This window comes from Lonchura striata, chromosome 17 (assembly GCF_050655825.1).
Source record: "Lonchura striata isolate lonStrDom1 chromosome 17, ASM5065582v1, whole genome shotgun sequence".
NCBI classification, from domain to species: domain Eukaryota; kingdom Metazoa; phylum Chordata; class Aves; order Passeriformes; family Estrildidae; genus Lonchura; species Lonchura striata.
Genome location: NC_140719.1, coordinates 13313724 through 13385190, shown reverse-complemented (window position 1 = coordinate 13385190; position 71467 = coordinate 13313724). Strand labels below are relative to the sequence as shown.

At 45.4% G+C, this 71467-nt stretch overlaps 2 protein-coding genes across 10 annotated transcripts in view; one reads left to right on the top strand and one right to left on the bottom strand.

Annotated features, from left to right (window-relative positions):
* Positions 1-18701: 18701 nt before the first annotated feature.
* On the bottom strand, positions 18702-52576 carry LHX2 (LIM homeobox 2). Of its 3 annotated transcripts, none has more exons than XM_021543693.4 (5): positions 51828-52576; positions 37622-37827; positions 36609-36991; positions 27999-28204; positions 18702-21878 (listed from the first exon to the last, which is right to left on the bottom strand). In XM_021543693.4, exons 2-5 carry the CDS (start codon positions 37819-37821, stop codon positions 21591-21593), a joined length of 1077 nt encoding a protein of 358 aa, XP_021399368.1. In that variant the 5' UTR covers positions 37822-37827; positions 51828-52576; the 3' UTR covers positions 18702-21590. The 3 variants fall into 3 exon arrangements, with proteins under 3 accessions (XP_021399368.1, XP_085412493.1, XP_021399367.2); XM_085556367.1 differs by lacking the exon at positions 51828-52576 and adding an exon at positions 40566-41565; XM_021543692.4 differs by lacking the exon at positions 51828-52576 and adding an exon at positions 40566-41565 and having other exon boundaries at positions 37622-37824.
* Positions 52577-68536: 15960 nt separating this feature from the next.
* DENND1A (DENN domain containing 1A) overlaps positions 68537-71467 on the top strand; it is a 152947-nt gene continuing 150016 nt past the window's right edge. For all 7 annotated transcript variants that reach the window (XM_085556349.1, XM_021543691.3, XM_021543690.3 and 4 more), the window contains exon 1: positions 68537-68659. Coding sequence is in view for 6 of the 7 variants with exons in the window: in XM_021543691.3 (XP_021399366.3) it covers positions 68643-68659 (17 nt within the window). In the remaining variant the exon portion in view is untranslated. The remainder of the gene's footprint in view (positions 68660-71467) is intronic.

Sequence of the window (71467 nt, the reverse complement as noted above, 5' to 3'; positions counted from 1 at the left end):
ACCTCGGGCAGCACCCACACACCTCGGGCAGCACCCACACACCTCGGGCAGCACCCACACACCTCACACAGCACCCGCACACCTCACACAGCACCCGCACACCTCACACAGCACCCACACACCTCACACAGCACCCACACACCTCGGGCAGCACCCGCACACCTCACACAGCACCCACACACCTCACACAGCACCCACACACCTCACATAGCACCCACACACCTCACACAGCACCCACACACCTCACACAGCACCCACACACCTCACACAGCACCCACACACCTCGGGCAGCCGAACCCGGCCCCTGCCAGCACTGCCGGCCCCTCACACCTTGAGGCGGGAGGGAAACGAGGAGCGCCAGCACCTCCGCATGAAACACAGCCAAAGTGCAGAGCCGGTACAGGACTTACACAAACGCTTGTTTTAAATCAGCCCTGAAGTACAGCTGAACTCTGCTCCACAGCAAACCCCTCCATGCCCACAGCTCTGCTCCCACTGTCCTCTCCCGACCTGGCAGCCGCCAGTCCCCACGGGGCTCAGGTGTGCCACACACCGAACCCCACATCCCTCGTAATAAAGGTCCGTGAGCCTGCCAGCCCAAGGTCCAGGCGCCTGGGCATCCCCAGCCAGGCCTCCATGGCCTCCGCCTGCCCCGCGCAGGGCCGAGCCCGCCTTGGGGAGCCACTGCGCATCCACCCACATACACCTCCAGCCGCTTTTCCCTCCAGCCTTACCTGGGGTCGGCTTCTGGGCGCTGTTTCCCCACACGGTGCCCAGCGTAGGCCGCCTGCTGCTCCTGGGTGCCCGCGGCGGCACGGCCGCGCGCCCAGGGCGCGGCGCCTCACGGAGCTGCCGCCGCCGCGCCGGCGGTCCCTGCGCTCAGGCGCGATCTGGGATTTCCCCCACGTGAGGATAAATTACTCCCTTCGCAGAGGCCACAGCCTCACCCTAAGGCCCTTGCACCCGAGGAACGCCGCGGATCCTCTCGGCAGCCCCTCAGCCCCCGAACTCTGTGGGCCGCCTCTTGCCGGAGCTCACCAGCCCGGCGTCCCCTCAGGAACGGCACCCACGGGCCCTCTGCAGCCGCCGTGGGCACCCTGCGCTGGGCAGGGCAGCCGGCCACCCTCACACCCTCACACCGTCACACCGTCACACCGTCACACCGTCACACCGTCACACCCTCACACCGTCACACCGTCACACCCTCACACCCTCACACCGTCACACCGTCACACCCGCACAGCCTCACACCCTCAGCTCCTCACACTCCTCAGCTCCTCACGCTCCTCACACCCTCACACCCTCACACTCCTCACACCCTCACACTCCTCACACTCCTCACACCCTCACACCCTCACACTCCTCACACTCCTCACACTCCTCAGCTCCTCACACTCCTCAGCTCCTCACACTCCTCAGCTCCTCACGCTCCTCACACCCTCACACCCTCACAGCCTCACACCCTCACACCCTCACGCTCCTCACATCCCGCGGTGCCGCAGCCCTCCGGCACCTTCCGCGGGGCAGCGCTGGAGCCCTGCGGGGCGGCGGGACGCTGCCCTCCCGGGCCCGGCAGTCCGGCAGTCCGGCAGTCCGGCAGTCAGGCAGTCCGGCAGTCCGGCAGTCCGGCAGTCCGGTAGCCTGGCAGTCAGGCAGTCGGGCAGTTGGGCAGTCCGGCAGTCCGGCAGCCCGGCAGCCCGGCAGCCCGGCAGTGCGGCAGTCCGGCAGTCGGGCAGTCGGGTAGCCCGGCAGTCCGGCAGTCGGGTAGCCCGGCAGCCCGGCAGTCCGGCAGTGCGGCAGTCGGGCAGTCGGGCAGTCGGGCAGTTGGGCAGTCGGGCAGTTGGGCAGTCGGGCAGTCGGGCAGTCGGGCAGTTGGGCAGTCGGGCAGTCGGGCAGCCCGGCAGTCCGGCAGTCGGGCAGCCCGGCAGTCCGGCAGTCGGGCAGCCCGGCAGCCCGGCAGTCGGGCAGTCGGGCAGTTGGGCAGTTGGGCAGTCCGGCAGCCCGGCAGTCGGGCAGCCCGGCAGCCCGGCAGCCGGGCAGTCCGGTAGCCTGGCAGTCAGGCAGTCGGGCAGCCCGGCAGCCCGGCAGCCCGGCAGCCCGGCAGCCCGGCGGTCCGGCAGTCGGGCAGTTGGGCAGTCCGGCAGTCGGGCAGTCAGGCAGTCGGGCAGTCGGGCAGTCGGGCAGTCGGGCAGTCCGGCAGTCCGGCAGTCGGGCAGTCAGGCAGTCCGGCAGTCGGGCAGTGGGGCAGTCCGGCAGCCGCCGGGGCTGTGGGAGCGGAGCGGAGCGGGCCCGCCGCCCCGGCCCGCACCGGCTCTGCCCCCGCCGCCCGGCGCCGAGCCCTGAGGGACGGGCAGGGCTCCCTCCATCCGCGAGCAACACAGGCCTGCGAACCTCCACAAAGGAAAGCTCCAGAAAGGAGTTAATTAAAGAGTTCCAGTTCCCTTCGACGCAGCCCCGGGTCCTTTGTGAGCACAAAACGAAGCCCGGGCATTCCCACTGCTAATTATGAATAAGTTGAAGAGTTCTTTGATATTACTGCTGTGGTTCAGGCTGGTGCCATATAGTGCAAATAACACCCACATAAAACCTCCGGTGTGTTGGCTGCAGCCTCTTCCCCATTCTGGTCATTTATATTGTGTTTTGTTTATTTATATAGTGTTATGTTCATTGACTTCGTTTTCTGTTCAGTTACACATGTTCTGTTCATATCAGTTGCTTGCGAGTTTCAGCATCAGTCTGTGTATTTCTGGAACTAAAGCTGTAACTAAAGCTGTTTTCTCCAGAAAATTCTTAAAATTGCTCCAGGTGAAGTTAGCCCTGTACTGGCAACAGGGGAATTACGAAGATTTCTTCTTGTAAAAGGTTCCTGTATTTTTCCCTTAACCAAGTGATTCTGCAGGTGGCATGCGTGCAAACCCATGTAAGGCCATGGCAGCAGCACGTGTTCTGTCTCTGGCCAAGGCTCACCAGAGGCTCTCACAGCTCTGGCTGTTCCAGCACGGAGCCAAGTGCTGTGAGCGGCTTCCCGGGGATGTGTGACCATGGGGAAAGTGGCTGCAGAGCTCAGGAACACGGACTGCTCTTCCAGAGCTGCCTCTGCTCCAGGGCTTACTGAGACACGCTCTGAGTGCTGAAATATGCGGCCACCTGCCAGAAAGGGTGGGCAGGTGTTGGCAGGTCACACTAACGCTGCCCCTCGCCACTCGGTGCCAGGGCATCCAGCACTGCTGGCTAATGTCCCGTGTGCGATGTGCAATTACACACAGTGCCAGTGGCCTGAGCTGGAGGGCAGCTCAGTACATGGCCAGTGTCACAAAAAAAAAAACCAGCATTCTGGGCTTTAGTTGCACTAAATGTTGCAAACACATGATAACTGTCAGCTCTCTGCAGGCTGTGTGGAACAGCGGGTGAGAAAACCATGTCACAAAGAGGAGAACCTGGAGCTGTTTTCTCAGTGCCATCACCCTCAGGACTCGTCCCTTGCAGCCAGACTTGTCAGTTTGCTACCGACCTACCCTCACCCCTTCTGGTGAGGCTGACCAAGGGCATGGCTCGTGCTGGACATTGATTTCCCCCAAAATTCCCCATGAGAACACCAGGAGCAGCTGTAAGATGTTCCTCAGGTCTGCTCCAGAGAGGTGACACTGTCCAGCTGTCCACAGGCCACTCTGGGCCTGACCTTCCCAGCTCTGCTAATCAGGGCCAGCTGCCACCAGCCCCCAGCATGAGGATCCCACTGGAGCAGTAAGGGAAGCACAGAGCGCTATCTGTGCAGGGGAACGACTGCTTCAAACGGGGACAGAATCAGAAAGCAGAAAATTAGAGCTTCAACCATAAAGTTCAAAGAACACAGGGAAAAAAGCATGAAAAATAATTTTGACACTTTGAAGTAGAACTCAATTGTTCCATTAAACTGTATTTTTAATAAAAAATAACAATAACAGCATTCCAAATATCTATTTTATAAGCTTTACTAATGTATATTTTTTTAATACGTGTCAGAAATTCTTACTTGAGGCAAATGCAATATTTATAGAAAGCAAGAGACTTCAAAACAGCTCCAGAGACTTTAAGCTCTCGATTTATTCACAGATTTAGAATAACTCAGGAATACAAAATGACAAAATGTACATTTTTTATATTGTTTACTAATGTATTGTCTCTTGTCCCTGATCCGTCATTTTCCTGACTGGAGGAAATACATTCAGCTTCTTCACTCCCTTTAATGCTACACATTTCTGGAGGGAAATATTCCCATTTGGTGAAAATCTATCACAATTCTGTCTTGCAGAATATCACTCCCAGAGAATTATGTGAAGATCATTAATAAATACATTCTTGCAATGACAATCATTTCTTCTTTGGTCATGATTTGTATCTATTATTCTCTTCAGCCTCTCCAGTTCCCAGGGAAAGTGCTGGTGAGATGAGGAATGGCAGAGGCAGCAGAGCCTCTGTATCCTTGTATCTGTACACCTCCTCCTGTATCCTTGAGACATTCTCCATCCTGGAGGCACCTCTGAAGTGCAGAATTTCTGCTGGTTCCTTCTACCCTTGCAGTCAGAGGTGACAGGGGACAGTTTCACTCTGCTGCCAGTGCTGTACCCAGGAGTGGCACTGTCCCTTCTCATCTGTTTTTTCATGATGTGACACTGCACCTACATTTTTCCAGCCAAACCTAAACACTGCTGGAATGGAGCAGAGAGAAATTTCGGAGCAGCCAGTCTCACACCCCACCTGTGCACAGCACCATCTCACTCCAAGGAGGATGAAGGGAAAAGCCTCCAGGAGCCTTGCAGCACAAGCTGAACTCTGCTGTCCTGAGCTCCAGTGGAACAAAGTTGTGATGTTCAGTAGCAAATACCTCATCAGTGAAATTTCCTAGCCAACACTATCTTTTGCTCAAAACACATAAATTCTTTCTACTCACTTATTTTTATTTCCACACCATGTAAGTTTCAGAATGAAAATTGTCTGATGTTCTTCAAAAAAGTAACCTGGCTTCTGATTTTGGGGTGTAAATTTATTCTGCATTCTTCACTGTGTGCCTACAGAGAACACTGGGAAGCAAAGGAATTTGACCCACATACAAAAATAACTATATATGCAGCACAATACAGATCTGGGCAGACACAAGGTTATTTTTCTTTTCCAGGAAAATCCTGGATCAGAATTAGTCACAAAGACACGCCACCCTGGCAAAAGATGAGTCCAGAGCTCTCCCAAGTGTGTTGCTGCTGAATCAACAGTGAGAGCACTCGGGCAGCTCTGGGCTGTGCTGGACACACCGCAATAAACGCTGCATGTTTGCTCCACACGCCACGGCAGCACGATGTGCTGTGAAAGGTGCAACTGCTGCAAGATGAGCAGCACACGCTGCAGAGGGTTTCTAGTCCCATTAGGCTTTCCCTAATGTTTCTAACTTCTACCTCTATGTAAGATTTTTTTACTGTTAGAAATAAGTGTTTTTAAAACTGATGCATTTGCATTCACATGCCCACAAAAGACTAACTCAAAGCACTAAATAGCAACAACAACTATTGCTGGGATTTTTTTTCTCTGCTGTCTCAACTGTGATTCCTCCAACAGTGCCTTGAGTCCAGCAGCTGGGCTTTAAGGAAAACCAGAAATTGTCCAACGGCATGTGACAAAATCATGCGAGTTTTTAGAAGCAGAGCCAGAAGGGTGGAAGAGACTGGTGAGTCAGCTTGTCAGAGAAACATGTCTAGAGTTTAACTGGCTGTAAAACCCAACAAGGGCTGTGTGTTCTGGGGCACCAGGAAAACATGCCCAAGAGCCTCCTGCTCTGGATGACAGAAGCTCTATCACACAAATAAACTGGGGCAGTTTCACTACTAGCACCTTTCACTCTTTGACCTGAGTTATTTGATTTTATTTGTGCCAATGTATACAAACCCTCTGTTTTTCAGGAGACCCAAGGACAAAGCCTTGCTGACACCAAAAACGCCCCCCATGTTCCAGCTGCTGCAGGAGCAGTGCTGTCGTCAGGTCTCAGTGCAGGAACTGGATGGGGGAGTGGGGGAAGGCTGCTTGTGTTTGGATGTGCTGGATGAGCAGGACCCACCAGCTCCTGGGCCACAGGAGCTCCTTTCCCCCCTGCAAGTTTGTCTGAGCAGGATCTCCCATTCTCGCATCTTGCTCCAGCGCTCATTCACAAGGCTGACACGTATGGCTGTACCCTGTGTGGCCCCTGCTAATTCATGACAACACTAGTGACTGACAAGAGCTGGCACCTTCCCCATCAACACACGCTCTGGGCCAGCATGAGCAGCAAATCTGGTGGAGGAGTCTCTTAAAGAAAACACTGGAGTGAGTGCTTGTGGCTGCATCGTGCAAGCACTGTTCAAGAGCCTTGGCTCCTGGGGTTGGAGTATGTGGTCTGATGTTAATACTAAAGTACAAATATTAATGCTGCAGCTAACACAGCCAGCTGCTGCACGAGGCCAAGGGGAGAGTTTAGAGCAGAGAAGTCCCGGCAGCCTGTTAGTTCTGTGGGAGGCAGCAGCCTGGTCCTTGCAGATGTGTGTCCTGGCTCAGCTCCACACATGTGAGCACCAGGGGCTGGCAGCTCCTCACACGCCAGATGTGCTGGGAACATCTGTGCTGCCCACCCTGCCCTGCCCCGTGCTGGCGTGGCAGATCAGCCAGGTGCCACAGAGGCACAGCCAGCAATGCCCTGGAACTGCTCGTGGGGAAAAGAGGTCAAGCAAGTGATATTTTTACATTTTTGTGTGTACAGATAATCAATAATTAGACCTCTTGGTGTGTTACATTTTATCCTCTCTGGTGTCACTGTCTGCCCCTAAAAGACCAATGTTTCCTGCTCTTCCTCTCTTTCCACAGAAGGCTGTGACATCTACGCAGGTGGGGAACAAATTTTGTTCCACCAACTTCTGACACATCAAACCTGACAAATATACAAGAGATGCAAGAGTAGCTAATGCTGTGTGCTCATTGCCTTTGTGCTACATCACCACTAAGGAGCGTATAGAGGGGGCCAGTCCAGAGCAAAACTATTGTTTGCAATTGCCTTTTCCTTTTGACATTTTCATTGTATGTTCTTTCAGGATTGTAAATCTCCTGCGATGTCTTTACAACACAGCTGTGAGGAGGCAATATCTAAAAAGCTGAGGAAGAAAATGTCCTGCCACCTGGGAGCAGCACTCTTCATCTCCCCAGTAACATTCAGGAGTCTTGGGCCGCTCTGGCTCTCTTCTCTTCCACTCTGATATTTTTCAGTCAATGCATGGCTGATTCTTTTTTTGTTCTTTCCTGAATTGCAGGTAGCTTTGAAAAAACACGCATGAACCAGCCCTGCCAGGTGAAAAATAAAGGCTCCTGATTGCTATCATTATTATTATACCACTAGACATTTTATTAACACTAAAGTGTGACATTTCCCTCCAAAGAAAGGCTTTCTCCTGCCCTTCTGCATGGCTACTTTATTGAATCCAAACTCCGTTTCCGAGGATCCTCACCTGTTTAAACGCTGCTGTATTTCTAAAAGCAATTTAACCTTTCATCTTTTATGGATGGATCCTTTTTTAACAAAAATCCTATAGGGCCATTTTTCTCCTCATCTCCTTGTGATCTCAGCGATATTACGTGATGTAGCTTTTGAAGAAGAAATGCCGAAACAGCAGCTTCACCACCTGCAGCTAATGCAGCAGGAAGACCGAAAAGGCAACCTGGAAAAATCCCTTTTCAACATTTCTCTCACAAGCTCCTGGTAAGAATCCCCCAAACCGAGAATGTCTCTTGCATAGAAATGAAGGGCAAGAGCTCAGGAAGGCGAGAACAGCCTGGAGATTTGCCACTTTGTAAAACCCATCGGTTTGTTTTCCAGCCTTGCATCCTCTCAATACATGGATGACTCAGACACCACCCAGATTTAATTATTTATTTTTGGCAATGGTTGTGTGTTGTCCAAGGTAACAGGAACTCCTGGGATGAAGAACACAACCAGTGCCCAAGAGGTGCAGTGTTCAGAGACAGAACAGTTTTCAAGGCATTGTTGGATGATTTTACTGCTTGCTTACTGCATGGCTCACATGGGACCCGTGGTTCAATAAAACACCAGACAAACTACAGACACCAGTACGTATCCTCCTCTGCTAAATCCTCTAATCCCGGTTCAGTCCAGAGCACTCGGAGAGATTCAGTCTCTCTCCAAGCCAGTACATGTTTCTCCTTCTCCCTGCTCAGGTCTGTGCTCCCTGCCAGCCCAGCCGTCCCTGAGCCCATCCCCGGGCAGGAATACACCCCGGGGCCATGGAGCCACGGGCAGGTCCCTTTGTCCTGCCCTCACCCGCCTCAGCACCGGCACTGAGCGTGGCCAGAGCCCACGGGGCTTTGGAAAGATCCCCAGCAGATGCCAAGCCCTCCCTGGGCTGCTGCCTCGCCGCCCTCCTGGGGCTGCCAGCACAGCTTGGGGTTGTCCTGCCCCTTCCCTGTCCCTCTGCACAGCAGGTGCCAGTTTGTAGTTTTGGAGCTTTTGCTTCAGTGAAGCTTCTCTCAGTCACACCTGGGAACATCCTCTCGCTATGGAAGGCGTTACTGTGCCTTTCACCCCCAAATGAAAGCCTGTGCAGCCTCACAGATGTGCCACCTCTAAGCCGCAGTTAAAATCTACCTTTATCTGTAATTTACTTTATAAAACACATTAATAAAAGTAATTAAAGCCACATAGCCAGAGCATCCACCAGCCAAAGAGACATCATTAAGATTCCCCACACCTGAATAACAAGCAAGGAAAAACAACACGGGGATTTAGAGTTCAACTTGCAAAAGATAACACCATGCATTAGAAGCGAATGAGCCTCCCAATGGGAGCAGCACTAGAGAATGGAAAGAAAATAAAGTAGGGCAGTGTGCCAAATTCAGGAGGTTTTAAAAAAATAAGCAGCACAGCCATGACAAAAGAATCCCCATTTCAGCCCAGCATGGGAGGAAGTATGAACTGAAACCCAACGAGGATTTCCATGTTACTGTCTTAATTTGTAAAGGCTTTGAAAAATAACACAATGCTGAGCTGGTCTTTCTTTTTTGGGAAGAGGGGAGAGGGTCAAAGGGAACTGTATTGGTTATCAAATAATGACAGAAAAAGCTATTCTCTCTGGCTCTCCTGAACTCCCAAGTGACTCGAAGGGACACAAAACACATCCAAAGAAACCCTGGCGTGGGAAGGCAAAGCAAAGGCTGCCCCTTTCCCCAGCGCCGGCACACAGCGGCTGCCCCGGAGCGGAGCCGCCCGCCCGTCCTGCGCGCAGCGCGGCTCCGGCCGCTGCGGACAGCGGGCCACGGGCCGCACGAGCGGCCTTGTGCCTCCAGAGCCGCTTCTGGCCGCTCCCCGCCACCGAGGGCTCCCACTGAGCATTGCTGCTGCGAGCCGGAGGCAGCTTTTGCTCCTCGCACCCACAGGGACTGCGCATGGAATCCTTTTGTCCATATTGTTGGGGGATGCCACATTCATCTCTAACTTTTTCTTTGCCTCCTGTTTTCAAACCCGTTCAGGATCTTTGCTTTTCCCCATTCTTACTCTGACAATTTTAATTGTACAAACCTAGCTTTTCACCTTTTGTTGCTCCGCAGATATAGGAGAAGGCGAAATGCAGGTAGAGCACCACAAAAGCAAAAGGCAGGTGAGCTTTGAAGGAAAAGGGATCTAGGAAAGGGACAAAAAGGAGCATAGAAATGGAGGGTTGATCTCTGTTGTACTCACAGCATGGAGTAAGCCAAGCAACAGCTACTGTACCTTAACTAGGCAACCGGTATAAAATCAAACCTTCCCTGTGATCAATAGGATAATGGTGAGAGTTTGATTAGCCTTGGAAAAATTACAATAAGGATAGAATTTTTTCTCTCCATGGGTTGGGTGATTTCCCTGTGAAAGTTTTTACAAGAATGAGGCTGCATATAATGCGTCTTGTTAACCCAAATTACATGCACTCGAATTCCCTCTCTTTCCCCAAAGAAATCAGAGAAGAAATCAGGCGTGAAATGGCATGTGGGTGGGGCTGCGCCGAGCCAGCACCACTCTCATAATTAAATGAGACTCGCTGAGCCCCCACTTCTCAGAGCCTTTCAGTTCTTCTGCTGGGCGCTGCCCAGTGCCCACAAACACGGGGCTGTACTACTCGTGCACAGGTTTTACACACTCCATGCAGGCTCAAGCAGGCTGTGAGAAAGGGGGAGCCTCTGGCCTTGCTCCAGGTCAGGGAACCCTCAGAGCAGCCCTTCGGGGGGTTGAAGTCTGCAGGAGTTTTGCAGAGCCCTGGCCAGCCCTGGCCAAGCACACAGAGGTGTCACCCTGGGTGGGTGTGACACGGGAGCCTCCCGGAGCCTCCCTCTTGCAGTGCCACGCTCAGAACTTCCCTTCCTGATTTTCCTTGTGCAGTGAGGCTGCAAAAGCCGCTCTTTGGAGGGAGGCAACCCCAGCCTCACTTTCCAGAGGGACGGGGGCATTTTCACCCACAGGAGGTTCTTGCAGAGCAGACAGGGGCTGCATCCCGTAGTCAAAACTCCCTGGGGAGAAGGAATGGCGATCAGCAGTGAGGCTGTGCTATTCCTGTACCCCACAGCTCCCTGGGGGCCGTGCACTGAGCACTCATGTGGGCTCGGTGTCAGGTGTGGTTTTAGCTGCAGAGGCTCCATGCTGGCCCAGCACACCCGTGTGACCCCTGCTGCAGTTCACTGGTGAGGTGTCTGTGAGAACTTGGAGGTCCCTTCCAACCCAAACCGTTCTGTGATTCTGTGATTATAGTTTGAACTGCAGTTGGATGTGTTTGGGAACTGTAATTCCCAATCCCTGGTATAAAATCCTAGGAATGGAATCCCTGTTTCCCAGACAGCACAGAAAACAGTGCATCAGGTTGCTACTATTACTAACAGCAGTAATGGAACCCCTTGTGATGTAAATATGACTGACCTGCACGGTGGTGGTGCCAGCAGGAACGGGTGTCTCACGGTGGGGGACACCCGGGCCAGGGGCCCGAGCACACACAGCACAGAAACCTTCACAGGCCAAGGACACTCAACCAAATGCAGGTGGAAGGAGCACTTCAGCCCCACTCCTGCAGCTGACAACCGAGCTGCCAGTAGAATTTAATGGCAAGATGGATGTTTGGTTATGAAATAAGGATGTTGTGACTCTTTGGCTTTGCCATATGTTTCCACGTGTAGGTGCAGAGAGCTGCCATGCCTTCAGGCCTGCGCCGCTGCGACTCCCTGGCCCTGCTGGTCCCTGGAGCCCGGTGAGTCCTGAGGGCTCGTGTGGCTGTTTGGCACTGCTGTGCTGGCACCCTGCCTGCTGGGGCTCCTGCCTCCCCCGCTGCCTCCGCTCCGGCTTTGTCTGTGCCGCGGTGCCCTGGTGATGCAAGGCGAGGCTGCGCTTGCAGTAAGGAGCGAGTAAGAAAAGCCCTGGGGGAGCAACGTGGGACAATGCAGCCCCGGTGTGCCTTCCTCGGGAGCAGGGAGCAGGGACCGAACAAAGGAGCCGAAGGCAGAGAGGCAAGCAGGTGGCACTGGGGAGGAGGCAGGTGGAAGCGACACAGCGGCACACAAAAGATGAAAAGAGGAAAGTAAGGAGAATATGAAGCTCGAAGAGATGCTCCATCTGGGCCAAGGGAACGCTGGAGAAGGAGCCACGTTTTAGGCCTTTGCAACAATAGGTTGTGAGGAGGTCTGCTTGAGAGAGGATCAGCTCGCCTCCTTGACTGGCAGCTGCTAAATGTGTCAGTAGCTCAAAAGGAGATGTTTTCAGCACGTGCACCTCAGGCTGCCCCTGCTGATCCGCTGCCTCAGGTCAGGTATATTTTATACACTATAAAACAGCAGAATTTCCAACAGTTCCTGAGAATCTCCCCTCCTCAGCACTCATCAAAATGCACTCCTCATTCACAGTCTTCTTCTGACACTGGGAATATCTCAACCCTTAGCAACAGGTGATGACAGGGCATGACATGTTGTATCAGTGTTTCACGCTCTAGAAGATTAAGATTGGATTTTTCCCACTTTTGCATTAATGTCCTGTGAGATGCACAAAGCTCAGCTTGCAAGCAAAGTATCGTGTTCCCTACACATGGATCCGTGGCTGAGCTCTGCAACAACACAAACTGATCTGCTGGTGTTCCTTTTATGCCATAATTCAGACCTTTACTTGGGGTCGACAACGCAATGCTTTGACAATCCAGATGCCGTGCCACGAACACATAAACTCATTTCACATTCATGCCCCCTTAAAACAGCAGAAATGGTCTGGAGGAAAGCACAGGCACGGCTGCTTTTTTAAAGAGATGTTTAGTACAATGCAGTAGTCACGAGGTGACACAGGGGTTCCCCAGCCAGCTCCACCTGCCTGGCTGGGGGTCCCACCGAGCCTGGGGCTGGGGCTGCTGGGGCAGCCAGCACCTGGCAACGTGGCCCGATAAACCCCCACAATTATGTGCTGTAGACTGCTGCTTTTAGTCTTGAGCTGTGTCCAAAAGCAGTAAGGGGAATAAAGGAGTTGTTATTTTGATATTTACTTCTTGTTCTTCATTCATCCTAAATGTTCCCAGAAACTGTCAGGAAGCCTGAACACCAGCTTGGTTCCTGGTGCTGTGCCTCTGTGTAGAGAACTGTAAACCCAAAGCAGGAGCTCTGGGAAGGACTATGTTCAGTAGCAGGAGAATCTGGAGATTTAGTGTTAATCCAAAGAAATTGCTGCAGCTGGGCCCCATCAGCCCACTTTTGGAAATTAATGGAGCGGTGGGGACGGACAGGTTTGGCACACGGGACCCAGACAGGAGGGGTTTGTGTGTGTCCCAGCACAGGAACTTTCCCAGAGAGGTGACAGCTCTGCACACCCTCTGCACTCCCCAGCCCATCCTGCAGAGCCCACGCCTCGCAGCCTCCCTAAGGAATCCGTTAGCTGGATCATTAGCAGTGATTAGCCATGCAAATGGCAAAAGAGTAACCAGTTATTAACAGAGGGCTCTTTTATTGTTTCTAAAAATAGGCCTGTGAAGTGAGGTGTGTTCTTGTTCTCTGTGCACACATAAAGAGAAACTGAAGAGCAATAAACGTTAGTATTTAAAAACACCCAACTTAAGAAGGGCACTTTCACTATAACTTTCCTCTTTATGGAGGAATAACAAAGGATCCCTAAGCTGCTATGGTTCTACAGAGACTATAAAACGATTGTGAGTTTAACTGAATCTTTCCTGGGTTTGAAGGTATAAGATTAGTGTCTGTTAAGGGAATTGGCTTTGTTAATACTTGAGGTTCAGTCCAGCTGCATTTTCCCTGCATTTTATGACATCTGGTTTTGTCACTTTCAACAGTTTGGTAACGCACCAAGATAAGAAACATACCCAAAATTAAACTCTGTAAAAGGTGAAATTGGGTTTAGAGCTTCCTGTTCCAGGCTTTGTAGTGTTGGAAACTCAGCAGCCAGAATCGTGCAGCACCTGTGCAGTAAGTGACATTTTCCTAGTCAATTATTCATCTGTAACAACAGATCTGCTGCTAAGTAAATACATTTAATGAAGAGAGCCAGCGTACAGCAGCAAGGAGCAGTTTGGGATACAAAGGCAGCATGTGCAGTCACTTTGTGAAGGGTTGTCTCCTTCACATTTCTGACAGAGCCCTTGGCAGTGTGAAAGAGAGCACGAGGCTCTCTGACACTCCCACACCTCTTCCCTTCCCAGAGCCCAGGGAAGGGTGGGATGGTCAGGCATGGTCACACACACCAGAGCCAGCTTCCTCCCTGACCTGTGCAGCAGGAGTCCAAAATTGTTCTTCAGACCAAAAGCCTTCCTAGAGCCAAGGTGGCATCACCTCCAACACAGTGACTTCTCCTTATCCTGGGAATGCTGCACTCCTGACCTCCAGGTCTACTCTTCTCCCCAAATCTTGCTCTGTGGCTTTTTACAGAAATGAGTATTTGTTTTCTTTCAGTTGTAAAGCTCCTTGGACTCTACCTGTCTCTCAGGGAAGGGAGAGGACAGACTGCTCATTCTCTCTCATACCTGTGCTGGCTGTGTTCAGTTTCCCACAGCCCTGCATCACAGGTCCCTGCTTTCTCATCTAGTGCCTTCTTCCCAGAAAACAGAGATCCCCTTCGGTACCTTCCAATCCGATTCTTCTGAGTCTGTTGTGTGGGATTGATTTGTGCCTTCTCACACATTTTGCAGATCCCAAAAGGGAGGTGCAACAGTTTCTGGTTTCTGTTCTCCAAAGTAACCCAGGCCCCCCTGTCGTCAGCAGGGCCGGGGCAGCAGCAATCAGGACTCAGAGGTGAGACTGGAGGTGCACTCGTGTGGTCACACTCATCTGCTGCAGTGCCACTTTCTCATGGCCTCCCTTGGGAAGTGTAATGACTTCCACTTTGCCTTTCGCTCCAGTTTGGCACTCTTCACTCAAGGACTTCAAAGCACTTTCTCAAAGTACCAGTAAGTAACCTCTGGCCAGCCTCCCTGTGCTGGCCACAGAGCGTCTGCGGTGGAAGCAGGAGGCAGGAGTGCTGCCCTGGCCTCTGCTCCAGCCAACAGGCAGAAAAAGAAAGAACAGAAATACCTGGAGTCCTGCCAGAAACACATTCTTCCCTCTAATGCCTGGCATCAGCTCTAGCATAATTCTAGAATTAAAATGGATTATATTTTTATGCAGATCTTTGAAAAGCAGCCCAGCTTTTGGTCTGCTCCAAGGCAGCTGATAATGAAGGTACCTGCATGTAAGTGGCTGCAACACACCGTGTGCTCCCAACATAGATCCCCAGGAGCTGGAGCTGTTTTGTGAGGAGAAAGTAGTTCTACAAATAGCTGCCAATGTCTTTTCTGAGACTCCTCTTTTGTGCTGGAATAGCCAGAAGGGACTCTGGAGAATCCTGTCAGTGCCATTGAGTGTTGATGTGCACAATCTATAATCCCTGGGATAAAATGGGAGTGATAGAAAAAAGTATGGACACAAAACATGAGTAGGAACTGTCTGCACTCAGGGAGCTGAAGAGTAGAGAATAACAGAAAATAGCATTGTACAGCTTTTAGATTAATCTGACAAGGATTCCATACTCAGAATAGAGGCAGAACTGGAAAAGACATACAGAGAAAAGAAGCCACAAATGGCCCTTGTTACGTTAAAATCCTCTCGGAGTGTGGGTGGTTGGGCTTATTTCTGTAGCACGAGTGGCACTGGCTGTGTGTAACTCCTGCTGTCATTCAGCCTGTTGGGAGGAGTCAGCACCAACGGGCATGAAATGGAGAAAGTCTGGGTCTACATTAACTAGAGGTGACTGAACGAGGTGGTAGGAACAGCCATGACTGATTTTTTAAAGCACAACATGAGCTCCAAAATGCATCAGCAGCTGGCAATGCCCATGCCAAGGACTCTCCTATAAGCCTGGCCAGATAAAGGTGAGCACTGCAGCCAGTGCTGGGGGGAAGAGCCTCCTTTAAAGAGAAGCACAAGCTCCTGGCTATGAAACCTCTGCCCTCCCCAGTCCATGGCAGCTCACACTTGTCTGCCAGCCTCTCAGAAATGGTCAGATCATACAAGAACAAAAGTGGATTCAAAAGCTTTTGAGCTACTTCTAAGGGATCCATGCATGTGAACTAACAAAGGCAAGTCTGTGGTCAGCAAGGTTAAATCCACCAGACACAGGCTGTGCTCCAGCAGAAAGTGGGAATGAGCTGAAACTGCCTGTCTGGGATAATCATACAAGCAATGGTAAATAAAGTGTTCTTCTGTCTCAAAATGTTTCAAAGGACCATTAACAAATTCTCAGAAGGTCTGGGTTTAAGAGATATCTTGGAAGATTTGGTCCAAGCAGTGATGTCTCTTTACCCTCGTATGTGTCTGTGGATGACAGAATGGCCTCTCAGAAATTGCTCTTCCCCACATTCCCAGAATCTCTGCCCAGCCTTGGGCAAGACTTGGCATCAGCTTCTTGCTCAATCACAGCCTGCAAAGCCATATTACAGAGTATCTCTTTTGTTAGTCTGCATTTCCAGAGGAAGGACAGCAAAAATGACAGATGAAATACAAGGAAATTGTGTGGGAAGGCAAAAGAAGTAGTTGGTGAAAATGCTGTTTCTGTGGGCTGGAGGTTGAACTCAGAAAAGGATACTTGGAACCTGTGCACTCTGATAAGAACATGAATATGTCTCTTGGACCCATTCCTTCCTTCAGTCACTGAGGAGAGCTGGTATGATCTGTGCCTGGAGAGCCACTGGAGAATTTGGGGGTTAGCTCTGTCTAGAGAAGGATTCATCTCTGGCTCTCTGCCACAGGCTTCAGCCAACAGAAATAGTCCATGGATTAGAGCTCCTTATCACTGATACTCCGTGTCGGACCAATATGCCCACGGAAAATCAATCCCCTTTTCTAGGAACACTAAATTACCAAAGCCCAAGGACCTTCTCACTGGTTTTGAGTACAACTAAGGAATGTCCTGCTGACAGTGATTACTGTGCCATGGACAGGTAACAGCCTCGGCAGGTTTCCTGCAGGAAGGCCACGTGGTGTGTCAGGGTTTGCAGTGCTGCAGATCCAGGGTGGCTTTCCAGCCCCAAGCACCCAGGACGTGGGTGCACTAGAGAGGCACCACTCAGAGTTACCAATTAAAACAGGTCAGCACAGAGGGAAGTCACGCTTCCCAAATATTGGTGTCCCTCTTGTTTTGGTTGCTTTTTTCCCCACCATAGCTGCTGGGAGGGGAAAGAACAGATTTCTTTCTTTAACAAAAAGCTTAATTATTTCCTTTTTTCTAGATGTTGTCGCAAAAGTGTAAGTTCCTGTTAAGTGCTGAATTTTACAATGTAATAAATTGATATAGTGGCATGTAAACAAGCTGTGTAAATATATGTGCAGAGCCATGCCTTTTACAGGGCAAAGAAGAACTTGCACAGAAGTGGTTTTCTGCAGAAATAATAATTTGCACAGTGTTACCCATTAGTACAATAAATGATATTGCAAGGTCTGAATTTACTGACAGCAGGTTTTGTATTTTGAGTACTATGTTTTGCTCAAATTAAAATCCCAAAAATATTTACTGGCCTTAGTAGTTACAAAAATCCAGTTATTAGGCAGAAAGAGCTGCTAACATCATACTAATCTGAGAAGAAATCCCAGTGTATCTTTTTACCCAGTCCTTGAGAAAGGAAATTGTTGAATTGATAATTGCCACTCACAGCCCTGGTCCAGCTCAGCTCTGGTTTTTCCAGGTGGAATGGTGGTGTGGAGCACTTGTTTAAGGAGTCAGAAAGGTTGGGGGGAAAGTACAATTGCAGCAGAAATGGCACTAATATAAATTTCTATCTATTAGACCTGTCAGTATTTGCTGCTTCAGTGGAAGTAATTTTTGGGCTGGGCTCTGTCTCCCTGACATGGACAGGTCTGATGCTGACAGGAATTTGTTTGGGGTGTGCTCCCCACTGTGTGCAGCAGTGTTTCACCTGCAGCCTGTGCAAAAGCAGGTGAGAGGGAGCTCAGAGAGGCAGAGAGCCCCTCCATTTACAGACTGATTTCAGCTAGGCACGGATTAGTTGCTGTCAGGGATGCTGTAAATCCTCCTTACTCAGAAGGGGGAAATCCCTGTGGGAGCAGGAGAAACTCCACCTGGTGTTGAGGTGACTGAGGGGTGGCAGTGCTGGAGCTGTGGCAGTGCCACCCGTGTCAGGGTGGCAGCTGGGGCAGGAGCAGGGCACAGACCCATCAGGAACACCAGCTCAGCTACTGCCAGCAGCTCGCCATGCAGCCTGCAGAAGAACCAGGGTAAAAGACGTGGCAAGTAGAGAAAAGAGAAAGAAGTCTTCCTTCCAAACTCTGGGCTTACCTCTTCCCACTGATGTTATGACCCTTCCCAATGGTAATTTATGTCCAATTGCATTTTAAAACCAGTGACAGATTGATGTAATTAGCTCTGGCTTGCTGAGGTTAGAAACAAAAAAAAAAAAACAAAAAAAAAACATAAATCACCTACTTTCAATTAAAATCCCTCCTTGCAAGCATTATTAAGTCCCTGAAGACCATAAGCATACACACACACAAGTTCTTTCAGTCACCTGGGCGTCTTTGCCATCATCACACCTAAGTAGGAAGCCTGGTTCTTGGTTTGATTTGTGTCTTTTTCTCCTTTTCCTTCAGATGAAGATTGTCCTTACAGGTGCCTAAGCTTCCTTCCAACAGACAAAAAAGAGCAAACACTTATAGGAAAGCAGCCTAATTATGTGGAGATTTTAAACAGCCAGGAGGAAAAGGTAGCTTGAAAACTAAAATATCTTGGAGGCCCCTTCTGCATCCATAGTATATTTGATAAATTGACTTTTGCTTCCAGGGCACACATTCAACTTCTTCATTAGTATAATGATCCTTGGTCTTCTCTTCCCAAACTTAGATAATTTGAATAAAAAAATATGTTTTATGAAATGTAACCATTAATAGAGTCAATACATTTAAAGCTGTGATTACATATGACTTGCAGCCATACCATCCCTCTCTGCTGTAGATCAGAATATATTCAGCATTCTTAAAATACATTGTCCAATTTCTGTGCTGGTGAGTACCAAGGTGACCTGAAAGTTTTCCTAGTACATAATCCTCACTTATATTCTGTATTATGTATGAACTCAGAGACAGAATATCTGCATTATCTTAAATAAACTAGGTAAAATGTATTTCAAAAAGCTTCTTGAGTCAAAAAGTAGCAAATCATTGTATGTATTTCCATATTTGTATAGTTTCATTATATTCTTCTTCTAAGTTACTTTTAAGTCTCTTTCATATTTAAAAAATGAACTACACACCTATCATGCAAAATGTAAAGAAGTATGTTCAACTAGTTCAAATTAGATATACAGTAAAAATACACTTCCAAAGAAATATCATTTCCATTTTTGTTCATGTTTTTAACAGAATTTCAGACTAATACATCAAATGTGGAACTGTACAAGAATGTGAAGAAACATTAGGATTGCAGTAGTAAAAAAATGTACAGCATTCAAAACCAACAAGCTCTAAACAACCAAACAATACCACAGGATTGAAACAGTCATGGGAACAACATAGGTCATTGGAGCCAGAGTGAATCCTAATGCACCTACATAAAGACCCTACATAGAATATTGTCTCTTATTTATATGCAAAATCCCTGATTTGATTAAACCAGACAATTTCTCTAATTGTCTCGTATAGGTTTCAGATAAGATTAACATGAGAGTATTCCCCTTCATGAAGGTCAGGTGTTTGAAAAGGCAATATTGGGAATTGATTTGAAAGGTATTTCCATCCACATGGATTCAGGTAGTTAAGATACAAGATCACAAATAATAGCAGTACAATTTTAAAGAACCATTGGAATTGTTCTCTGCTACATTTGCTGTAACGCTTCAGATTTCAGGATTCAGAATCTTTAAACTGTTCACAGGTAAATACACAGGGTTTTAATTATGGGCTGTAACCATTTAACAGTGGACCAAAATTGCCTTTTAAATCAAGAAAAGATCCAGCTTACCATGTAAAAAAAAAAGAAATTTCCAAGGTGATTGACAATGAACAAAATGTTACAAACAGCAGATTCTCTGTGTCAGAACATCTTTGAAAGGCAGATATGTACCTGTTACAGTCCACCAACCAGCACAACATCCTTATCAAACATTTGGATTACGAGGAAAAATGTCCTGGATAAACCTGTAACATTTATAAATTCAACACAAATCATCTTTTTAATGTCTCATCACTGTGCATAAACTCAACAGACCCTGCCACCCATGGGTTTGGTGACCAGACCCCAATCCCTGTCACAGATCTCAGCTCGTTCCCATCTTTGAGGACTGTCTTGCTTTGCCCATAGCTCACCTCTGGGGATTTTTAAGCTGAAGTGGTAAAAAGGTTAATAAATGACCCAATTATGCCAGCTTTTCTATCCCACAGTCCTCATGCTCTGAAATCTCTCCCTGGTCTTGATAGGAATTTGGCTTGCACAAGCAAATTTGCAGCTCAGAAAGGTGAATAAATGTAGCACTTTTAAAACCTCAACACTGTTAGAAAAAAGTCCAGCCTACAAAATCATCTTCAATGCCTTGAGAAGGGCAAAGAACACAAATCTTGGCCTCTATCTTGCTGTTTATTTGGAATAATCTTTTAGTAATTCTGATCCAATGGGAATGAGGGATTTGTTTCAGAGAGCTGGCCAGTACAACCCAACATCTGACTGAAAGAACTGATTGGAACAGGTTTGAAAAGGAACAACCATCTGTATCTTGTGTACCACTTCAAACCTCTAAACCTACTGGGCAAACAGCATAGTGTAGACTCACTCTTATACATATTTAAACTTTGCTGAGGTATTTCTTTCATTACAGAAAAGCAATTTTAAGAACAATAGGAAAAAACCTCAAAATATGAGTTATATTCTGCAGAGATATTTGGGGAGAAGGAATTCCATTGTGTTGAAAGGTCCATAATCATTAAAGGAATAACCACTTTCAGTGTCAATAATATAGTCTTCCTTGGCTTTTTATTCCTTCAAAACATTACAAAAAACGTAAGGCTGTAACTTTATAAAACATAATTTTGCCTCAACTTCGCCCACCGGTGTTGTAAAATAACCTGAAATACTTCTGCCTTTTTCCTAGGGCAAACCTTTCCCAGTGTCTACCTCTGTGATGGACCAGCTGTGGCCACACAGCTGTGGGACCCCGCTGGCCTCCTCCAGGACATGGGACAAGCCACACCTTGCACAAAAGCAAGATCCATGCATGATCAGGTTTCCTTCACATGGCAAAATGAAACATAGTTCTTCTAGTTGAGTTTTAACAATATCTGATAACTTCTACCTGCAACTAACATTATTTCTCTACAATGAAGATACCTAAACTGTCGTACAAGCTGGATTTCTCACCCATAAATACTTTGGGATGGAACCAGGGGGATGTGTACATCAGAGGGACGTGTACATCATATTTAGGGTTTTTCCTAGGCAGACACTGTGTTTGAAGTGTGTTTTTCTAACCCTTTTAGATCCAGTCAGCCTACCTCAATTGTGACACTAACGTTAAATGTAACTGCAGCCATTACCAAGTAGTTTCCATAAGTGGTTTTATTACTGGTTAGATTTTACAAATTCTGGTATTCGAACAGACTTCGACCTTAAAACTCTAAAACAACAAAGCAACCAATGAAAGGCTTAGGACTATTCAAAGTAACAAACTCTTTAACATTTTTGCCCTGGTCATAAATATACAGAGAGAAAAAGAGAGAAGTGGACATGGAATCCAAAGAATGTAGATAAAACAGTATATAAGGCACATGGCAGTCTTTGAAAATACAGAAGCTTTAGCCAACTTAAATTAATTGCTGTTTCCCTTGCTCAGTCCACAAAACTGTACAGTTACACAAATGTTGTGTTGCAATAGATCTTCCAAGTTATTCTTCAGTCCATACTCCATAATACCAGAACACTACATTTCCTTCTGTTTTTTAGGAGAGATCCTAATTGTGGTTAGTCAGTTGCTCAAAGCCTCTATTAAAATACACTTGGAATTTCAGCTAAGAATAATTTCTTTTTTAAAGAAATTATTAAGAAAGAGTCATCAGAAAAGATTTGTAAGAGTTGTCTGTGAAGGACTTCGAGATTCATGAACCTCAAGACTTCCGGGCACTGATGTCAGGACGGACGTCACAGTTGGCATAGTGGGATTAGTCAAGTCTGTTAAAGTAGTGGGAGTGCTGGACGGACTCATGGAGGCATTGGATATTTCTGAGGCAGGACCTGATGGGGTCCCTGCTTGGAGTGTTGAGTCTGAAGTCTTATCCACCCCTGTGTTTTCTTGACGTAAGAGGTTCCGTCTGAATTTGGCTCGAGCATTTTGAAACCAAACCTGAAACAGTTTAATATAACAGGGTAGCGTTTAAAGACCTGCAGTGTTTAAAAACACAAAAGTATATTCACAAATTCATCAATGCTGGAATTGGAAAGACATTTTTACTGGTAACAGATCAGAAAAGTAGTTCTAGCCATGAGAAAGGGCCTCTGCCTGCAGAATATTCCTTCGATCCCTGCAAAGTCTGCCTGGGTCAGAGTGGGCTAAGGACAGAGGCTGGCAGGCTGAGTGCACAGGTGTGAGGAAGGATGCTCAGAAATCTGGCAGCGTGCAGAATCCTTGAGAGCCCTCGGTCCCAGCAGCATTGGTCTGGGTGAGGCAAACACCACGCACCTGATGAACACAAAATCAGGAGTTTCCCCCCTTGTGTCTCACGTCCATCTCCCAGCAAAGCGCTGCCGGCACAGCCCAGGGCACCCTGCCTTCCCACGGGCTCCTGCTGCCCCGGAGCTCCCTCAATCCCTGCAGCACTCCCCTCTTTGGAAAGGGCTGTCCTTTCTTGCTCTTCTCTTACTCTTTCTCAAATGCTCCAGCTTCCTTCGCCTATGCTTGTTTCCTCTATCAGATGTTTTCAGCACTGTTATAACGTTGGGAAAAGGGGCTGGAAAGGTATTAAAGACCTACATTACACCAAAAACTGTGATTTCAGTAGGAATGGCAGCCGCACAGAATTTTTTCCCCCAAGGTTTCTACTTCTTGCATTCTCTGCTTATCCGAGTGAAGGCCAGGGAAAGTGAGTGTGTGGGACTGCTGAGGACGCAGCAGAGATTCTGCTCCTGGCCCTGGGGCTGCCTGGCCCTGCGGCGGGCCAGGCTCCGAGCCGAGCGCCGGGAGGGAGGGAGCGAGCCCCGCGGGAAGGCGGGCGGCGCTGGCGGCGCTCCCGCGGCAGTCCCGCTGACGGACCCGCCCGGCCGCTTCACCTCCCTCCGCCTTTCTTCACGCCTAGAGATGCTCCAGCTCCCAGTTCCCCCTGTCGAGCGCTCTTCCTTCCTTGGAAAGCTTCCTCCCGCGGCCAAAGGTCTTTAATGTGCATACCCTGTCTCTCACACTCTCTCTAGGGAATGCCACAAGGAAATAATCCTCAGGCACAAATTCAATGGCCACGCATAAATCACATCCCTACAGGTCCTTCTTTCTGAAAGCTCAGTATTTTAGACCAGTTTATGTTGGAATTTGCTTTGTTAAAATACCTAAAGGCTGTTTATCAGTTTCATAAGCAAAAGTTCTCTTAAACCAGCACAAGTAAAAATATTCCCATTATTTTATTACGGTCCAGTATAGCAGTGACCCTGCGACAGACCAGCAATGTGGCTGAAAAGGGGCAAAGCCCAAAGTGATGGTTTTGCCTGACACATTCCCAAGCAGACCTCTCGTGGGACCACTCAGAGCCCTGGCATGCAGGGGCTGTGGGTGAAGCCAATCACTTTGTTCTGGTCACTTAAACCACAAAGGCTCAAGCACCAACTGCTCAGGAATGGCAAAAACAGCAATTGAAACTTTCATAGGACTTTCTACCTTTCAGGTAGAGATCATTTCTATTTGTTCCACAAAGTAATTGAGTGGTTGGTTTCTTTCTTCTGGCAGCTGCATAAAGGATAACAGCTGTGAAATGGAGTTTGGAGCTGGCCGCTGTCGCTATGTGTGTCCATGTAGCCATGGCATAATTAAAATAGAAGAGACAAACCAGTTGGCCAGCTGTAGATACACCTACTTCTGCATAATTTCACATTTATGTTCATTTAAATACCCATATTTTTATATTCGGTAGTCCTAAATATGAGAAATATGACACTCTTCTAAATGTCCAACTGCTCCTTAACCTTACCAGGGCAAGAGGCTCTATGGTACTCTTTGGAAACTTGTAGTATGTAAAGTGAGAAAGATTCCTGGTGTTTATGGATTTCCACGCATCTTCCACTAATATAAAAACCTGAGCTCAGCTGCCCTTACTAATGACCACCCACACTGCTTTCAGAAGCTGCACATATAACATGGTTCATTGTCTCTTTATTAGTGGCAATTCATGTTAGACATTGAAAATATCATATAATACTGTAAGTATTATCTGAAAATAGAGATTGTATGACTGCTTTTACTTCTTTCCCCACTGGAATATTATCAAGGTTAATCAGTTAATGGTTACAAGGCTCTTTAAAATTGCATAATAATAAATATTTGTATTAATACTGAAAATACATCTAATTATTTGAATTCTGAAAACACTTTGCCTTATGATAGAAGGGATAACATTATTTCCACCATAGTGACATCCTGGCATGTCCTTTAAATCTGACAGCTTCAGCAAAGCCTTCGTGTTAGAGAGTGGTGAAAGAGGAGCAGGGTTGTTCCTGGGACTGTTTCCTACCTGTGGGGCTGTTCCTGGGACTGTTTCCTGCCCGTGGGGCTGTTCCCTGCCCGTGGGGCTGTTCCCTGCCCGTGGGGCTGTTCCTGGGGCTGTTCCCTGCCCGTGGGGCTGTTTCCTACCCGTGGGGCTGTTCCCAGGACTGTTCCCTGCCCGTGGGGCTGTTCCCAGGACTGTCCCCTGCCCGTGGGGCTGTTCCCAGGACTGTTCCCTGCCCGTGGAGCTGTTCCCCTGCCCGTGGGGCTGTTCCCAGGACTGTTCCCTGCCCGTGGGGCTGTTCCCTGCCCGTGGGGCTGTTCCCAGGACTGTTCCCTGCCCGTGGGGCTGTTCCCAGGACTGTTCCCTGCCCGTGGGGCTGTTCCCTGCCCGTGGGGCTGTTCCCTGCCCGAGGCCCTGGCCCTTAGCCCCGCAGGGACAGCGGCGTGCAGGGCTGGAGCCGGGGCTGCCCTGCCACTCCCGTGGGCAGCTCAGGCCGTGCACCTGGAAGGGCATAGCAGAAATAACCACCCAGACACACAGAACTGGAAGAATCCTTCCAGAAGGATTTATCTCACATCAATTACACAATTCCTTCAGGACTGAGGAATAAACAAAATCACTGGGAAGTATTTAGTGGGTTTCTGTCCAACTGTATCAGTACAAGGCTGAGCTATTTCAAATCAAGGGGGAAAATACAGACCAAAACTGCCAGTGAAAAATGAAAAGCAGCTGCAAGACCCACCACTGCTGCTCCCACACTCCGGTGAGTGGGGCTGGGTGCGTGGAGCTGGGCACTCAGCAGTTAGGCAGAATAATATTTACTGAGATGAAAAGATTGCACTCCCTCTTCAGTGATCTGTGGAACAAATTCTTTGTCTCCACCAAGTCAAACAGAAATTAAATAACATCTCCATACAATAAGGGAGTGTTGAAAATAAACACACTACGTGAGGGATTTGGATACTGAAGTTAATGGGATCATCACCTTAGATAACTTTATTCTCTGGTTTTTAACACCTCCATTGATGCATCTGTTACATATTAGCTGTGTGAACATCTTCTGCTAAAAACAAATTTTCCACCACTTTTGCTCATTCACACAGCTACCTGGAGACATTTGGGTTCTCTGAATTTCACTAAGTAGTAAGTGGAGAAACAAAACATAGAGGATGCAACACCACAAAGCAGACTATGTTCACTCACTGCACCACATTGTGATGACTCTGCTGTAATTAATAACTGTTCAGTCACAGAGATGTTTAATGAATGGGGGCTCAGGAAGAGCCTGCAGCCTAAAGCAAACCTTCACTAAAGGGCAGCATAGGCACATGGGATGGAAATATTTTAGGCTTATTTACTAATGGAAACTGGACCAGCAGAGTCCAAATGCATGCAGTGATTTCTGTAGAGTTCTGGGGACTCTGTCTCTACAGCAAGGGAACCAGTGCTGTTCCCCAAATCACCAGGAGCTCAGCTCGGTGTGTTTAGGAAGTACACCTTTCTCCTGATGTGCTCCCTGCATTTCCTCTTAAAGTACAGTCCATGAAAAGTGTTCACAGAGCCAGGATCCCTCACCAGCTGAATGGAGATCTGAGCACCCAGAAAATCCCACAGCTCACAAACACCTATCAGGGAGTGTGGCAGAGTTCTGGCTCCTGGCAAGTGTGCCTGTACACCTGCAAACACCTCTGGGGTGTGGGACAGGCTGGTGCTAATGATGATTTCACTAATGATTTCCATCAATAGTGTCAGTGAATCACTTTGTGTTCAATAAGTGACACAGATGGAATGCCAGCCTTTCTGGCTCCAGAGAATTAACAAGTGACACTGTCTCAGTAACCAACATCATGATGAGTCTTCCCAGCAAAGAACAACCCTAAAACTCATATATGTGAACTTAATTGTCACTCACAGCTAGAGATAAACCAACTGGGCAGAAAGGTTCTATAACATACAAAATACGAGTTTGTGTTCTCATGGCCCAAATTAATTTTCAAACAAAACATCCATGACTAGAGAGTGTTCATAAGAGGCGAGAAAACTCAAGTGGTATCACAGAAAGTATCACTCCCTTTTCTAGAATTGCCTCCAACAGCATCATCCTCAGGGAACAATCTTCACCACCAACTATGTATCTTCTACCACTGCAGCTAAAGGAGTCTGAACATAAAGGAGTATTTAACTCTGACAGTAAAAGAAGTGAAACACCAAATACCAAAATGATAACAAAACTTTGATGGAATTGTAAATTTATGCAACAAACAAAAGAACACAAAGCACCTTAAAACTGCAAATTGTGACGTGTAAGATGAAATTAAGGAGCTGTGAAGCAAGGAAGAAACTGAAAGAGGAACAGAAGAGTAATGGGGTGAAGTCCAGTTTTGGAGACAAGGAAATATGTTCCGAGTAGTAAGAAACAGAGACAATAACTTGGAAAAAAAAGACGCAAGGAAAGACCCATTCAGTGAAAAGAGAAGAGAGAGATGGAAATCCAAGTTAGTGTGGAGTGACAAGAGAGAACAGAAAGATGACACAAAGACACTTCCTAGACACTAATGTGCCATTTCTCAGGTAATTCAGGTGTGAATGGGCACACCTGGTATTACCAACGTGTCTAAATTCTGAGGGTAAAATAGAGGAGGAGGGTCAGTCTATGGATAGACCAATGCAGTAAATTACTTCAGCCATGTGTGTGGTTTAAGGGCAGTTGCTGTGAGACACCACCTCAGGTGCTGGGATGTTCCCTCTGCCAGAGGAGTCTGTTCCTCCACAGCAAATCAGCCTCAGAAGAACAAACCCAATCCAGCTATGACGAGAAGTCATTACATAGAGTTTGTCATTTTACTGGGAAGCCTACAAAACCTTTGTTCCTTCTTCTGGTAGGTGTCAGCTCTGAAAGCTGCAGGGTCCCTCCAGTGAATTCAGTTTTCCTCAGCAGTTGTCTCCTGGCCTCCACTTGCCTGTGACTTGTGAGCTGTCCACGATGTTTCCCCGGATGGGGCTCGCAGCCCTACCTGTCTCTAGGAAGGTCACAAGTCCTTTTTCTACAATTAAGACCCATTTAAAACTTTCAGCAATAAATCCTGGAATGCCATGGCTCCTATATGCCCAAATTTATCTCTAGGTACAGGCGTTTGGGTAAGTGCTCATTAAAATTGACTTCTTGAGTCAGAACTATAAATTAAAATGCAGCTGAATCAACTAATACTGTTCCCTTTCCTTCCCACAATAGCACAAATGGAGTGTGCTCCCATGCACAAGTAAAAGTAATTTTAAAATGTAGTTTTGTTTCATTCTAAGTTACTAAACTATGACTAAAAGTTTTTGAAAAATTTAATTTATGTCCACTTCAGTTATGAACAAAAAGCCCTCCTCCTTGTCCTGATAAAATGAATTCAAACTGTTGATTAATTTCTTACAAAGCTAAGCATTGACATGTTTTCTGAATTTCTAAACTAAAAGCTCTCTATTTACAGTGCATACACTAACTAAGTCACTTTTTTGGTACAGCAGTCTGGAAGCTAAAACATGCACCAGAATTAAAGAACTCCAGGAAAACGAGCAGGGCCCCAAACCTTCACAATTCTCATAAAATTTAGAACCCAAGTGATCTGCTTGAGAGAAACTGAAAAGAAGTAACTCTTCTCATACTTTCTGAAATTAACTTAGAGAAGGTACAGATTATTAAGAATATCTTGAAAACCAGCAAAAGCCATGGCTTTTTAAATAGAAAATCAATATTTTGATTACTTTTCAAGGCAAAAGACAGCTCTTACCTGAAGAACTCTTTTGGTGAGGCCAGTTTTCTGAGCTAGCTGTTTCAAGTCCTTGGCATCAGGATTGTGGTTAATAGCAAAGTATGACTTCATTGTCCGCAGCTGGTGGTGTTTGAAGGACGTCCTCATGCGCTTCGTTTTCTGGTTGCTGGGGTATTGCTGGTCTCTGTCCAGGTGGTCACCATCGTTTTCATTGCAACTTAAAGCTTAAGGCAACAAGAGGAAAAGGCCTGTAAATCTCCTGCTCCACAACCAATATTGTTTGCAATTTCCCTGAGTGCAGCAATTAAAATGACACACCACAGCATGCGCTGGCACAAGCCCTACCTGCCTTTGCTCCGTTTCATGGATTTGTAGAGCAGTTTCGTTTGGAAAAGCCCTCTGAGGTCATTGTGTCCTACCATTAACATGGCGCTGCCCCAGCCACCACTAACCCGTGTCCCCGAGTGCCACAGTGCTTTGAAATCTCTCCAAGGAGAGGGGCTTCACCTCTGCTTTTGGGGAAGTTTCCTACTATCCAACATGACCCTCCCCTTGCACAACTGGAGGCCGTTTCCCCTTGTCCTGTTCCCTGGAGCAGAGCCTGACCCCCCCGGCTGTCCCCTCCTGTCAGGAGCTGTGCAGAGCCACAGGGTCCCCCCTGAGCCTCCTTTGCTCCAGGCTGAGCCCCTTCCCAGCTCCCTGAGAGGGGCTCCATTCCCTCCCCAGCTCCATTCCCTGCCCTGGACACTCTCCAGCCCCTCAGGGTCTCTCCTGCCATGAGTGGCCCAGAGCTGCCCCAGCGCTGGAGGTGCCCCAGCAGTGCCAGTGCTGGGGCGAGCACAGCCCGGGGCCATTGGCCTCCTGCCCACCTGGGCACAGCTGGATCATATTTCTGCACCTTCCAGGCAATCCCTCACAATAACCAGCCTGCAAGGACCCTGGCCTTCCCCTCTGTGGCTTTTAAAATGTCAGTTTTGTTTCCTTTCCCCTCTGCTCCACCTCCACAGAACTTTTCCTCAGCTTTCTGTGGGAGGACAGTAGCTGTCCTCAACTCTGTAAAGGGTTTTACTGTACTTGGTATCACCATAAATTGCACTGTAACACACAAAGAGAGCTGCACAATACACTCCAGTTAAATCTCAATGGAACAGACTAGTTAAAATAATAATTATTTCCTCCATCAAACTAAACCCTGTAGAGTACAAGGGAGACCATTAAATGAAACACTATAAAAGAAATAAAGTTTGTGGCTACCAGACAGCAAATTATAACTATAATCTGACTAGCTAAAGAAATAAAGCTGTTAATACAACATATTCACTAGCATGCCAAATGAGAAATCATTTTAATTATTTATGTTTATATTTCAATTTTTTAAAAAAAGGTGTTTGCAAATACTAGTTTGAATGATCACTTCTGCCATATCCTTTTGAAATCACGGAATGATACTATTTGAAACACTTGCAGAAATCAAGCACAAGAAAAAGGTCTTCAGGAAAAGAACACAGTACAAATTATCAAGTAGTATTAAATATTGAATGCCAAGCAAAATAATCTTGTAGACCAAAAGTAGTTTTTCATTTATTTGTGTATATAGTAAACCATAGAAACCCTCTTTAAATAACATTAAGGACCGAGCTTAAATCCAATAAAAAATTAGAAATACAGCTGAAAATTAGCCCTGACAAACTGTTGTTCATTAGCTTTTTGTGTCCAAACACCTACAAGTCCCTCTTAATTTCCTACAAGTTTTATGCTAAAAGTAATGAAAAATTGCTATCATCTCTGTTCTACATGGCATGCAAAAAATGACCAAAATATTTTTTTGAATGGGAATTGTTGTTAAGTTTCTTAAAAACATGAACAGGCTTGTTTTCAATTGTCCACTATTGCTGTTTAATTAAAACTGAGTACACCTCATGCACCTAGCTGTATAGTGTTACTTGAATTCATTGTCCATCAATGGGTCTCAGCCCTAGTGAAAACACACATTCTGACAGGCATGTGTTAAAATCAGATTTTAAAAATGCACAGATAGATTTCTAAATGAAGATGCATGCAGGTTCCCTAAGCAGGTTTGCAGCAGCTACAGTAGCTGCTTTACAAACCTCAGCCTTTCAAAACCTGCTAAAAAGCTGTGGCACAATACAGAGCAAGGCCTGCAGAAATTCAGCTCTAAGCCCAAAAGCTTGTTTGTTTAACAGATATGCCCAAAGTGTCCAAAGCCTCGAAGTTTTCTGTGTCTTTCTGCACTCCTATAATTTAAAAAGCAGCTAAAAAATGGTACTGTATATAGAAATGTGTCTGTGTGCATGTGTGCGTGTATGTGCATACATTTGTATAAATCCTTTCCAGACCTCTGGATCTTGTGCCAAATTTTGGCCATAAGAAGCATTTCTGCTTGTTTTCCTGCAGCATGGAAAACTGCAAGCACCTGAATTGAAAAGGTGTAAGATACTTAGAGGCAGAGGGTAACAATGGAGTAGTAATGGAGCTCTTTGGGAGGTAGCCAGATCTTTTTGGGTTTAAGATCTGAGACCTAGTTGCCCATCTGGAGTCATGGCATGTGCTCCAGTCTCCTTCATAGCCACAATTTCTGATATAAAGAGCACAGGGATAAATAACATAATAATGCTTATAGAAAATTATGTTATGGAAATGTAAAACCACATCATGCTTGTTTTTAAAATGTACCCAAAGAATTTTAGATATTAGTAATGGAAAAGAGCATTGTGCATCATCTTAGAGACTTTTGAACCCTCCAAGAAACAAGAAGACAGACATAGGAGGAAATGCATCAAAATATCTGTCTGCAGGACTGAGGTCTGGTTCCTGTTAATATGCAACAAAACAAAGCCTAGGGCTGCAAGGAGCTGGATTTTAATGTGTCCCATAGAGAAGGAAATACATTCAGAATCCAAGGATATAAAACTGATTCTAAACCCTCCCAGAATGGAATGAGGGTGTCAGCTTTTCATCAAGCCCTGATAGGAAAAGGAGCAACTTACTCCTGGAATTTCTCGTAATTTTGCCTCAATATCTACAAAGTAAAAATAATATTAAAATGACAGTAAACATGTACCATTTGAGAGTGGCAAAATGTCCTTGTCTACAATGGAAATTGCAGAACAGATTTTGGAAGTGCATGAGGGCGTGTGCTGTTCATTGGCTTGTGCAAGTGGTTTGGCTACTCCCAGGCATCACCCAATATGACATAAATAGTCCTGGCTGGTGCCAATTCCCCTCTTGTATTTGGTTGTGGTGCCTGGCACCATCCCCAACAGGCTATTTTATTCAGTCTAATATTATCTGCATCTCTCACAGAATCTGCAATGTCCATGGGTGTTGCAGGCACAGACACACAGAACGGGCCAAGGGTGTAAGTGGAGATTTTAAGAGCTGAGGAGCTTCTGCAAAAGGCATCAGGGTGTAAAACTAACACTGTACATGCTCCTCACGCAACCCTCTGTTTTTCAGGCACTGTCTTCCCTGTTCTTTTGTGGTGTCCTGTGTATCTCCCAAAGGAATTGCTGAACTATCCATATGTAACATTTCCATTCCATTGCAGTATCTCAGGCTCCTGCTGGGATTTCAGAAATACAATTGGTAGAATTCCAGTCAAATAGAGGAGCCTTAAATTAATGAGTGTTTCGCTTCTATTTTTTGATAAAACAAATTCTGAATCAGTGCCAAGTCTCTTTTTGACCCTAGAACATTTCTAAGGCCCTGTGCCTTTCCCCAGACCCACACCCAAGCCAGTGCCCTCCCGACTCTGCTGGTGCAACAGTGGCAGCACACACACCCTCAGCCCCACCCTGGCCACAGGATCGTGATGGCCACAGGCAGCATCACTGCATCCCTACAGATAAAGAGGGAAACAGCCTTGATATTGGTACCCAAAATACCCTTTGCAGATTAATGCAAAACATCTCCCTAAACCCAGCAACAGGAGCATAAAGTAGGCTGTGCTGGTGCTTTTGAAACAAAGTCTGCTAGAGGAGAACTTGGGAACATTGCTTCACCCTCAGATCACCAGAGCCCCCCATGGCTTGGGACTCGGGGCAAAGTGTGTGCTTAGCAGCTAGTAGGTTGCTAAGGATATGGCACATGAAGATGAGAAAGAGAAATTTCCTTTGAGGGAAATTTTGTTCGTAGTAGCTTGTGCTTGACATGTTAGATTATGCCAAAAGAAAGAAAACTAATCCTGATTCTGAAAGAGTGATGAAACAAGAGACATGTGATGTGTGCATTATCTCTCAATAGTGGCTCAGGAACGTACACCCCTCTCCTTCTGTAAGCAGAGTCAAGGGGGTGTTTTAACCTCCTGCTGCCTGGAGAGGGAACTTGTGATTAACTAGACCAGGCAGGGGTGCAGCCGCATTTGCTGTTTGGTCGGAGCGTGGAGAGGACTTTGCAGTACCCTTATCCTCAAAGGGGACAGAAGTGAGACAGAGCCCAGGAGTGGTACTTGGGACAGGAACAGACATAGTCTTCCTCTTTGGAGGAAGGAGAAGACATAGAGAAGGCAGAATCTTGAAATTCTCACCACAGGCATTAAAAGGGGTGAAGCTGTGGCACTGGGCTCAAGCAAGGCACCCCTGGCTGCTTCTGAGGTGCCTGGCAGCACTAAAAGGAGCATGTCTCTGCCAAGCCATGGAGCAGCAGACCCAACAGCGCTGCCTCAACCTTGACATTTCGAGAAGTGTTTCTGAGGAGATAAAGCCAGTGAGTCTTAAGGAGCCCAGGCCGAGCATCCCAAGGCCGGGACGGAGGAGAGCAGGATTAGGAGCCCTTTTCCTCCGGCCTTCCCCGGGCGCCTCGGACAAAGGGGCTGCGCGTCCCGCTGCCCCCGGGGCTGCCTAAGGCCCGGGGCCCCGCGGCCGCGGTGGCCCCCGGGGGGAGCGCGGCCGGGCCGGGGCTGCGGGGCGGGAGAACAAAGGGGCCGGGAGGGGCGGCCGGGCCCGGGCCCCGCGGGAGGAACCGCCGCCAGGGTTTTTCCCCTCAATTAAGCCAGTTGAATGGCGCTGAATGGCCGGTGCGAGTGCGCGGTCAGTCCCTGAGCGCCGCGATTAACCCGGGCAGCCCCGGCCGAGCCGGGCTCCTCGCTGCCCGCCCCGCCGGGGGAAGCGGCGGCAGCGGGCTCCGCTCCCCGGCCCTGCCCGAGGGACCCCGGCCCCGCTGCCGCTCCCGGGGCCCCGCTCGCCCTCCGGGGCGGGAGCGATGCCGGAGCCCTGCCCCGGCCCCGACCCCAGCCCCAGCCCCCCGGGGAGGGGCCAGATGCGCCCGGGGACCCGAAAGGTGACCACAGCCCGGGAGGAGGGAGAGAAGGGGGAGAAGCAAGAAGAGGGTGGTAAAGGGGTAAACCCTAATTTTTCCTAGGAAATCTCTGCAAGACATCCGATTTTAAGCCGCGATTCCCGTCTGCTCGCTCTGTCGCAGTAGTCACAGGGAAGCTTCTTGTGAGCTTTTAGTCCCAAGGGAAACGAGGAGGAAAGAGGGATTCGCTCTTCCAAACTTTCCAGGCTTTTCGCATTTTTGTCAGAAAAAAACCCAAAGCCCTTTTGACACAGCCGCTTGAGAGGGTCAGCTCCAGGCGTCCCGGCGCTGCCCCGAGCCCTGCCGGGAGCTGGGTCGGCGCCTCCGCAGCCTCCCCCCCCGGCAAAAAGCCGCCCCCGGCCCAGTCCCCACCGCCGAGGACGTGCACCCAGCCTGGATATTCCGTCACCCTCTCAGCGAAGCACGAGGCATCTTCCTGCTAGCAAAGGAAGGAAATGTTTCTTACTATCTTGGCTGTTTGTACAGATTATGGGTATTTTATCAGCTCGTCGTGCCCCAAGTTTGCTCAATACATCTGTCATTTTCCAGGATATTTTAGTGTCTTAAAGCCAGACTAGATACAAATGAATAAAACATAGCAGACTGTGGGAGGTTTGGGGTCTAATTCACAAAGGGAGTATTCAGAATTCTTTACAGGTGCTTCTGTGTTCAGCAAGCTTTCAGCCATTGATTTACTGACCTAAAAAACCCATCAAACTCCATTCCAACAAGTGAAGGAGGAAATTATGATCACAGGAACACACTTAAAAAAAAAAAAAAGAAAGAAAAAGAAAAAAAAAAGAAAGAGAAAAGAAAGAAAAAGAAATCTTTTTGAAGTTTCAGCATCCTTCTAAGCTATTTTCCACTTGTCAGGCTCTATCCACATCTAAACCCATCACCCCCCTGCAAACGGAGTCTCGTTTAAGTAGGAAAAAAAAAAGTAATCTAATTCGTGTTGCAGATGAATATTTGCTCCAATTTACAAAATTATTTCAGTCTCGACTCTGCCAAGTTTATGGGTCCCTCTTTTCCCACCACCTCTGGGTGTAGATTTATTTACACAAAGTATTCTACACAAATCACCAGGAACAGATCCCCTCAGTGGACAACACTGTGCATTTCTAGTGCATTTCTGAGAAGGAAACGACAAGTTCCACTAAAAATAAAAAGAGAAACTATTACATTTTTAGATAGTTTATCTTTTAAAGGCACAGTATGCAAGGCTTTGCAATAATTTACCCGCTTGTGGAATTTTACATCAACGAGCAACCCAGTCTGATTTCCAAGATCAATGGCACTTATTACCGCATAAATTAGTCGATTATAGGTCTAGTAAATAGTTAAGTAGATAAATAGCTTAAGCGAAGAAGCCAAAGGTTACTCAAAGAAGATCTCTATAAAGTTTCAGTTGCACGGGCTAACCAACGATTAAAAGTCGGACGGCAATTATTTTGTAAACGAATTTTTCAAATTGCAGTTAAAGGCGGTTTATTTAGGAAGTCAGGGAGCAGTGAGACTTTCTCAGGCTGTGCTCCCATCCAGGACAGATGCCGTTGATTCGGTTTACAGGTCCTTTGAATCTGAACATCTGCCCTGCACAGGAAGACAGCGGAAGGACAATTAAAAGCTAATCCCTCCGAAAAGGAGACGTTTTTTAACGGGAAGAAATGCAGATTTGATGCATGTTTTGAAGCTGAACTGTTACTCGCGAGAACACTACATCCACCTTTCAACAACCTACACCACTGGGACCACTACTGCTTTTTGCACTACTTCCAAATTATTCAGCAATTAGTTCAACCAATAATAGCTGGCAAATTTGTTCCCGAGGTGCGTTTGCCGGTTAGGGTTGCGCCTTTGCTCCCTGCCGTTTTCAGTGCAAACCACCCCATTTCGTCGCTATTGTTACTCCCTTCAGGCGCAAATCTCCCGTTAGCCTCCCGTTCCCTGCTGCCTCCCCTGGCCCGAAGCCCGAGCTCCCCGCCGCCCCTGCACTTGTGGGTGTCCCTTCCGCGCCTTCCTCCCCCCGTTCCTCCTCCTCCTCCTCCCCGCGCAGGCGGAGCGGCAGCCGCCCGGCGCAGCCCGCAGCTGGCGGGGCGCGCAGAGACGAGGCTCGAAACAAACCGCAGCAAACTTGGCCTTTACCGAAAGAAGAACATGTTAAAGGCAAATCTATGCCCTACGGGACACGTCCGAAGCAGGTAGGTTAAAAGAGAAAGCAGGCTGGGACAAGCACAGAGGGCACCGAGGCACAGAACGACGCAGGGAAACGAGTTCGGTGCCCAGAGTCTGGCGGGACGGCCCGAGCGCCCGGCTCGGGAAACGCTGGACTGGGGGGAAGCCCACCTCCGCCTCCATGTCCTCGAATAAAACCAACATCTAAGAATTTTGTTTTGTCCGAGAGTTTCTTTTTCCCGTTGCATGCGAGCAGCAGCGCAGGAAGCTGCCGGGATGGCAGCCGTTCTGGTGGCAGCTCCACGGAGAAGTGGAGCGAGGGGCAGAGGGGAGCGGGGATGGGGGGGCGGGGAGGGGGGCAGGAGCTTGCGCGAATTCCTTTGCCTGTAAAATTACAGTGACGGTGGGGAGGTTAAACGAGGGAACGCGTCGGAAAGCTTGCTGCTGAATCCGGAGAGCCCCGGCTGCTGCCAGGTTCGCTGCCGCTCCTCCTGCTGCTGGGCTCGGCTCAGGGGCAGGGGCTGTGCGGCGGGGCAGCGATGGGCTGCAGAGGGGATGCTGCTTTCCCAACTCTTCTCCGAGTCACCTCTCATGAACAAAACTCCAGCAGAACTTGCCCCCGTGTGAGCAGGCTCTGTGCTGCCCGCAAACACCTGCTGCCCACGGCCCCTGGCCGGGCACAGCCAGCCCTGCACCCCTGTCCACCCCCCACTCCAGCCCTTGGGAAACGGCCACTTCCTCTCTCTCTTTCCTCCCAAAGCTTTAGGGTGCAAGAGCTCAGGACAGGGCTGGACAAATTCACCCGTCAGCAGCTTTAGAGTGTAGCTACTAAAGAAAATTCACGGGCCTCTGAAGTGCTAACTAAAAATCTCTGGTTTCCAGATTTTATTTCAGGCTGCACTCCCCCTTCTTCCCCCCCTTAACCAGATGACCTTGCTTCAAAACATTTTATTTCCAGCTGAAGTGAAAAATGCTAACATATTAGCTTCTGTAATTGCAGTTTGACAGCACTTGATCTCAATAATTATGCTGCAGCTAAACTATTATTAACAGTTTAAGCTAAAATAAACGGAAATCCCCCTTTGGAAGTGAACAGAAACAGACCATTTGAGCTGTTCTGGGGGAAGGGTCTCTTACCTGCATTGTAGGCTGCTAGATCTGCTCCAGGCCCCGGGCTTTTTCTTTTCCTGGGTCTCCCCTTCTGGACAGTCCCCACGCCATTGTAATAAGGCAGTCCCAAAGTGTTGGCAGAGCCCGCTCCCAAAGCCGGGCCCTTCCCAGCGGCTACATCCGAGTGATTGAAATGCACCTGGTACTCCCCCTGGATGAGAGTCTCGAAATGGAGGCGGCAGTACACCAGATTGTCCTTCATGCCAAAGTGATCGCCAGTGGTCAGCATCTTGTTGCAAGTGGTGCAAGTGAAGCAATTTAAGTGATATACCAAATCCCTGGCCCTCATGACCATCTCGGAGGCAGAAATCCCCAGGTGACATCTCGCGCATCTCTGCACCGAAAACCTCCTGCAAGACAGAAAGGCCAGAGGAGACGGTGAGAGGCGCATTCCCCCCCACCCCGTCCTTCGTGGGTTCTGCCCGGAGGGCGGCAAAGGGCTGCGAGCCCCGGGGCGGCCACCACGGCCGGGGCAGCGGCACAAAGTCGGGACTTTTGCGGAGGCCAGACGGGCGGGCATCCCGGGACGGGAGCGCGGGGAGTCTCCGTCCCGTTTCCCAGCTCGCAGCGCAGCTCCCGCCCCGACAGACCCCACCAGAAAAGGACACCGACCCCCGGGCCGCGAATGTCCCCGCGCCCCCGGGCCGCACGAGGCAGCGCCGGCGGGCGAGGAGCGGCCCCGCTGCGGGCCCCGGCCCCGCACCCAGCACAGGAGGCCGAGCAGGGCACGCCTGGTGAAGGCCCCAGTAGCCAAAGCAGGCTGGGGGGAAGCTGTGCCCGGGCCGTGCCCCGCTCTCGGCAACACGGGACCCATCCTCACCACGAGTCTCAGTCCCCAGGGGGAGGTTTTGGGAGCTCACAGCCTGCCCCACGCGTGCCCACGGATCCCCTCGGCAGTCTCATCAGGACGGGGTCTGCTCAGCGCGGGGAGCGGCGGGCAGTGTCCCCGTCCCCGGCTGGCGGCCGAGGGCAGGCTGTACCTGTAATAGTCCTCCTTGCAGTAGATGCTGCCGTCCTTGCTGAAGCAGGTGAGCTCGGACTCCAGGTTGAGTTTACATTCACAGCACTTCAGGCAGCGCATGTGCCACTGTTTGTCCACAGCCAGGAGGTAATAACGGTCGGAGATTTTACCCCCGCAGCCGGCGCACAGGGCAGCCCTGTCACTGCTGATGGAAGGCATGGTCTGCTGGGGGAAAACAATTACAGACCGTTAGCGAGAGGGAGAAACTCTTGAGCACGGCTGGGCTCTCCCCTCCCCCTGCCCGGCCGGGGCCGAGCTGCTGCTCCCCTGGCAGAGGAGCGGGGGCCGCGAGCCGGCCACCCCGACCGGCCCCCGCGCCCGGTCCCCAGGGTCCCGCCGCATCCCACCTTCCCGGGAGGAGGCGGGGAAGCGGGCGAGACGAACAGAAAACCACCCTGGCTTTTAGAGGAGGCGTCCAGACCAGACCCAGAACTTTTTTTTTTTTTCTGGTGGATTTTCCAGTCTCAAACCAAGAAAAGACGCTGTTCAACAAACAGGCGCAATAATAACAGGGTAGGGCAAATCACAGATAGTTCATTTTAAAATTTAGAATTATGGATATACTGAGAGTGTCTGCATAGTTAATGCCCTGTGAGTGCGTGTATGTGGAGCGTGTCTGTGTGTGTATTTTCTTAGCTATAAAATTCCGAATGAATTACGATCAAACCCCCAGTAGTCACAGTGCTGCAGACACAGCTCTCTGCAAGCTGGTTCCAAACAACACGGATCGCGATCTGCTGTGACCCAAAGCGCTAAAGGGATCAGTAAATAAAGCTGCGGAGGAGAGGAGCGTTACTAAATCCGAGGTGCAGAATGTTTCATCAGGAAAACGAAATAGTGGGAAACGTGTGGGAATGAGAGCGGGTTAAAACTAACAGAGCACATTAGATTATGCTGGGATAAACTTGGAAGCAATAAAACTAAATATAAGCCCTATATAATTTAATAGTTTAGTGTCAAATCGCAATCCAATCGAAACCCTCAAAAAACCCCAAATTCATACATATCCTGTCGACTTCTACCGAACGAGAAAGAGGGAGAAATATCGGAACCGTTTAAGCATGCTTATTTATTTCAGCAGGCACCTTAAAACAGCATTCTGAGAGGAGGCTCGGGTGGAGCAGCGGCTGGGGCAGACCTTGCAATATGCTGCTTTCCACTTCGGTCCCAACTCACTCTTACCCGCTTTGCACAAAGCCCACGGCAGATCTGTTCTTGTGCACGGGAACCCGAAACATTTCCTTACAGCTGTGCCCAACACGCAGTTTGTTTTGGTTCGGGGCGGGGGAGAAGTTGTTTGTTTGCTTTTACCTCCTCTAGAGCCTTAAATCCTCGCGCAAAGCAAAAGCAAAGACAGCTAATCGGAGGAAATCGAAAGGAACCGAGGCTGATTTTCCAGCACATGCCAAACCCACTGCTTTCATCCTGTGCTTGCGGGGATCGCAAAATCCCATCTCTGTGAGCACTCCCGTTTGCACCGCATCATTCCCACTAGGAGAACTCCACACAAATAAAACCCTGGCACTCCACTGGTGTTAGTCACAGGAACCCACCGGTAGCTTGTTTCTTTAAGGCATTAACTGAACTCCGAGTAGGGATCGTTTTATAACCAAAGTAGTTTCTTGTAAATCCACTTTAAATGAAATAACGATTTTTTCTACTTTGCTCTTCCAGTAACAAAAATATTCTGCCGTCTAGAAATGGTATTCAAGGATCCAGTATTCCAACCCACTATTTGTTACATACACACGTGTATCCATATAGATTATACACAGTTATATGAAACTATCATGGCACAATATTTATTCCAGCAAAGACCATTGGATGTTGTTTAATTGTACGGAGAAATAGTAACTTTTAAAAAGAAAACCAAAACCGTTTAGACTAGAAATCGCATCCCACCCTTCTATTACAAAGGCCGTTTTCCAGGCGGTGTTTCAAGATTAAATAGTCTCACTGTCACCTTTAAGCAAATTTCACATAACATTACAAGAAAGAACACATACTGATGAAGTTTGAAAACCTGAGAACGGATCTTCCTTGCATATGCCTGTATCAGTTTACAAGACATCATTTAACCAACGTGCGAGATAATTTCACTTCAGAATTGCAATTTCTTAACCAAAAAAAAAAAAAAAAAGTGTACATAAATTGTTAAATCACTTAAGTCACTTGGAAAATTTCTTCCAATTTGCCAGTTTAAGACTAGTTAGATGCATCTTTTTATTATCTAAATGTATTAATATACAAGGTCTACGCATCAGCAGACAAGATGAAATATGGTAAAGTTATAAAAATTCCCATCCATCCTCCCTAAGACATATCTTCTAGTTCTGTTTGCCATGTTTACAAACCCACATATTAAAATTATTTTTTAAAACCCATAACGTAAAGATACTCGTGTTTGGTTTTTTCTTCTTAAATAAATGCTATAAAGATTATCTCCATGAAGGCATCCTACCTGAAAAATAACACAGAATTGGATTCTTTGGTGCTTGTGTTCCCATTCTGCAGACAAAAAATTTGCTGTGCCAAAATGTTATTGGTATAAAACCACACTTTGCCTCTTCCTAAAAACTTTGGAAGGCCGGACAGGCTGGGGGAAGGGAAGGAGTTCTTGGACGCTACCAAAAGGCTGGTCTATCTGTTTTCTCACAAGAGCAGTACCGTTCATTTCACCCAAGCGTTACTATTACTATGCATATTATTAATAATTAACAATTTCATGCCTATCCCCGTGGTTTCATTTAATCTTTTGGGGTGCCTTTATGCTTATTTTTCTTCTGATTTCGTATTTTGCTTACGCTTCCCCCCGATCTGTTCTTTTAGGGGAAAAGCTCTATCTGTGAGGGGTTTGGTATATTTAGGGGTGTGTATGACTCTCCCATTCCTTCGGCTCCTACCGTTTCCGTCTCTCCCCTGTCTATAGCCGAGCTGATGGCCGGTGCTTCGCTTTTGGTTCTCCGATCCATCTCGTCGATGACCCCGTGCATCTCCGAGCTGGAAAGACTGTGGAAAAGCATCGCTGAGGAAGCAGAGGAGGAGGGCCCGAGTTGCTGTTGCTGCTGACAGTTGTCGGGGTCCCTGCAGGAGCCCAGAACTTGCATTAACCGGAGCCCTCCCCCATGCATCTAGCACGGCCGCCCCGTCTCTCCTTGGGCACCGGGTTTTTCCCCCGGCAGAGCTGTCCGGAGCGCGGCGCAGGCACTGATCCGAGCTTTCAAGGGATGGGGTGCAGAAAAGGCGGGCGAAGGGGATGAGGGAGAGGGGATAACTGGTGGTGTAAGCTTCGGGGCTTGGATCTAGTCTGTTGCGCGGCCCCGGCACATCTCTCTAGGAGGCTTCTTCAGTGCAGGGCTCATTGCCCCAGGTGCAGTCCCAGGCTTTATGCTCTGGCCCAGCTGGCAGAAGGCTGGGCACGCTTACGGTTGGGAGGGATTAATAAATAGTAGAAATTAAAAAAAAAAAATTAAACCATCTTCGGTGAGAAATAAATAAGTATTAGGAAAAAAAAAAAATTACGACAAGCCCCTTACATCGTACTGTGCGAAATTTGGAGCAGGAAAGCAAGGGAGAGGGAGGCTGCAGCAGGCGGAGAGCAGGCTGGTGCTGCAGGGAGGCTGGGGCGGATGCCCACCGTACGCACTCACAGTCCAGAGGGCTGGCAGCGGCGGCAGCTCGGGGGCAAAGTTTGCTCCTTCCCCCGCTCCTCCCCCAGCCCGCTGGAGCTCATTGGGAAAAGAAAAAGCCAAGGGGAAGGAGGAAGAGTTGGACGGGCACCAGATGGGACGGGCACTCGCGGCCCCCCTGTGTCCTTCAAGCGGCGCGGCCCGCGGGGCCCGGGGCGGGAGCGCAGCCGGAGCCGGAGCCGCCGCGGAGCTGCGAGCGGCGCGTCTGCAGCGCGGGGACCGCGCGGGGCTCCGCGCCTTTTCTACAGCCCCTCTGACATCATGTCCTGCCCCGCCGCCATTGGCTGCGCCGCGCCCGGGCCGCCGGCATGTGCTCGGGGCCGGGCGCTGGCCCCGCGCGGGCCCGGCCGCCCGGCCATCGCCGGCGCTGCCCTCCCCTCGCTCCGCGGCCTCGGCAGCGGCCCGGCCCCGCGCGGAGCTCGGCGTCTGTCGCCCGGTGACCGTCGGCAGAAGAGGCTGTGGGGCACAACTCCTCCTGCGCGCGAGAAGGAGGCGTTCAAGAGTTTCTTTCACGATACCTCAAACATTCGTGACCAGTTGAACGCACCCAATAAGTCTCGTTATGAAAAATATTCACTGTTGGAATATAATAACTTGAGCCACTCCGGTTTGTGGAGCCTTCCACAAACCAAGGCCTCTTGCATCTCTCGTCTCCAAGTAGACTGTAAGAAAACCAGGCCAGGAAGGTCTCTGAACTTGAGAAAAAGCTTCAGAAACTCTCCAGGAAAAACAAAGAGTGCACAGAGACACTGTTCATGATACCTAAATATTTATCCAGGAGGTGGGTAGTAAGGAAGGACTAATTAGTATTAAAGATGTCAAATATCGCACTTCTAATTATGTTAGCAAAGGTAGCACAACGGAAGGCAAATCTGAATGCACATCTGAGATCATGAGACTCGCTGCCTCATCCGTGACTATGAATTATTACATCATTCTGCTCATTCCCATCAGGTGTTGTTTTATGACAGGGTGATTTGCCTCTTACAGGTGTAGTGCAGTTAAGATTATCCTTGCTAAAACTGGAATTCTTCTGTTTATAGCCCAACTTTGCTGGGTTTATACATTCCATTCTTACAATAATTGACACCTCTTATCATCTTTCTGTTGGGATTGCTCTGAGTAGTTAAAGCCATTTGCATGTCACAGAGGAGAACAAAGTGTCTCTTGTAGAAATGCATATGAAATAGCCACAAGACCCCTCAAGAAACCATACAGAATGCAAGCTAATTTGGCATCTGAGGGAACTATCCAAAGTCTGTCCTAAAATCAAACCTTGGAAACAATGGAAATTCATATTTGAATTCAGATTAGAATCCTGCAGCACCATTAGTGGCTCTGTATGGTATTTATCTTGACAAAATCATCTTTCCCTTCCTCCGTACAGTTGCGAGAGGTTTTCAAGCCCCGTCTGTGCCGGGAGCTTTGGCTCCAGGAGCAGCTGTGGATCACTGCTCACCGGACACCACGGACCCTGTGGTGGGACAGCACTGGCCCACCTTTGCTCAAGCAATGCTGCGGATATCCTTCTCACAGCCGTGTACCGTGCTATCCTCAGCCGTTCTAATACCAGATTAATTCCCTATCACCGAATTGATGATGTACGTTTTGCAGTCAAGAAAGGTCATGGATTTGTACACTCTGACATTGCTAATTATCAAAAAGATTTTAGGAATTTAACAGAATTAAAGTACAGTATTTTATGTTACAGAATTGCCTCAGTGAATGGAACCAGTAACACCAAGAGCGTGCTGAAAAAGTATGGCACGGCCTCCAGTTCACAGGGTATCTCTGATTATCTTTTAATGGATATACAAACACAAGAAGACATCCAACCCTTGCTACCAAAACACAAGGAGAGAAACAGAATGTAAACATAAAGCTGCTAATGTACACACTGACACATGAATGGCATTTACATTGTTCAGAATAAAATCAAGGATACTTTCAAATAATGAGCCACAGAAAAATTGCTGGAGCAAAATTGTCTTCAGAATGAAATGCAGGCTCATTTGGAATGAGAGTTTTTTCATTAAAAAATGGTGCAGCTAATAATAAAGTCTTTTAACCTGTATTTTGTTATAGGTGACAGGTGAACAAATCACAGGTCTTGAGTTTCTCTACCCTGCCTCTCTTGGTAACGTCATCTCCAGTACCATCTGCTACCTACCAGACAAACAGACCAACCACATAATGAGGTACCAGCTTCCACCCAGCTACCGTGACTAAATCAGAACAAAAGATTCAACGCCTCCTTCAACAAAGGAACACAAGTCTAAGCTGTCTTTGCTAATTGCTGGGTTTCAGGTTGTCTGTTACAGATTTTAAGTGAGCCACAAACTTCTATCAAATACTTATAGCTGTTGGATAAAGATACTAAGAATAAAAGATAAATGGAAGCAAAAGGTAAGAGAGAAGAGAAGAAAGCTTAGAAAATAAGCAACTACTTATGGTAATTTAAAGACTGCGCACTAATATAAACATGAAAGACCAGGGGGCAGAGTGATTGATATCTCATATGTTTTCGATGCCCCTACGGTTATTAGCCTGCAATATATGGGAACATACAATAAACTATGAATTAAAATGTAATTGTAGCTTCGGGCATCTTCTTCATTGTCTGCTGTGGTGTTATGTCTTCATGCACCGTGATTGACAAGGTGTAATTAATCATCTTACTCAGTTGTAAATATGGGCACCCTTCACAGTAGGCATCAGGAAGTGTGTACCAGCAAAGGAAGCAATAGTTGACGCTGAGATACCATTAAATCAAAATCAGAATGCGTATATGTTCAGAAACGTGTGTTTGGTGTGATGCTGCTATCGTTTATTTCTCAAATACTGTACCAACAGATTTACTTGATTTGCAAGTTAACTACAACATTAACCCGTTTTATATATTTTGTCTCTTCTTCATTTTTATAGCAATGATGTTGTTCTCCTAAAATGTGAGCCAGTTTGCTTCCTGTCAGCAAGTGGAGCGCAGCTCTTCCTCTCCCCAAGTTGCTGCAGACAGACCAGCAGCTCCATGGTCTCACTTGAAATGGTTTGGGCAAATTATTACTCCATTCATGGATCACCTTCTGCACTTATATACTGAGTCAGATACTTTGGGTCATTTTAAAGTGAAAGAGAGTAATGAAGTTATCCTAACAAGGAACACCGTTCCATTTAAAAATAGCACATTTATTGCCACCAATACTGTCCCCAGATTGTAAATTAATGTCTTTTAAAAGATTTTTTTTTTCAGTATTCCAGGGTAGGAAACATGTTATATCTGTTTATTTTTGTAAACAATTGCTATCCTTATCTAGTTAGTACAGAAATGGTGTCTGAGTCATGGGAAATTAAGTGGTTTGTCTCAGGAAAATTTGGTGGTATGCATGTTTTTGATGCACGTAGAGCTGCTGAATGAATAATTGGCCCCTATTTAATGTCCTCTGCTTTAAAGCTGTCTAGTACATTTGCTGTTTAAAAAAATGTCTTTCAAAGCTGTTAAATATGTAACAAAAAGAGGTTGCTCTCCCTGTTCTGACATGAACAAAGCCATACAGTGAGCTGCCCGAGGTACTTCCAGCATGGGATTAATTACAAACACAATCATAAATGGAAATTTTCAAAGTTTTCAGATTCTTTTTCTTTGCAATACCAGCTGATGAGTTTTTGATAAAAACAAGCAGTGAAAATATAAGTTCAGGAATTAGCTACTAAATATTAAGCCAAGCATCTTTCAGAGAGTATGGGATCTGTTGGATCTATAATGCCACCATTTACCCCTGATGGAGTGAGATCTCTGTCTGTCTTCAGAAGCAAACCGAGCTTAAAACAGGAGTGCACTCTCAGGAAGATGATCGACTAAGAATGTGTTTTATTTTGATTTGAAAAACTGTCAATCACAGATAAAAAAGACCAAATACTATTATTATATATACTAGCTAACTGTATTTGTCTGGTAAACCAGGCATATGCAGGAAAGAGAAACAATACAGTTTAAAAGGAAAATATTCCGAAGGTTTTGCCCAGATGTTGTGATGAAATTGTTGTTCCCTGGTACAAGCAATTGGTTTCAGAGGAAGATACAAGCACGTATCTATAGAAGTGAGAGAGAAATAAGATGTCCAATGTCTCACATATTTCAGTTTATATAGCCACAGCTATTTAAACAATTCCAAAACTGCCTCTACGGGTGTCAAAGAGGGAGGGAAATCTTCAACCACATGATCTTCTCTCCAGAGTCCTGTTAAATCCACTGAACTTAAAACAGAACAAGAAGTGTGAAATATGGGTTTGAACATGTTATGTCAGAAATGTAAAGGTTGGAAGCCTTTTTAGTAACCGATATTAATATTGTATTAAATGTTATGAAAAGGTAGGTGTTGGAGAGAAGGGCTGGGCTCATGTGCAATTTTGTCAAGGTTTTTATCTGTGATTATGATTCCAGATGTATCTATTCCCTGAGGACAAAAATGAAGTAAAGTTGGCATGTGACATGTGTTTTAAGGTGTTTGGCACAGTTTCCCAAAGTGATGACAAAATGTTCATTTTTATTACAGTGAATTGGTAAAGAAAACACGATTTTGAAGGTCAGTAGCTGTATATTTACCATAGCTTTGGAGATTTATTTTGGGGACTGTACGTTTTTGGTGATGTGCTTAGATCTGATTGCCTGACAAGCATCTACCATAACAAATAATGTAAATAGAATAACTTTTACAAAATATGAAGTTGTAATTACTAGAAATTGAGTAAATTCATGCGCAGAACATGGCAAAGATCGCAAAAATGTCTCTTTTTTGCATCTAGTAGTGTAGCTGCTTCTTAATAGTTTTTTTAATCTGTTTACTGCACACTAATCCTATTGCTCTACAGTCAGAGCTCAAATTATTGTAGCAAGGTCCTTTTTTAATGTAAACGGCCAGATTTTTATAATTTTAACGAACTGGGAAGGCTTTTCTTCGGGTGAAGTCTGGGTGGGAGGTGCGGTAGGGTTCCCGCGGCTGCCCCGCGGCTCCCGCTGGAGCAGGCAGACACTCCCTAGAAACCTCGCCCAAGTTCAGCAGCCGCCAACCCGCGGGGCTGGGAGCCTGCCCCCATCGGGTGTACCGGCCATCCGGGAAACACGGCTGCACAACAAAAACAAGGTCGGGAGAGAAAACACTCCAGTAGTATTGCCTCCTTTGAATATTCAGAGCCTAAGCATATGATTAATTCCATACTTCGTAAGTAAACTTCCCCAGCTCTGGATCCATCTGCAAATATTCAGAGTGATGTGCTCAATACATTCCTTTCTGTTCTACAACCACATTTCTTTGTGAATTTAACCACATCAGAAAGCACTTCGGATTTCTAACACAAATATTCAATGCATGTAATGTAAGGAAGCTTCCTTTATTGGAGGTGATTTGGAACATTTTGTATTTTATAGGTATATTTAAGAGGTTAGCAGTAGGGGGGAATCGTCTGTGGAAAATCTGTCTACAGCTGAAATTCTTAGATGCAGAAGTGTTGCTGAAATGCCTAATACATTTACATTCTTTTGTTAAGTAGCTTACAGGACTATCCTCCTAGCTACCAGATACCCAGTTCCCCTTTTTTTTTTTTTTAAGTCAAATAACATTTCTCCTCTTTCTTTTTATTTGTTATTTTTAGGAGTATATACTTGGTTTGGGGGTTTGTGTGTTATTAGAAGACTTTCATTTTTGCTGGCTTTTTTACTTTTTTAATCTACAATTTTGTTGTTCTTTTAAAAAATCTTCTGTAACTTTATTTCATCTTTAGTGCATGCAAAGAAGCCCCTCATTGGCTAGTACATTACTGATAATGATTTACAAGTTTTCCCAGATTAATATTCCATGGGGTAATTTTTTCCCCAACATAACCTAGCTCCAATTAAAAAAAAAAAAAGTCACAGGTTAAGGCATTTTATAATACAATTTGGAAATTAATTTTTGAAGTTGTCGTGTTTGTATTTTGAATTTAGAATCTATTTCTACTTCAGCATCAGAAAAACAATGTGGAGAGTTTAAAAATCAGCAGTCTGGTATCTCCAGATATTGAAATGTGCCTGCCTAATGAAGGCAGAATACTTGCTCACCAGATTCATTTTAAAGCAGTGCTTTTAGATAGTCATAAATTAAAATGGCAGTTTTCAACTGAATACTTATTACTATTTTATTTGATATTTGCAAGATACCTGACCATTTAATATTTATCCTTTATTTCTCTGAGCTGATCTAATTGCACCTCTCTATTTTGCATTTATTTCTCTTTGCAAACACTACATTATTCACTCTCTCCTGTGCTTATTAAACAGTGCCACCTGCACCAAATGAAACAAAGCTTCTCCATCAATCTATCCCAGCTAAAGAACCCTGACTATATATTATAATTAATTGAAGCTCAATTGAACACTTGAGTCTGAACTAGATACAGTAACCTGAAAAAACATTAAAAAATTAGGATGTACTTTAAAGAAATCTTTTAAATGAAAATGTTCACTCAAAACCGAGAACCTAACCTTGCACCAAGCACTCTTCATCAGCTCTGCACAGTACCTCAAGTAGCAATTAGCAGGTCCTTTAATTAATTAACTATTCCCTGTACATCACAGGGATTTTTGTGGCACTAACGTCATCCTTCCTAAGTGAATACCAAATCCAGTCAATATTTTGTCACTCCAAAGCCTTCTCTGGACTACCTGAATGCCACCGCCTGGCTCTGCAGACCCATTCCCAGCCCAGGAGCAGGTACGGACAGAGCGAACTTTGTGCTGCAGCCGGGGCGCGGGGACAGACGCAGCTGGCACGGCCGGGGACCCACGGGGCACCTCGTGTGCGAATAGTGGCAGCAAGGAGAAGCTAGAAAGGTGCAAATTGAAACAGTGGCAGTGAGATCTTATACATGGACTCGAGCAAGATGATTTCTTGAAAAGCTGAATGCACTGGGAACTTGGCGAGTGCTGGAGCTCTGCTGCTGTGCTGCCCCTCGCTCCCACTCCCGCTCCCAGACAAGAGCACATTCATTAAGTGGCAGGTCAGACACGAGAAGGTGAGAGGGCATTTCCCACCAATCCGGGACATTTTGCCCATTTTATACTTTGCAAACTTTTTATAAAAGCGTGCCTGATTCTTTTCAATGCAATTCTCATTTGGGAAATATTAAGTAATTTTAAGGGAATTTCCACCTGAAAATGAGGCATAAAATACGTATTGCTGGTTTTAAGATTTCCAAAGATGCAGTATGTAAATTTGTTTATATAAATATGTATAAGATATATCACAGTATGAGGCTGTGTGTGTGTGAATGAACATATGTGTGTGTAACCATCTATCTATTTGCAGATTCAGACACAGACATATGTTATAATTACTTAGAGGCAAATATCTGCAGAAATACTTCTTTGTGTTCAGTAGTTTTCTTTAGTGTGCAGTAAGTTTTTTTTCAGAGATTTCTGTGTTCAGGAAAGATGTTATGAATTTATGTAATGTATAGTATTATGAAATCAAATAAAGTATGCCTTGTATGATTTTGCAAGAATTATACATTAGCATTCTCTTTCAACATGTGTAATATTTTGAATTATGTAACCAACTTAATAGATATTTTAAAAATAAACAATACATATTATGAACTTGTAGAAATATATACTGTAGAAATCTCAAGGAAGATGAATTATTATTCAAATATTTTGAGATGTTCGCCAAATGGCATTATAATTTAAAAACCCACCACATTTAATTTGAACTCTTCATGAGGACTAATATGTATTAAATTACTAAAAGATAGTAAAGGTAGTAACTTACTGATCCCAGTAAGATTTGCTATTTTCTAAGAGTAACAGAAATTTCCATTTTCACTTTATGGATTCTCCTACATCACTGTTATTGCAACTTCAGTTAAAAAAAAATTGGCATGAGCAAAATGTAAAGTAAAATGTAAAGGTCAACTGATAAGCTATGATTGTATCTCTGTTTTTGCTGTGTAAATCTGCTCTTATCAATAATTCACTATTCATGTTCTACAAAGGCTCTGTCCTTACATTTTTAATTAGCAGTTAAAATTATACAAAAATAATTTTAAAAAGGGAAATACTCTGTGCTTGGAGTCTTTATGTCATAATTTAGTACACATTTTTTCCAATAGATTTGGCAAATGAATACTCTGTTTTGATACATCAATCTCAAACAAAGGTGGACTCTGATGCAATTTTTCACTGTTCATTTCCCCGAACCTTTTGGGATATAAAGAATCATGAACAAATACTTAACAGCCTGATCAATAGCCATTGACCATTTGGAGCCCCTCGCACCCTAACAAGCACAGCTTGATCATGTATATTTGATCATGTAAAATTTCAAAGCACCTTGATACAGCAGAGCAAGGATTTCTATGGCATCTCTGTGTTATTTCCTAAAGCACTATTTCCCATGATTTAGCTTTACCATTAATGGAAACTTATTGCACATCTATTTGATGAAGCTCAAGAACATGAATTTCAGTGTTATATATCCACAGTATGTCATATGAATGGCAAATATAAAACACTATCCTAACATTTTAGGATAGGGAACTCTGGATGTGCCTATGGATTCAATGGACCCCAGAGTGCAAATCTAAAAAGCCCCATCGTTATAAATCTTGCATTCCTGTTAAGTGCTGGCATGCACATTACACTGAGGTGTGTTAAGTTTATTTTAGTGGAAAAATTGCAGCAAAAATATTTCCCTTGATATCCTTTTAAATATACGTTCACATATGTATAAAATAAAAAATATTCACATTCACAGCTGTGTTAACCCTCAGCCTTATTAATATCATGGAAAGAGATAAAGGTCTACGCAAAAAATATTTACAGTAAAAAATTTCTTTGCAGAACTTTATTATTGTTCATAATTCCACATCCAGTGTTTTTCACACAGGAATTTTTAGTTTATCATTAAAATATAACACTGATGCTACATTTGTATAGCTGCCTTTTCTGCTTATAATCATAATGTTTATACTAACTTTCTGGGCTTATTATTTTAGACAGATATCAGTTTAATTAGCTTAAGCTGTCATACTCTAATAAATACAGACGGGTTGCCTGGTTCGGGAGGAGGAAGGTGGCTGCAGATTTCAGAAGCAAAGACAGTTAATGCCTTGTACATTATCATGTAAACAGCAAAAGGACAAAAATAATTACCTGATAAACTTTCCATTTCTGACTCTCCCCTATATGCTTTCTGACCAATTTTTCTATAGAAAATCCATTCAAATTAGGCAAGTCCTCTAAATATCTGCAGCATCTGCTGGTTCAGACACCTTCCTTTATGCAGAGTACCATTTTCATATGATAATACATGTAATATGATATAGAATGACAGAATGCATGACAGTTGCCCATAATACATAGAAAGTCACTCAAAGGACAGAAGCGACATTTGGATAATTAGCATCCATTGGGCAGTCAATCATGCGAATAGAAAAAACTGAACAAAACCCACAATGGAGTTAGAAAACAAAAGGGACCCTAGCCAGTCTCAGGATTAACTGCTCTAAAGCGATCTAAATGCTTTTGTATCTAAAGAACTGAGGCTCCCAGGGCTGCCCTGTTCCCCTCTAGATACCCAGGGAACTAATTGTGGCGATCAAAGTTAAAGCATTCTCTCTTCTTTATAGACTGCTAAATACACAGAAAAATTATTTCTCCATTCGTGTTCATTAAACTATTTTAAAGTTAAAAAACTGATGCCACGTTCTTTTGCCAAGTGAAATGAGCTAGAGTATTGAGATTGTTCTGCTTTTATGAGCACACAACAGACCTTTTAATTTAAACTCTGCCTTTGTTTGATTAATATTATTTTGCTGTTGTCCAGTCTCCTATCTCTTTCTTTTTGGATAATGAAGGCAATTGTCATTAGAAACTCCTGTGTGAGAAAAACCTGAACACAGGAATAGGACTAATAATAATAATACAAAGCCCATTAACAAAATTAAGCAGGAAAGGTTCCACAATTTCTTAGTAGCTTCCACTTCATAAAATAAATAAAATATTTTGTCACTCAATATATGCAGCTCAAAATATTTCCTTTCCCCAGATTAGGTGGAAGATAAGGGCAGCCTCCTTTAAAGCTCCATCTAACAGAAGAGAAAGAGAAAGAGAAGAGATACAGAGAGAGCCCCAGGATGTGGAAAGTCATGAAAATACCTACCCTGGAGACAGTATTCCCATAGGATCCTTTTCATACAAATTCCAACTTGCCTAATGCCCTTAATGAATGAAATAAAAAGAGAATTCAGAAAGGCCCATGCTGATGGCTCCTGCTGGAAAGTGTGTGGTTTAAGGCATAGCTGCAGCAGTTCTGGGAGGGAATCAGCTCCGGTCCCCATCAGCCAAGCAGACAGGAATCACTGGGGCGAAATCTTCCCCCTCACACATTTGCAATTGACTTGAAATAACATCACGACACCTTTGGATAATTGACGCCTTCTTACCTTTTGTTGTCCTTTGTAATTAATATTTGTAGATCTAGAGGTTTCTGCCAGCCACAGATAACAGGAAGGTGGAAGGGGTGGGGAGACAGAGTGTGTGTGTGCGCGTGAGTGTGTGAGTGTGTGCGAGAGAGACAGAGGCAGAGGGAAGGAGAGAGGCAGAGAGAGGCTTTGGTTGTGTCTCTGCTTGGGGAATGGAGTGCTGGTGTATTTGTGTGGATGTGGACTGCAGACTTTGCAAACCTCTGGAGTTCTAAAGGCAAGACAGAAAGTGAGAAGTAGGATGAGCTGGATGTCCCCTGTCAATCCTTACAGAGTTTCAGCAGCTGTACCTTAACCCTTTTGCTGTGTGCAGCCCCAGCTGCAGCCCCCTTGCCCAGCTGCTGTGCCAGCCTCCCAACGAGGAGAAGGGAGAGGGGACAGCAGAGGTAAGGAGGCAGAGAGAGATTGAGATCAGAAGGGCTTTTCGCCCAGTCAAATGGGCCTCTGGTGACAAATCAATCACGGCCCTTTCAAACCAATGGTGCTGCCAGTCTCCAGCTCACCAAGCCCTCCCAGCCTCCCCCGGCTCCTCGGGCTCTCCTACATGACACTCAGCTGATGACGGGGGCTCCAGTCAGAGCAGGGCTGCTTTTTAGGTTGATTTGGTCATTAGCATAATTTCTTCTCTATCTCCCCCTCTTGTTCTGTCTTTACCTACCATCTATTTATTTATTAAATATTGAAAACTAATATTAGAAGAGGGATTGAGATAACCAGAAACATTTGCAAATAAGTTTGTATACTGCCTTGCTAAAGGTATCCAGATGTAGCTTTTTATTTGATTTTGTACTCTTAGGAAGAGCTACCTATTTTAATGTAATGAGTTGATCTGATCAGTACAATCAGGGACAAAGAAAGGAGGACTTACAAGATGCTCATTTCACCTCCTCCTCCCCTTTATTTATTTTACACCAATAAAAACTGGCTCTGCTGATTTTTCCCGCTACACCCTTAGGAGAGGAATTATTTTTCAATTTTCTTTTTTTGCAGCCATTTGTTAAAATATGATATTAGGTCCCTTTTAAAGCTATGAGGAAGTTCCTTATCTGAAAAAAAAAAAACTGCATTGCCACTGAAATTCTTGTATTTCAAGGAGTGTACACTAATAAAGCTCTAAATGAGATAGGAAAAATCCCTCAAAAATTGCTACTAAATCCTAGCAAGTTCTTTCAATGCTGGCTTTCTTCTGAATATCTGGAAAAGTGTTTTAAAGTGTTTTAAAATAATAGAAGAAGAGGGTTTAAAAGTTTAGGAAGAACAAAGTAGTCTTTTACAGATTGTGTGATCGTAGGAATTGCATTCTCTGTTTCCTCCTCTCTTCTCTCCTTGCCACTCTCCTCCCCCCAATTCCTAATACATAGGGGAAAAAAAAATCAAAACAAGGTCTTAACAGAGTATATCTTGCTCTGTTTAAGTCTTCTTTAACTTTAATCCCTGGAATAAAATCCTCCTACACCCCCCAAAAAAAGAATATTGCATGTTAAGGAAAAGGGAGCAGTCCCTTCTCATCCTCAAGTCCAGTGCCAGCCTCTTGGGCTGCAGCCAGGCATGGCAGTGCATGTCTCAGCTCACAAATGTACATGCTGGCTATCTGAGAGCAACTGGCCAGTGTGGAGTGGGGTGGGAAAGAGGGATGATGGAAATGTGCAGAATGGAGCCCAGCTCTTCCAGGCTCTGCAAAGTAAGCCTGGGCCAGACACAGTGGCATCAAGAAATAGCACAATATACTCAAAAATGTCTCCCTTGTCTCCTTTCTACCATGAGTGAACTGTGCGAAACTGAAGTGCATTGCAGACAGCAGTGTGGGGTGCTGAACAGCCTCTAGCTGGAGAGTGCTTCAGTCTTTATCTTCAAAGCTGTCCTGTCAAATACAAGGTCTTTTAAACATCAGAGGGATAAAGTTTCTGATTCTGAAGAGTTCGTTTTCCTCTTGCTTTTCCTCAATCAGAAGTTAAGCCCATGCGACCCCCACAGTAAGCTGGCTCTGCGATTGCTGCCCTGCTACTTGCCCCATGATTTGGGGATGCTTGGATAGAGCAATCTTGGTTTGCTCACTGTTTGTTGAGTTCAGTTTTCTTCATGTTAGTTCTTTCTTCCATCTTACGTGTCTTGAGGCTGTTGCTGTGTGGCAGTGAATTGAATCTTATGAACTTTAAAGAAAATTGTGGCTGGGACCTGGAGAATATTAATCTGTTGCAGAAAATGCTGAAGTCTGAACATGTGAGAATTGAACTAATGAGTTTACCCCTCATTTCAATCCATCAGTCTCTTTTTTTACCATACCTTAATTGCAGTGTTTTCTGACAAAATAATCCTAGCTCCTCAAAAAATTTAAACATGCATCTTCATCTCATTGCTTGTACATTCTTCTACCAATATAATAAAAGAAATCAAGATGATTTACAAAATAATGTGCCTTTCTGTCATCTTACTGTCAATACATTAGTACTACACCGAAATCTAGTTGATTTCCAAAATGAAAATTCATTACATTTCTGGAAACTTGAACAATCAGCTCTGTGCATTTTAATTAGATTGCCTGTTTTTTCATTTATTACTAATACAGTCCTCTTAACTATGATTTATTTGTTAAACAAAGTGCCATAATCCGTCACTTATTCATCTTAATTTCAGCAAAATTAAAGTAGTCGCTGTTATATTACACCTAATTGCACTTGCAATGAAAAGAACGGAGATGTTAATCAAAATAAATTGAAGATAAACAATAAAATCATTAAATCTTTGCTGCAGTAAGTGTAACTAATCAGTTTTGACTTGAAGCGACCGAACACAAATAATGAATCTGTCAGTGGAGACGCGCTCATTAAACCCAGCCTGGTCCGCCCGGGTCCTGCGGGCAGCCGGCACCCCCGGCCCCGCAGCCTGCGCCGCTCCGAGGGGAGCGCCAGGCCCGGGGACAGCGAGCCCCCGCGGGCCAGGCTGCCCGCAGACCGCCCTGCGATCAGGCCAGCATGCCAACGCCACAGGTACGCAGCAACTCCTGCAAGCACCGCGCCAGCAACAGGGAAACCTTCTTTGTTTCATTCGCCACCAGCAGGGCAGAGATTAGAAAAAGGGGGGAAAGGAAATGAAACCCAGAAACTCAGAGGTAGGAAGCACTTGGTTTTAAAAGTTATTAGAAGTATTAGTTTCATAGCAGATCAATGTAGTTGGCATTGTGTTAAACAATATATGTTAAATAACATGTTTTGCAGTAGTATGAAATACTGATTATAGCCCTCTGCTATCCCCATGGAGTAGGGACAATGCCTGGATTAGCAACAGAAGCTGTTCATGTCCTCATTGTCTTTCCACCAGTTACCACTTCTGGCCTCAGCACCTCATTACAAGGGGCAAAATGGGCATTCCAGTTATTTCCAAATACGTTGTTACACTAGCAAGGAGTCCTGTATCTGAGCAGCCTGGTGAGCTGAGCCAGAGCAATCAGCACTTTCTACTTCAGCTTTTAAATGGTTTACTTAATGATTTCAGTTTCCCCAATGGAGTATTTGTGAGTAATCACTGGTTAGAAGGAATTTACGTGGCAAGGAGCAATTTCTCTTAAAATAGTTTTGCGTGATATGCCTTTGTCTGATCTGAGCCAGCAACTCAGTGCAGATATAAAATACAGGCAGTGGTCCTTGTCTTTACTCACACTGGGCAAAGTCACTATTTCTTGAACAGTTATCATTTTCTAAACAGAACATACTCTTTTGTATTTTATGTTTCCCCTCCTTGTATTTTATCAAGCATTTTACTTATTTACAAATCTTACTGTGCTTTTTTCTTATCATTTACTTAGGCAATATAATTCAGCTTTAAGTGTTGATCAGCACAAAGGATGTCTGCCTGGCTCCTGGGATCAACATAACCAATTAACATTTTACAATGCTAATGCTTTCTCCTGTATTTTAAACAGAGGTCAGTACAAATAAGTGATAGTTTAACAGTTAATATGCTCTAGCTCAAGTATATTTGAGAATTACACATATTTTTAAGCTTATTTTTTACTGTCCCTGGATAAGAAATGGACAAGTTAACTTACTGCCCTCTGAGGAGGATGCTAATTTCAGCCAGTTTTTCTTTTCTTTCTTTTCTTTTCTTCTTTTCTTTTCTTTTCTTTTCTTTTCTTTTCTTTTCTTTTCTTTTCTTTTCTTTTCTTTTCTTTTCTTTTCTTTTCTTTTCTTTTCTTCTTTTCTCTTTTCTTTTCTTTTCTTTTCTTTTCTTTTCTTTTCTTTTCTTTTCTTTTCTTTTCTTTTCTTTTCTTTTCTTTTCTTCTTTTCTCTTTTCTTTTCTTTTCTTTTCTTTTCTTTTCTTTTCTTTTCTTTTCTTTTCTTTTCTTTTCTTTTCTTTTCTTTTCTTTTCTTTTCTTTTCTTTTCTTTTCTTCTCTATCTCTATCTCTATCTCTATCTCTATCTCTATCTCTATCTCTATCTCTCTATCTCTATCTCTATCTCTATCTCTATCTCTATCTCTATCTCTATCTATCTCTAGTTCATATTTGAGTCATATCAAAAGACAATAATCATGGGACAACAATCCCCCACATTCAGAGTTGGATGACTACAAAGCAAATTTTCCCCTCTGTTTTTCTCATACTAGTGTGATTTGATATCTGTGAATAATTACCCTTTATTTTTTTAATAAAAAGTCTAGCTGATGGACCTTTTAGTTTCTGTTCTGCATTTTTCCAACATTTATAATGTTTAACTTGGGACTTGACATCTCTCAAGGTGCTCATTTGGAATGATTTATATGGGATTTGTTAGTTCAGTGGCAGGTGGGTAATTCTAGAAATTAAATATTACCTGTTTTTTATTGATATAACTATAAGCACTTAACCGAAGTAGTAAACATTACTAGTCCTAATTTCTAGGAAAGGTAATAAAAATATAAACTGAAAAGTGGCTAGCAGGATAGGAACCAGGTAAGGATAAAATTACCGAAAGGATGGACCTGATCCTTCATTAACCAAAAACTCCTAGTGACTGCAGTCAAAATCTGCCTTGAATGAAAATGATCAAGGGCTTTGGAGCTGTGGCCTGTGTAAAGTTAATCTGAGAATCTTGTTCCAGTTGCTTTCAGCAGGTCTGTAAAAAATATTCCCCAATACAAGTGGCACTAATTGGACCCCATGTTGGGAGGCTTTGCAGAGGAGCTGACGATTGAATGGGCCCTGGCAAGTGAACTCCCTCTCCTGTCTGGATGTGGCTCCTCCAGGTCACACTCGCAGCCCCTGTGGCGATGCACAAGGTCGCTTTTCCTTCACTGGGGCTCTACTTTTACTGCCATATTCAGGCTTCTCAATGTATTACCTTCTGCTGGCTCGGTAGTTCAACTACCCTTTGTAGGCTTTTTTCTTTTGTTTTTGTTACTGTACAGTGTTTTGGACTTTCTTCAAGTTAAATACATTTTCAAACCAGAAACATTGACCATACATGGTGAGAAGCTGAATGACATGCAGTATGGATATGGTGATTAAGGAAAGAGTGGGGGAAGACTGCGGAGCAGGAAAGAGGGCAGGAATTCTGTTTAGTCCCATTCTGAGCAGCAGATGATGGTGAGGTATCTACGAAGACATTTGAAGAAGACAAAGTGAGATTTCACTTTCACAAACAGGAGAAGACAGGTTCAGAATAAATAAGTGGATCTGACAATTGAGAACATAGGGATGATAGCTGAATCTGTCTGACCATGAGATTACACTGAAATAAGACTGGATTGGAAGGGAGACAAGGCAGCAAAAAATATAATTCCACTGAATATCTTCAGAGAGTTTGAGATGTGATGTCAGGATGAAGGATAAGTGTAGAAATTATTACAGAGGCAACTGAAGAACCATGAAAAGACAAGGTCAGGGAAATCAAGAAAGACAAGATGTCAAAATCTAGAATTCTTTGAAAAATTCTGACTGACGAAATGTAAAGGCGGACAAAATTGGAATAGTATTGCTCAGCTTGAACAGAGAAGTCTGTGCTGTACACAGACCAGCCTATCTTGGGTATTCACCTCTTAAGAGAAGGTTTGTGTGCATGTAACACAATTTTTATTCTAGATCTCTAACCCCTGTCCCACAGCCAGACATGCGTGCCTTCTCATTCTACTACTGGCTTCCCATGAGACCATTTTTAGTTGGAAATGAGTACATTTTAAAATACTGAAACAGCTTTGTACGTTTGGAGGTCACTACATTGGAGGGCTCGCAAAGCATGTTCTTTCAGAACAGGACTCTGAATTCTGATCACATCATTCTAACTTAGGGGATGGGCAATTTTGTTTTAATGAGTTTATATTTCTTATGTATATGGATCTCGGTGTTGACATTTCCAGATTACCCTTCACACCTTTTACAGGATAAATGCTTTCTACTTTACTATGTGTACTGATTTTAATCAGATTGTCTATTCTTGTTGGTAGTTCAGAAATTTCTGTTTGAAATCCCCTTAGAATTTATTTTTTTACTTTCCAGTCTTAGGAGCCTGTTTTTAATTAATTTATGAATTTGCTCCAGCACATCTTTTAATTCCTGTGTTTGACAAAACCTCTTCTATATTACATAACAGGAGAAAATTAGTATGTCTATTTTACCCCTAAATTCTGTGTGGAAATGCTAATGCAAACAAGTCATTTACCTTCATGTCAGTGTCACTGCATTCTCATTAGTTTTCTCACTTTTCTACCAAATAGCCCACTGGACTTATAAAATGTCGTGCAGGCTTGCTGGTTCTTAATACTTGAAAAAATCTTATTTTCATGTCAGGCTATCTGCTCCTCAAATCCTCTGTCATCCTTCTAATCTCCACTGGGTATCTTAGCCACTGTATTTTATCCCTATTGACTTCACAAGTTATAATTTTACCTTCAGAAAAATACATGTTTGACTATAGAGTCTTGGTGAACCTTCCTGCAGCCCTATGGCTTGTTTTTGCTTGTCAGCGTCCGTGTTTGTTTGGGATTATGCGTGCCTTCTGCTACCCTGTTATGGTTGCTCAAGTAGCCTCCATGCTGAGTCGAAGGATTTTAATTTCCTCACTTCTGACTTTAGGGTCTTTTTAACTAGCTTCCTCATTTTTTGTACAATCTCTCCCCTGAGGATGTTGAAGTTAATTATATTGTGGTCACTATTACTTAGTGGTTCAGCTTTACTTACTTTATAAACTAACTACTGTGTATTACTTGAGAGGCTTTTCTTGACTTAGTTCTTTATAGCTCTACGATTAAAACAACGAACATATGTATCAAAACATTTTTTAACATCCTACAGGACTAGCTGGAAAGTCTAGAAAAAGGTGAGTACTTACAGGGGAATTAATAACAAGGACCAAGAGCATTAACCCTGGTGAAATACCACCCAGTCTTCATTACCTGTAAGAACAGGACAAATCAAACCACATTTAATGATGGCTCCATTTAGAGGCAGCAGGACAGGAGCATACTGGTATCCCCACCTTATAATTTTAAATTATACCACAGAAGTGTCAGAACTAGACTCAAAAGAGCATTTCCAGCAGGATGTTATCCCCATTTTAGAGAAAGAAAGCATATTTGCTGGCTTGCAGTACTGCCTATTTAAAGTTCCTCTGTTGAGTTCAGAGGAGGTTGGTATTTGCTAGCTCATGGTATCACCTCATTATATCTTGATCATGTATAGTTGCAGTAATTACACAAATAAAATTTACTTTTTGTGAAGTATAAAGTAAGTGCCAGTGTCTAGGTAAGTGCACTTTGGGTTGTGTTTGGTTTTTATCCCCCAAAATGTAATGGGATCATTAGCATCAAAGAACTAATTAAAGTAACATTTAGAAATAAAGCACCACTCTTTTTTTCTTAAACAATGCCTACAGGTTCAGAAGAAAGCAATCCTGTACTGTGATACAGAAGAATAATGCTACACTTTTAAAAAAATTAAGTAAACTACAGACACCAACAATGACAATATAAGGACAATCTCTAAGTTAGTCAAGAATCCCTGAATTCTTAATATGACCAGGCATCTTTCCCTACCAGGTACAGGACATTAGACACATCTTATTTGAACTTCTTGGACAAAATGGAAGTACAAACAAGAATGGACAGATCTGGAACTTACTTACTCAGTATTAATCAGGGGTAGCATTACTGATGTCTTCTGAACATCAAAGCAGGAAAATCAGTAAAATAAATTTGTAGGCCATCAACTCAATTTTATATATTGAAGTTCAGAAGTTACTTCCTGCCTAGCACTAGCTGTTGCCAGAAAGGTAAGTTGGAATGTCATGCTTAAGCAATCACATGGAATTACACTTGTATAAAATGAGTATAAATTACATGAGACTCAGACCCTTACTATTCAATTACTGTCATGCTTTTGAAGATTGCAGAAATTTAAATATTTGATCAATTTTCTACATACCAACATGAACTAAATCTTGATTTTTAACATTACACAGTTGAATTTTGATACCAACACATACCTTCCCATTGTTCAAACAACAAGCTTACATTACAGAAGTGCCACTTGATGTTTTCTTAATAACAGTTTAAAAATAATAGCTTATGACAACATGTTGTCTGATGACAACTTAATAAGTAGTGAGCCATCAATAGTTATCATGTTCCCCCCATCCTGTGGCAGAAAGGATAAGTGATTCCTCCTTAGAAGGGCAGTGAAGCTGACACCGCTAATGGTCTTTTGATTTATGGTGATTGTAGAGATTACATTTGAAGCCTGGCTCAAAATTTGCTTTAATTTTATATAAAAAAGTTCTTTTAATTGCTACTAGAAACACTGAAATTAGGATCCCATCAATTTTGTGAGATGGGGAAAACACAAAGAAAATAATACTGCCTACACCAATGCTTCATACCAAGATTTTATTATTCTTATTTCTAGAATGAGTGCCAAAAATATAGTATCATGCTTCAAATAATAAACATCATCAGGTTAGAAACACTGCATTTTATAAATTCCTTGTTCTTTTGTTCATTCATTCATTTGTTCACACATTCCTTTCTTACTTCTTCTTTTATCTCTTTCTTTTTCCTTCCCTCCCTTTCATGCTCCTACCAGCTTAAGCCGGGCACTACTGTACAAGAGTTTAGTATCATCTGAAGTAAGTACTTCCCTCTGCTCCAACAACTTACGTCTTGCTGTTCTGGATTTCTCCTAAGAATCCTTGTTCTCCCAGGCTCATTAGTAACTTAGAGTGACTTGAATGTAGCAGTCTGATTTACATCAGTGATCTTATTCCTTTCAGCTCAGGAGGGTTATCTTTTCTGTGACAAAGGCTATCACAGGTATGAATAACTATTTTCATACTGGGCTTTTTTTCGTCTAGCTGGAATCACACCATCATAGATTTTGCCTCATAAATCTGACTTCACTTTATAGAGCAATAACAGTACAGTCAGCACTCTGCCATCACAGCAAGGTGAACAGAGAAGAGTAACTTAGGTCAGTTGCTTCTTTATTATTGGCAGATGAAATAGTGTCTTCAACAGCTTCAGAGCAAGAACCAGGCAGGCAGTGTTTGTGCTGGGGAGGCAGAGCTGTTCCAAGAAGCCAGAGCCAGAGCCAGAGGATTTTTGCAACATGCAAGGATGGGTCTATAAGCCCCGGAGTAAAGCAAACCACTGAGTAGGCAACACACTGTTACTACCTACCTAGTGTTAATTTAAAGCTGCTTGGGTGAAAATTTGGAGAATTAATTATGTGTGAGAGAGTACCAGGTAGCAGAAACACAGGAGTTCTGCTAACTCTGGTAGACTGCAGGAAGAGGAGGACAAACACTGTAAAACCTAGTCCATCTAGTTAGAACTGCATTAAAAAAAAATTTGGGACCAATGCTGAAGAGCTTTGTCTGTCCATTCGAAAGATGGGCATTTCCTGCTTTTCAAATGATTTGAGTATTTCATCATACTTTTCTTTACCTTTCCTATGTTTTTTCTTTAGTTCACCTCCTGGTGTCTTTGGTAACACACACAGGTATGTTCATGGTGAGCTGGATATTTTGGGTGCAAAACTGCTGTTATTGGCTGGACAGTGCTCTGAGGTGAAGGCAAAGGAAAAGCCTAACACATTTATAACAGGAAGAATTTCTAAAATTAAAGAAGAGCTATATTAGATGATACAGGCAAACAGATCCATCAGGTGAGAATGAAAGTGATTATGGGGAAGATGCTAGCAGGAGACAGTGTAAAAATGGTCTCTGCACACACCAAATGTGAAACAACCAACAAAAAATGGACATTATTTTACCATAATACTTTTCTAAGCATTGACTTCCTGATGCCAAATGGGCTACTACTCTCTTATGCAAACAATGGAATCATTAAAGGGAAAAAAAAAATTTTGTCAGAAAAATCACTGCACAGTTAAAGACAAAACCCAGATAGTTCTTACAGACTTTTTGCTAGTTTCCCCCTAAAATTAAATAACCAATTCTGTTAATCGTAAGAGATTCTGATGAGGAAGATGTCTGTTGAGAGACAGTAGCACAGGGAAATGTTTGCCATATTTAGATCTCCTTTCATTAAAAATGAAGAGGCCATTTCAGGTCAATCATCTTGAGCTCTTTTCTTTAGGGGAATGACTCTCCAGCATGGCTCATTACATTAAAGGATTTCACGGGCCTGAGTTATAGCTATTGGTATAATCACAGGTATCAGAAATAAGAATAGTTATTTCTTATTTCTTTGTGAATGGAAAATGAAAAGGTCATTCAGTGTATGGTACTTCAAACACTTGAAAGGGAAAGTATTTTACTGCTTGCTTAGCTTTTAAGAGGAAGCCTACAGAGGGTAGAAGCAACGACAGGTATACTGAGAGGAATTCTGAGAAATTGTCTTAACAGCCAGCTATCAGGTTAGGAAAGCTAAACCCTGATAGAATTAGCTCTGGCCAGGGATGTCAGGGGCATCAAGAAAAGCATCTCCAGGTACAATGATAATAAGAAGAACAGGGAAAAGTGGGTCCTTTCAGGAAGGGAATGGGAGACCTGGTTATTCAAGACATGGAGAAAGCTGAGGTACTCAGTGATAGTTTTGCCTCGATCTTCACTGGCACATGTTCTGGCCACACTGCCCACACTGCAGAGGCAGAGGCAGGGACTGGCAGGACGAAGAACCACCAGCTGTGGGATGAGATCAGTTTTGAGACCATCTAAAGAACCTATGCACAAGCTCATGGGAACTGAGATACATCCATAGGTCCCTGAGAGAACTGGTGGATGATGTCGCTGAGCCACTACCCATCGTATTTCAGGAGTCAGGGCAATCCAGTGATGTTCTCACTGATGGGAAGGCAGGATGATCAGTCTCACCTCTGTTCTGGGCAGTATCATGGAGCAGACCTCTTGGAAACTATGCTGGGGCACGTGGAAAAGAAAAGCAACAATTGGTGACAATCAACACGGAGCTGTGGTCAATGGCTCAGCTCGATATCCAAGTGCAGCCCAGTGCCTGATCCCACAAAAGCTATTAGTTTGAAGGAGCATTTGTGGCTGAGAAAACGCACTAATTTATTGGAGGCTGTGAGAGACCTCTACATATTTTCACGTTCTTACACTCTTCCTTAAACATCTCCTAGTGTCCAGTTTTGGAGACAGAATGCTTTTGATTTAACTTGTTAGTTATGTTCTTGTAACTGAATTTTGGTGGGGATTTTCCCTTTTTATTTGGTTCTTATGTTTTCTTCTGTATTTTCTAAAGATCCATTTTACTCTGTGCAGTTACAGATTATTGTTTTTGAACTTGTAATGGAAAACTAGTCAATGTAATCTATTTCCATCCATACAAATAGGTCCATAGGCTGATTTAAACATCTCTCGTTTCAGGTATAAGTGAATGTCTCTGAGGGTAACCAGCTATGCTAACAATGCCTGATGAATCGCAGTCTGGCAGCATTAAGAACAGGCTTTTTTTCTCAAGTAACATATGTGAATGCTTCTGGAGGCTGTTTGCACTGACCTGATCCATAACTCATGAGGCTCATTGTTTGATAACAAGAAGAATTACCAAATTTAAGGTTGATGAAATAACTTCTGCCTCACATCTAAAAAATATCTTTAATAAGGTATCATTGGTTTCTAAATATGGGTAGAGATTTTCCTAATATTCACCCACTGAGAAATTAGGGAAAACATACATGAACATTATAATCAATATTAGTCAGATAGCAGGATATTCTCTTCCAAGGCATAACCTTTCAGATGAAGCTTTACTATTGATCTCTAAAGTCAGCATTTTCCCCCTTGCCATTCTCATTGGCTGAAATGTAGCAGGGAGAATGTCCCCAGTAGATTTGGGTTACACTGTGCTTCAGCAGGGTTGTCACAGCGGAGCAGGAACAGTGTGTTCTCATGCACATTTGTTGTTGTGGGTGTGTTATATATTAAAATACGGGCTCAGCCACATCCACCAAATCCATCCTAGAGTATCAGACCTCTATTTCTATGGCATTGAACTTAGATGCTCAGGTCAATCTGGAAGCATCCTAAGGCTTTCACCAAGCTTTTAATTCCTGGATTATTTTCTTCTGCCTGAAGTTTCCCTTCTGCTTCCCTTTTGTTTGCTACTAATGCTTCATCTCTTCTGGGAGGGTGATTCGCAGTTAATCAGCTCATCTATTCTGAGCCCCTCACACCCAGGGCTTGGTGGCCAGGCCAGCAGGCACTGCTGGAACCCCTCGTTCTCCTCGGGGGCTTTGCCGTCCCTGCTGGCCTGTCACTGGGACACAATTACATCAACCATTGGGCCAGCTGCAAACGGGGAGGCCATCGACAATTGCAGAAAATGGGATTTGGGGTATCTAATGAGCAGCTCATTTACATGAATACACCAGGTAAAGCAGGGGAAAAAAAGTTTTACAGCTTGGAACATAAATTATTATGAGGCAGATAGAAAAATTTCCTGCACTTGAACAGGAACATTTACATCATGTTTAACATTTTTTTCCTACTTTCTTCTCTACAGAAAATATGGTTTTCACAATTTGAACAAATATTTAAATATTCAGTGTTTATTCAATTGAGATTTTGAATGAATTCTCCTATTTTATTATCAACATTTGGGGAGCACAAGCATGTTCTGTATTGTGAATTCTGGAATATACTTGATTTTGCTTGCTTCATATATACAAAATACAGTTAGAAAGCAGAGTACAAATTCCATATTAGCATCTGTTTTATCTTTTAAGTAGAAGAAATTCTGCACATTCATCCTGTCCTCACCTTTCTGGTTTCCTCTGACTTAGCATTACCAGATTTACAAGCTCACACCTGTTTTATTAGGCAGTCTTTTAAACAGAGTTTCCATAGACTGAATTTGCATGCTGCCAGACCCATTAAGTGTGTTTTTTTTTAGCAAGGACAGAACCTCACAATTTTCCATACACAAGCCTATTTATTTTTATTAACTGAACTCATCTTTATTGACTGTGAATTTGATGTAGGTAATCCTCTTGTTGAAATACACTATAATATTGTTTTTCAAATCTATTATCTCATGCTTATCACATGACCCTTATCTCCTGCCCAAAAGTTCAGGCATACACCTGCACGAGATCCTGGTTGAGAAATTGTTGATGAACAGATATCAACATGAGGTTGCCATTATAATTCTTCCCTGGGGTAGGAAAATATGCTAATTACAAATCAGTCACCTACAAAACAGATATTTCACCAACACGTATCTAAATGAAGTTGCCAAACTATTTTTCCTGATATTTGATAGTTACCAGCCACTATCAGTTCATTCACCACCTCAGTTATCCAGTCCAGTTCATGGAATCCACCTTTTATATCTTGTTTTCTCCAAACTGGGCTGATTGCATACTTCCCAACCAGACACTTTCTCTGAGAGAGGGTTTAAATTGCTCATTTGAATCACCCAGTCTTTTATTCCTTAGTATATCCAGTTTAAAAACTCTGAAATATAAACAAGTCTACTACTCTTGAATACACGTCCTCATTAAATATTTACTACATCTGTTCATATTAATAAGTTTACCTTTAAATCTTTAAAAAGCTCACTACACAAAACAGACCAAAACTAAAATTGTGAGTCTGTAGATCTACCATGTTCCAAAAAAGGAGCTTGTGATGAAATGCAACAGTGATGAAATGTAAGAAATTTTGTTAGTCACTCCCAAAATGCTGGGGGTTTTCCACATTGTTATTTTACACTGCATCAGCATTGTATTTGCCAGCTTCCTTATTCTTTAACTCATTACTGACCATAGGGTTTTTTTGCTTTTGCAACCAATTTTAACAATATTTTTTTAAACTCACCAGCATTTGGTGGTTATATGTGCAACCCTTAGTGCATGGATTAGGTTAGAATATCCCTGTCCGAGCACAGTAATTTTGGTTACAAAGCTACTTTACATGGATATGGGAATGACTGAATGAGACAGGGAACAGCACTATAAATTAAGCAATGACTGGGGGCTGGGGACAGGTATATCCACAGCACAGACCAAGCCAGGGCTCAGCACTGAGGTCTGAGCTTACACGTGGCTGCTGTGGCAGAGGCTGTGGGTGGAACCTGTGGTGGAAGCACCTCATCTCAAGTACTCAAATTAGTACTAGAAACACTCCTCCTCATCTCCCCAAACATGTCTTTGACTTACTATAACTGTGAATAAATCTTCCAGGACTTTTTGCATAGTGTTTAACACGTTTTAAATTTATTACTTGAATGAGGGTGGTATGATTTTTCCTACCCAGGCTCTCTGGGGAGCAAATGGGATATTAAAGGATCTTGGATGGAATATACTCTCTCCCATTTTTCTAGCTGACTATATTCTTCAGCGAAGCACTTGGTGTCCACAATGATTTGCACTTTGGAGGCCTTTTAAAGACAAATTTTCAATTCTTTACTTCCTACTTTACTGTAGATCATCCTCAACTCTAAATAAAGTTTAAAATTGCTACATTATACTAGAAATGCTCCAAACCTTCCTGAAAATCCCGTAAATCGTGTTTAATGAAATAGTTGGGTACCTGTTTGTTCCTGGTTGCCAACTCCAATGCGGCGTGTTTCAAAAGCTATCTGTGATTTTTGAGTCAATGTAAGACATGTTTTCAGCAGACTGCATTCAATTTCTGAGAAATCTCCAGGCCCCTTTATGACCTTGCTTGGCCTTGAGATACCCTCTAGACATGTTTTACTAGTTTTTCAGCCACTTTGGTCTCTGTGCCCACAGCGCACAATGTTCTGTCACAGCTCTGCCAGGCCCTCCCTCAGCCTCTTTCCTTTGACTCCTGCAGTCCCTGGACATCGAATACCTGTTCCTGCCTGAGACTCCGGCCTGTGCCCATGGGGACGGCTCCCCTCTGCACGCGGTTTTCCGAGATGGGCAGTCCTGCTCCTCATCTGGCCTGGATATCAGTGGGTGGGTATTCAGGGCTCGGGATGACGCTGGTGAAGCGGTTTGGCCCAGTCAGTCCCAGCCTGGCCCTGCTGTTCGGTGTCACTCCAGGCCGCCTTTCAGCTGCTAAACGCGGCGGGCAGCTGAGGAGGCCTGAAAGGAGCGCGGCTGGTCCTGTCTGAATCTGCCTGAGGGGAGCGGGCCCGTCCCGCCGCGGGGCTCCCGCCTCAATCTCCCTGAGGGGAGCCGGGCTCGTCCCGCCGCGGGGCTCCCGCTCGAATCTTCCTGAGGGGAGCCGGGCCCCCGCTGGAATCTCCCTGAGGGGAGCGGGCCCGTCCCGCCGCGGGGCTCCCGCTGGAATCTGAGGGGAGCCGGGCCTCCGCTGGAATCTCCCTGAGGGGAGCGGGCCCGTCCCGCCGCGGGGCCCCCGCCTCAATCTCCCTGAGAGGAGCAGGGCTCGTCCCGTCGCGGGGCCCCCGCCTCAATCTCCCTGAGGGGAGCGGGCTCGTCCCGTCGCGGGGCTCCCGCTGGAATCTCCCTGAGGGGAGCGGGCCCGTCCCGCCGCGGGGCCCCCGCTGGAATCTCCCTGAGGGGAGCGGGCCCGTCCCGCCGCGGGGCTCCCGCTGGAATCTCCCTGAGGGGAGCAGGGCCCCCGCTGGAATCTCCCTGAGGGGAGCAGGGCCTCCGCTGGAATCTCCCTGAGGGGAGCGGGCCCGTCCCGCCGCGGGGCTCCCGCTCGAATCTCCCTGAGGGGAGCGGGCCCGTCCCGCCGCGGGGCTCCCGCTCGAATCTCCCTGAGGGGAGCAGGGCCTCCGCTGGAATCTCCCTGAGGGGAGCGGGCTCGTCCCGCCGCGGGGCTCCCGCTGGAATCTTCCTGAGGGGAGCCGGGCCACTCCGCATTGCCACTGCCGACCCCCGGCGCTCCCGGCCGCAGTCAGAGACACAGGATAGGTCGAGTTGGAAGGGACTTTTTGGGCCATCTGGTCCAACCTCCCTGTCCAGACAGTCATGAGAACACATGGTACAGGATTGAGTCCTGATGGCTCTGGAATATTCCCCGTGAGGGAGACTCCACATCCTCTCGGGACAATCTGTTCAGTGCTCGGGCACTCGCGCAGTGACGAAATTCTGGCTCATGTTCGGGTGGAAGTTGCCGTGCGCCAGTTTCTGCCCGCTGCCCGTACTGCTGTGGCTCGGCACCACGAGCAGTGCCCGCTCCTTTCCCTGCCGGCTGCCCCAGACGGGGACGCGCCGCCCGCCCGGGCCCCGCCGCACTACAGCTCCCGGCAGGCCCCGCGCAGTGACTCGGCCGGGGCGCGCGGCGCGGGCCGGGATGGAGTGAGGGGCGAGCGGCGGACAGAGCGCGGCCCTGCGGCCCCCGCCCGTGTCTCGCTCCGTCCCGGGTCTATGCGGCCCCCCGGAGACCATGGGATCCAGGATCAAGTGAGTGTCCTCCGCAGCTCTCCAGCCCCGCTTCAGCCCTCGGGAGAGCGAGAAGGGGACTGACTTCCCCGCCCTCCCTCCGCTCCGTGTGAGGCCGCGCGGGCGGGACCCCGGCCGAGCCCGCGGGCCTCGGGTTGGGCGAGAAGGAGACGGAGAAGGAAGGGGAGAGAGCGCTCCCTGCCCCGCCGGCCGGAGGGACGGGCGGGACGGGCCGTCCGAGCCGCGTCCGGGCGAGACCCCGGCGGGACCCTCCGGCCCTGCCCCAGGAGAGGGGCGAGAGCCGAGCCCGCCTCACACCCAGCCCGCTGCCCCTCAGGGCCAGCCGGGGAGGGCAGCGCAATGCTACCGGTGCAGGCCTGAGGGAGGGCGTGCTGTGTTGGGAACGTCTTCATTGCCTGTTCGGGGGTGTGGAGGGGTCGAGGGAGTGCAGATTTCTTTGCCCAGGTTAGAATGTGCTGACGGAAGGATTACAGTCTGCCTAGGAGACAACCAAAGTGCATTAGCAGAGGGGTTTGGGGGAAGGAGAGAAGTGATGCAAGTGATTGATATGCTGGGCCTGCAGATCCATGCCCTCAATTTTTTTTTTTTATTTAATTTTCATAAAATTTGTCGTTGATCTATTGGTAAGTCTTGTTGGTATGTTTGGTATAGTCACTTTAAAAGTCTCAGTTTCTTCATATACCATTCCAGGAAAATTCAGTTCCTTGGACACAGGTAGAGGTGTAATAAAGATATTACAAAGCAGGGTGTGCTGACATCTCTGTGTGTGAAAGTGTTATAGAGTGGAGAAACCCAGGTAAATCCTCTTTTATTAAGCAGGTGCTGTTGAGCACTTGCTTTTCCTTCTTGAACCCTGTTCTTCAGGATTACATTGGACTTTAACTTTTCACTTGTTTTGTTTAACTTGAATAAAAGACTGGAGGGGACATAGTTTGTGTGCTGACACATCTTCATGTTCCCAAGCCCACAGGCTGGATAGATGAAAATGTGTCTTTTCAGCCAGGTGTCTTAGGAAAGTGTAAGCAGATGATGATCGTGTAATGATAGCACTGTGGCAATTGGTTGGTTCCAGAAAAGAAATGAACTTTCTTCCTTCCTTAAGCATACTGTGGGCATGAGTTTTGCACTTTTTGGAGTATGTGTTCTCAACTGTTGCAGCAGAGAAATGAAAGCCTGGGAAACTGGTTAAACTCTTACAGTCAAGTTCAGGTAGAATTGACAACCGTACCAACCGTATGTATTTTGGCAGCAGAGCAGACTGTATCTCTTAACTTGCACCTTCAGAGCCTGCAGCAGTTACCCTTGCTTGGATCACTTCAAGATTATGATCCAAAATGACTTATTACGATGACTTTACCTTAAATCTGTTAAGAGGTTGATGCTTACTTTGAATGCAGTTTGTTTTGCGGTGCACACTGAATCCACAGGCTGTGTTTGCCAAGTTTGGATTTGCGGGTGCTGATTGGACTTCAGTTGCTTTGAATAGACTTTGCTAAATGAGAATGTCATCAGGCAGGTGAGATGCTCCAACTAGAAAATGCTGTCAGGGAGATGTTGCTGTTAGAAATAGTGGAGCCAGTGGAGTTAAGGCCTTTTTATGTGCTAAGTCTTTCAGTGTGAACTTGTCTTTTAAGACTGCAGATAAAACCCTCCTCTTTCCCAATCACCAGAGTGGCAGAGGTAATAAACTCAGGTAAACATTGCTTTTCATTCTTCTTGGACTTTGTGAGAAAGCATTTTGTCCACTGGGTTATTAAGCAACTTTGCCTTGAGCAACACTTAATAAACTGCTTTTTTCCACTTTGGACAGAACACTGTGCCTGAGTAGTGTAAGGACAAAATTTCAAAACAGTCTTAAAATATATAGAGTGAGAGAGCCTGTCTGAGTAAGAGGCTTTTCTGGTCTGCCTTTCTGAGCTGGATGTTTAATCCAGCAAGGACTTTAATGTTGGTAACTTCCTTATTGGGATAAGCTGGAACTGTGAATGGGAGAACTGTTACCTGGGTAGGGTGAGGCACATGTCCTTTAGGGGTGTCACCAGTATGTGCTGGAGCCCCAGTAAACATCCAGCACTCAGAACCCTTGCTTCTTGTGGTAGCTTGATAACTGTGAGGGATATTCAACTGCTTGGCACAGGATCCCTTGCATGTACTGTGATAGACTCTGCATGAAACCTGGGCATATCTGTCAGTTAGACTTCTGATGGGTGTATAATCATGAGTCATTTGAGTGAAAGATTGCTTAGAGAAAAGTATCAGTAGCTGCATCAGACTGAAGTGAAAGAAATCAGGGAATTGCCAGCAATTCTGTAAGCTTTTGGCTTCTGTATAGCTGCGAGCAAAAAAAAAGCTAAATGGAGTGTTGGTTACAGTGCTGGGTTAATCCTCTGTCGGGCACGTCTCAGGGAACGTGCCAGGCACTCTGTGCCAGCCAGGTGAGGTAGCACAGGAGCCTTGTTACCTGCTGCTGTCACTGCTCCCGAGCCTTTGCACTCCATGTTACAAGACAGAAAGGGTTTCTTATTTATTTAAGTAATGTATCATATCAATCTGTCCAGCAGAATGGTATTGCACTGTAAAAGCAGTTGGCTTGTCCCTTTCCAGAGGTGGTTGTATTTCACTGGTGACACAATAGATGCCAAGTGTACATCTGGGAAAGGTTTCAGAGATTTAACAGAATGTTTTTATATGCTAAGATGAAATATTATCTACCTAGGGAATACCAGGCAAAAAAGTTAAATATGTAGAAATTAATCAAGCCTTCAGTTATAGTTTCTGAATTGAATTAGTGATTACAGTTTTCTGCTA

Bases quoted from the DNA above. Each gene is read 5' to 3' on its own strand.
- LHX2 (XM_085556367.1), bottom strand. From the start codon at position 40,793: ATGCATGGGGGAGGGCTCCGGTTAATGCAAGTTCTGGGCTCCTGCAGG. The intron at 28,205-36,608 runs GTAAGAGACCCT...TGTTGCCTTAAG, and splicing joins TCTAGCAGCCTACAATGCAG to CTTTAAGTTGCAATGAAAAC. The intron at 21,879-27,998 runs GTAAGAGCTGTC...AAACTGTTTCAG, and splicing joins TCACCAAAAGAGTTCTTCAG to GTTTGGTTTCAAAATGCTCG.